General features: G+C 38.5%; 1 protein-coding gene across 13 annotated transcripts; it reads right to left on the reverse strand.

Annotated features, from left to right (window-relative positions):
- Positions 1 to 20,486: 20,486 nt before the first annotated feature.
- LOC102714766 (BTB/POZ domain-containing protein At5g47800) lies at positions 20,487 to 28,870 on the reverse strand. 13 transcript variants are annotated; one of them, XM_040527603.1, is made up of 9 exons: positions 27,490 to 27,562; positions 26,639 to 26,739; positions 26,458 to 26,564; positions 25,823 to 25,902; positions 25,517 to 25,586; positions 24,189 to 24,254; positions 22,928 to 23,323; positions 21,388 to 22,128; positions 20,487 to 21,305 (listed from the first exon to the last, which is right to left on the reverse strand). In XM_040527603.1, the coding sequence occupies exons 4-9, from the start codon at positions 25,879 to 25,881 to the stop codon at positions 20,856 to 20,858; spliced, it is 1,782 nt and encodes a 593-aa protein (XP_040383537.1). In that variant the 5' UTR covers positions 25,882 to 25,902; positions 26,458 to 26,564; positions 26,639 to 26,739; positions 27,490 to 27,562; the 3' UTR covers positions 20,487 to 20,855. The 13 variants fall into 13 exon arrangements, with proteins under 13 accessions (XP_040383537.1, XP_040383535.1, XP_040383530.1 ...); XM_040527601.1 differs by having other exon boundaries at positions 25,823 to 25,909; XM_040527596.1 differs by having other exon boundaries at positions 25,823 to 25,928.
- Positions 28,871 to 60,815: the final 31,945 nt, after the last annotated feature.

The raw sequence follows: 60,815 nt of genomic DNA on the forward strand, positions 1-60,815 counted from the left end.
GCAAACGTAGTTTCCACGGTGGCGACGAAGGCGCGGTGGAGCTGTTAGCGGACTTAGTTTCCTCGGTGGAGCTGTTCACATGTAGATTGATTGTGCCGAGGAGTGGTTTAAGGCTGTGTCCTATGTAGGATTGCAAGAGAGAAACTTTGTATATAGTTTTATGCTATTAGATTGACTCATCCGACTGTTAATAATTGATTGGGAGAATCCTGTGTATGTTTTTTGGGTGATCATAGAAAAATTACAACTCCTCCTTTTTATCCTTTTTATATTAGTATAGATACTAGATTTATATATAATGGCATCTTTACAATTTTCTCTTAAAAAAAACAACCATGCAACTTACACAGCACGGATCATACCTAACCACTTATGCATGCCCCACCAACCTGTATTGGCTAATAATCATCCTCTAAAGATGAAGTAAGGGCTCCGAGAAATTTCAACTCATATAAATAATAAAAGTGAAGCGATAGTAACATATTCACAGGCTTGAATAGACGTTAATATTTTTTATTTTTTCTCCGTACACAAAGGAAAATTTTCTTTAATATTTCTGTGCTTGTCTCATATGAACCGAATAATACTCATATGAATTAATCACTAGTATTTCAAGTCCTATAATTTTCCTCTAAACCGAACAAGGCCTAGAGATATTTATTCATGTTTTTAATAAAGGGAATGCTCAGTCATACATCAAGGTTTATGTATTTATTACTCTACTAATTAGGTGGGATGTTTTATCATACCAGAATTTTATTTTTAGTCCCTCAATTTAGCCTTTTTTCGGATTTCACCTCCCAAGTAGGGATAAAAATGACTTGGAAAACGGACGAAAACCATCCTATTGTTTCCATTTTCATATCATTTTGGAATTAGAATCAAAATCGGAAAACTCATATATGAAAACATATTCGAATATTATCCAATACGAAAACAGAACGAATACGAATATGAGCGAATGCAATAACTAAAGTTTGTCGCATTATGAAAACTCTCGAAATGAGGTTCCATTTTTTCTAAAATAATAGATCAAAATTTTCAAATTTTAGCAACTAATCATACCATTTTATATCATAAGGATTGCAACCAAGTTCATAGATCACTTGGTCAATGGCGGTCTCAATACCATGTAAATGTCATGGTTCACATATTATTTCAAATTAAAGTGCATATCTCACATGTTATTACAATGCCCACATTTTAATTAGAAAGTAAAGTGCGCATCATACAAGTCATTAAAAATTAAAGTTTTTGTTTATATGTCATGACTAGTTAGGACTTAAAATTAACTTGCTAAAGTGGGTTGGGATATTTGGGATGTATTGTAGATTTATGGCATATCATTTCCATTTTTGACAAAAAAAAATCTATATTTGTTTCTGTTTATGATGGTTTTTGAAATGAAATTCTGACCAATGAATTTTGTTTCCAAAAACAGTTCCGGAATGAAGTTTCCGAACCATTTTTATTCCTACTGGCAACTGTGAAGACGTTCTCTTTTTACTTCCTTAGAGCATCCCCAACAGCTCATCTATCCCATCATCTATCCTGAAAATAGAGGTTGAAAACTATATATTGAGTCCCAACAGAACGGTCATCTTATTATCTATTTCATCTATATTAGGAGAGAGAACCTTCATACTTGGATGATCTCTTTCTATCCTCCAAAGAGATATAAAGGATGTCATATATGGATAATCTAGTGGAGTATAAAGAGATATAAAGGATGATACTGGTTTAGATGATCATCCAAATGAAGATATAGATGACCAAATTTAGATAAGCTGTTGGGGATGCTCTTAACAAACATTACTTTTTAGTCTATTGGTTAAAACTTAAATGAGATGGCCTCTACCTAAATATGGATTAATATGTAATGAACATACCAAGAAATAATGAATAAAAATAAACCTATAAATAAAGAAAATATTACAACCTACATATCAACATCTTCTCATATTACTCATCCTTTCCGTATCATATATATAATTTATTTTAAATAGCTAACTAGGGTGTTACGTAGCATCATTTCACAAAAACAATATATGGTTTTGATCAAAAAGAAAAAACAATATACCTAGTTGAGGTTGAAATACCAAATAGGAAGTTTTCTCTTTTTTCTATTATTATGACAGAATGGCACCCTGCGCGGGGTTAATATGGGAATTTTTAGTCCAAGTATCATAATGAATAAAAAGACTCATAGTTGGAGTTCTACCGCCTCATATTTGCACTTATACTTATGCTTATATCCAAGAATTTAAATTTTAAATTTTTATCGTTGGCTTTTAGATCGCTAAGAATACCTATAAAATAGATTTATTTAAAAATTATTTTTCGTTTGTAAATATACCGTTCGTTAAAAAGCCAATCGTACCATCATCCTCACGCATGCCCAGGGTATACGTACTGTTAGTTCCATGCATGATTACAAACATGGAACGTAGTGTGTATAGAAGAGCGATGTATGAAACAGTTAATATACACCCGAAATAATCGAACGGCTCACGCGGCATTAATATTAAGCTGAAACCGACGTGTCGTATCGATCACTCAATATCCATGACAGCTTTCTTGTCGTAGCGATAAACTGCTGGCTTATTTCTTTTCCTTTTTCTAGCAACAATCGGTCCGGTCATCTAATTCTACTCAGTACTCAGCATAATCTTTGGAATTCAATCAAAACAAAATTAACATGTATAAGGTTTACAAGTAAAAAAATTTATGCGAGCGCTCAGCCTCCGTGTGGTGCCTTGCAGGCCTAGGCAGTGAGGCGAGCGCGTGTGCGGTGGAGGCATACACGAGATACAAGAGGGACACGTGGTGGCTCGCGAGTGGACCATCTTGGAGTAGCGGCAAAGGAAGCTGATCGTCTGTGACGGGGATGGTTTGTGTCCATCCATATGGACTGAAGATTTGCTCTTTGGAGGCCATCAAGATGAAACTGAAGGGTTGAAATTTTGCCCGAGTTAGATGTCGTCCCAGTGGTATTTTGAACATTTTGTATGGGCTCTCCACCATAGAAGAGAAAAATGAGAGAGAGGGGACGAGAGGCTAGATGGACTTTTAGTTTATAATAGGTTTATAATTATTTCGTGTTGTAATCTTTTCTTTCCCTGCAGTTTTTTCATGAATTTGTTAGAGATGTGTGTATTTAAAATTTTTGCAAATTTATTTTCTACAGCTCAAATACCACAATTTAGAATTTAAATTCTGCAATTTTTGAGACTTTTTACAAGGGGATAGGATTTATCTCAACTTATAGGTTCAGTCCTCTCTATAAGTGAGTCTGGTATTTTAGAAAAGTCCTACGCGACGATGATTGTGGTGTTCAGCAGCGTTCATCTGGTGGAAACGAACTCAATGACACCATATACGGTGGTGGCCTCCTTCCCGATCTTCGATGAATAAGAAAAGAAAATCAGTTGGTGTCTTTAAGTTAAATTTCACTGGTGGATTTTTCTAAATAACACGCTAAAATAATCAACTTTTTACATAGGTTCGAACGAAACCTATCAATAAAATAGATACATACTTATATAAAAACATAGAGTTTCTACATATGTATTTGGATAGGTAAGAATATTACATGTTTGTGTTAGGTTGTCTAATCCAATTTAATTTCTAATCTTAGGCTAACATTGATCGCCTCAATTAGCATTAAATTAGTTTATAACCTATTTGAGAAGCCATTGAACTGGATTAGTCTTCCGTTCTTCCCTATTCTTTTCTTCCTCTTTGTCGTTTCTTCTTTTCTTTCTTACCAGATTACTCCAAGATCCCCTTTCAGTGCTTCTAATGACCGAGCAATTAGGTTTTTAGATTAGATACCGAATTAGTTGCCGACCCCTCCTTTGTTCCACTCTTTATATAGTATTGGTGGGACTCGACGTGTATCTCGAATTTACATAGGAGTTTAGATCCTGCCGGCTAGTGAAACAAACTCCTCTTTTATCTCTTATCTATTTCTTTTCATGTTAGAAAAGGACATGGTAACATAGAGTCACTGTGAATTGAACTTCTCTATCCCAGCCACTATCTCAATTTATGTTATATGGTTCTAACCAAATAAATCAACCAACATTCTCTCCTTGATCTGGAGGTTTAGCAAATAAGTAAGCTTAAAGAAAATAGTTCCCTAACGTAGAACAACATTCTGCATCATTTGGACTACAAGACCTATAGTTTGCTATAGTGCTCAAATAAACTCAACTTATCTTAGCGAGATGTTAATTGGAAAACTTATACCCCTTGTACAGGACCTTGTACAGGATCTTTCAGAGTATGGATCCGTAATAATAACTTAGTACTAATTATCAATAATAGTACTACATATTTTCATCATATAATAGTACTAATTATCAATAACAGATTCAAAGGACGGAGCTATGTTGGTCATGTGGGGTTCTCATGAATCAAGTCTAGAAAATTTATTATCTAGAGTTTATCTATTTTCATCATATATGCGTCTCTCTAATTCAAACTTAGGCACCCGCAACAATCTTATCTCAGTTCAAGATATTAAAAAGCGAGTAATACCCCTTCTGTTTGGTTCAGCTCTGTCTCTACCTCTTCTGGTGACATGTACCATTATCAAGAGCTAGAACATGAACTAGCTGCTTTTTGCGATCCTCTTTATACCTATCTATGTACGTGGAATAAACATATATACTATTTAAAGCCATACAAAAGAATAAATTAAACAAACGAACTAAATTTGAGAAAATATCTTCATGGAAAATTTATGGCAGTAAACGTCCAAGAAAATGTGTTGCGTTCAGGAGTTGTCTAGGTCGATGAATTGGCATGCATCAAGTTGACCATGGAATATGATTATATGAGTAAGATATCAAGGCACATTAAAAGGATAACTCAATGTGTTCCATGGTAAAAAAAATCATCTTACCATGGAGTGGATAACGGATCTAAATTATCCAATATATTTTTAGTTTAGCAATGCTACACATAGGATGTCACTTTTTCAGCCATGCAGATGTTAGAAATATTCCCTAGAGGTAATCGTAGAGATGATCATATTTCGTTGTATCCATGACACTTATCTATCTATTGGATATCTATGAAAGGAAACTTGTATTGATTGGCAATTATGTGAATTGTTTGTGAAACTCGTTACTTGTATGGTTATTATAAGTTGTCCCTAGTCGGAGTCGATGACTAGCACATGTATTAGTTTATGACTATGTTTCACAAGTCATGGACATGGAGATGTCAAACTAATAACTTGGGCGTATGTATGACATAATGCTGGACCGACCCATCGTGAGATATTATAATATTGTTCTCTTTTTACACAACATGTATGCTTTGTCCTTAGACCTGAGGCTATCGTACGTTCTCAAGATGTGAACCAACCTACTTAGGGGCTATCAAACGCTATTCCATAACTGGATAGTTACACAGGTAGCTTTTGGGTTTGTCATGAATCATGTTGTGAGCCATGGTCAGTCAAGATGGGATTTGCCCCTCTCTATATGAGAGAGATATCTCTCGGACCCTCGAGTGATCGGATCAAGAAACACATGGCAGTGCTAGGTTAAGTGTTAACCTATTAAAGGATCCGACTCACAGCATCGAGAAAGCAGCTTGGAGCCAGACCAAATATCGTGAGGCAAAAGGAATAGCTTGTGCATGACGTTATGATGGTTAGTCTGATATGATCTTTACATGCACATAGGAGTTGACATGGCTTACTAGAGGCCGCTATCAACTATTGGCTGAGTAGAAGTACTTAGGCCATGACTATGTGTGCTTGAACCCATAGGGTCGCACGCTTGAGGAGCAGAAAGCCGGATAGGATCCAAATTAGAGAAGACTTATGGTTGCTAACGGGTCTCGGGGTCAAAAGCCCATTAGAATGCCTATATAATGAGGGGTGGGGCGCATGGATTAGGGAAATCCAAGCCAGCCGCCAATCTCCCCATGTCCACACCTTTGTTGCTCTCGGGACCTAGCAGTCTGGGCCGTGCACTACACCACAACACTATAGAGGAGGCTGTGGTCTGTCGGTAAAAAAACTTTTTGGTTTCACTAGTCTATCGGTATAGGTAGTGGCACACTGTTTGCCAGTAGAAAAATAAATTTCAGCATACTATCTGTCGGCAAAGAATGATGGAAAATTATCTACCACTAATAGGATGATCTATCAAAAAAAATGGCGTGGCCCAAATAGTCCTGGCAGGAGGGAAGACGCGCCATGCAAAAAATTGAGCACAGGACCCAATAATTCTCCTCTCCCTCCCTCCTCCCTCACTGCAGAGAGGTGTTGTCTTCTCTCCCTCTCCATCTGTGCCTTAGATCTGAAACAATCTGCAATCCAAACCCTAGCTAGCAGCAGCATCGTCTCCCTCAATCCTCTTGTTGTGCGCCCCCTACAGCTCCTCTTCCCCCTCTTCTGCTCCTTGCCTCCTCCCCAGCATCCATGAGAAGCCTCCATTGTTTCACCCTAGAGCCGCCTCACACCTGAGTCCACCTCTACACAGCCCCAAGGAGGCTGCAGCATGGAACTTCTAGCTCGTGGCACTCAAGCACTAGAAGCAGCATCTCCATGCCATGAGAAAGCAATTAGCCCCAATTAGATTCTATCCCAGGACTGTGGATTGCATTGCTGCAGTCATAACCTGAAGTTCAAGACAGTGTTGCGTGGCCTCTAGAAATAGCAACCCAAGGTTATCCCTGATCCCCTTCCCCTCCTTGGTTTTGTTTGTGTGCATTCATATGTGCTAAAAATAGTTTTAATTTCTTTTGCTTTTGCCATTGCAGATCCATCCTCAGTAATTACGGTGTTAGTAGCTTAAATTCTGTCTTCTTGGCTCCCTAGGTAAGGTATGCTAACAAGGATCTCTTTTCTAATTATGTAAGTCAAGTAGTTGTGAGATGCACGAACATTTGTAGGCATATATTTTTCATAACTTACTAGCTGAATGCCTGTGCTTTGCAAAGAATAAAAATATATTATGTTATTCCTAGAATAAATAGAAAAATATTTTTCATGAAATATGTGACCATCTTTTTTATACAGGAAATATCCATATTAATTTGATTTTATGTGGATATCCATCTAGATTTGATAGATTTTTAATATTAGAAGTTAAGGGGGTAAATTATAAAAATGCAATGGGAATAGGTGGTGGTGGTGCCACCACCACCAGAGGCTTTTATAATAGTAAAAATATTAATAGCAAAACAACTGCTGTGACCATGATTTGTTTGTCTGAAATTAATCTTGGTGTATCGCTACAGTTTTCCTTGTACTAACAATTAATTCAGTCATTGGTTGGATGTTAGTTTTATTTTATTTCTTGAATTCTATCTGAAAATACAAATGTTTTTTATTAGCCTGTGAGTTTTAATTTTTGTCTAGAGTTCCAGGTCACAATAAAATTGGTTATATGTTAACGTGAGGACTGAACTAACCTTGTTTAGTAAACTAATTTCATTGCTGATTTTTCTTATTTTGCATTGAAAAAGAGCAATATATTGCTTATATTAGATTTAAAACTATCTATTTCTTATCCAGAATTGAAGGGGATCTTTCTGAACAGTTGGAGGCACTAATAGATCTTTGAAGAAGATTGGAAGCAAATCATAAGGAGCAACTCTACGCACTACTACAAGGTAGAAATGTGTTTACCTGGCCCTTGAACATTCGTTTTTTTACCTGCATGGCCATAATAAATTTATTGACCTACTGCAATAATTTTACATTATGTTCTTCCTTTGGATTGGGTGTTGGAATGTTTATTGGACAGTGAGAGCTATGGAAAATATTTTTGTTTTTTTAAGTATCTACGCTAATAATTTCCGTGCATGTTACATACAGACATTGCAAACACAGTATTTCATAGTAAAAAAAAGGCAAGCATGGATAAGGGATGGATGGGCCTGCCTAGGTACAGTAAACAAATACAAGTATAGAATTGTTTAGCCTCATTGTCTTCATTTTTCCCAACTCTAATAGGATGGTATTTCAGGAACACACCTGGGTACATACAAGGGGTTAATAACTTTATAGGGTTCACTTTTACCCATTCTGCTAAAGCAAATAAAATATTATGTCCTTGCAAGAAGTGTGCTAACTGTGCATGGCTAGAAGCAAACATTATAATTCAACACTTGATATGTGAGGGATTTAGGCATGGGTACAAGCTATGGATATTTCATGGGGAAGCACCATCAGCTTTTGTGCATCATGCTTCACGTCAAGAAGTTCAAGTAGAAGATAGAGTAGATGATCGTGATGAAATTCCTGAAATGCTTAGAGACATGGCACATGGTATAGATCAGAATGGGGATGGAACTTTTTGCTGATGGTTGTTCAGGTGATGCCAACAATAATACAGATGACTTTTATAGACTGGTAGATGATGCAAGTCAAGAGCTATAGCCTAGTTGCAAGACCTTCTCTAAACTAAATTTCTTAGTCAGTTTGCTTCATACTAAATTTCTTGGAGGATGGAGTGAAAAGCTTTGACATGCTACTAGACTTGCTTATCGAGGCATTTCCTGAAGGTGCAGCACTACCCAAAAACTTTTATGAAGCAAAGAAGACAGTAAAATCTCTAGGTCTTGGGTACATAAATATTCATGCTTGTGAAAATGACTGCATATTATTTTGGAAACAGTATGAAAATTTTAATTCTTGTCCAAAATGTAACACTTCTCGGTGGAGAATAGAAAGAAAGAGTCTTGACAGAAAACATTTCCACAAAGTTCCTAGAAAGGTTCTTCGGTATTTCCCAATAAAAGAAGGACTTCAAAGACTATACATTAAGCCAAAGACAGCCAAAAACATGAGATGGCATGATGGGGGACGTACAAAAGATGGATTTTTTAGACATCCAGCAGATTCTCTAGCTTGGAAACACTTGGACGCACTCTATCCGGACTTTGGTAATGAAAGTCGTAATGTAAGATTAGCATTAGCTACTGATGGCTTCAATCCCTTTAGATCCTTGAATTCTACCCACAGCAATTGGCATGTTCTTGTAATTCCATACAATTTGCCACTATGAATCTGTATGAAACAACCCAACTTTATCTTATCCTTCTTAATTCCTGGTCCTAGTGCCCCTGGTAATGATATGGATGTCTATATGGAGTTGTTGATAGATGATATGGAATTTATTTGGCGTGAAGGCATTAGAACTCATGATGCTTACAAGGATAAATTTTTCCAAATGCGTGCTGCAATGACCACCATATCTGACCTTCCTGGGTTAGGATATTTGCATCGATGTCCAACTTCAGGTGAAGTAGCTTGCACTGATTGCAAAATAGAAACTGGTTATATAAGACTATAGAAAGGAAGCAAGGGTTCTTACATGATGCATCGTAGGTTCTTAGATGATAACCACAGATATAGATTAGATGCAAAATCATTTGATGGTAATACAAAATTTAGACCAGCACCCTCTCCTCTTTCCGGTGAGAACGTTTGAACATTTAAATGTAATTTTTGTCAATGATCCAAATGGAAAGAAGCCAAAAACTAAGAGGAAGAAAGGAGACCCACCAATATTGTGGAAAAAACGGTCTATTCTTTTTAGGTTACCATATTGGAAAGATTTTTTGCTCCGACATAGTTTTGATGTTATGCACATTGAGAAGAATGTTTGTGATAATATAACAAATACACTTTGGGGAATAGATGGAAAGACCAAAGATAATCTAAATTCTCGCTTAGACCTCCAACTGTTGGAAAGATCTTCGTCCTGTTAAAGTTGGAGAAAAATATTTCTTACCTCCTACTCTATATACAATGAGTCCAAATGACAAAAAAGATATTTTGTGAAGTTTTGAAGGGAGTGAAGTTTCCTGATGGGTATGCATCAAATATACACAATAATGTTCGTGTTGGTGAGAAGAAGTTAGTTGAGCTAAAGAGCCATGATAACCATATTTTGCTGCAGAACTTGCTTCCTCTAGCTATTAAAAGGATCTTGCCTGAGAATGTTTCTGCTGCATTGATCCGCATAAGCAACTTTTTCAAGCAATTTATTCTCCTGTGATACGCATAAGTGATATGCAGAAGCTTGAGACAGAAATTGCTAAAACCCTTTCTATCTCAAAGACAACATTCCTACCATTATATTTTGATATAATGGTTCATTTGATGGTTCATCTTCCAACCCAAATGCGTATTGGTGGTCCAGTATTGTACCACAATACGTATCCAATTGAGAGGTAATTTGTTAAAAATTTGTGTAAAAATATGTTAATTTATTCAAAAATGCTTTGAAATTTAATATGCACCCATTATATGTATGTTTTTGATGAGATTGAAAGGGTACGTTCGTACTAGAAGTCATCTAGAGGGATCTATAGTTGAAAGTTATATATTCGATGAGAGCCTTACATTTTGCTCTCGATATCTCAATGGTTGTGAGACTAGATATACACGAAAAGAAAGAAACGATGATGGCAACAAAAATAAAAATTACGGTATCAATCCATACTTTTCTAAAAATGTTGGAAGGGGCTTGGTTGGCAAAAGTCCATTTACTTTGGATTACCAAGCATGGGTTTAAGCTCATAGATATGTCCTATTGAACTATGATTATATAGAGCCATTTATAAAGTAAGTCATACATCTAGTTATTTTTATTTATTGTTGATTGATTTATGCCTATATAATCAAAAACCGACCCTTGCAGCAAGCGCTTGGAATACCTTTCAACTACTCGTCGAAATAAGCGTGAAGTTGATCATTTACATCATAAAACATTCCATGACTGGTTCAGGCTTTATGTAAGTAAAATATGTGCTTACCTATATCAGTACTTTGTAGTAGAATTTTTTTTATGCATGTTGACTATATCATTCAATAACCACAGGTAGCTGAATTAAGCATGAGTAGCGAGCAAGTAAGTGATGAAGTGCAAATATTAGCCAAAGGCCCTTTACTGTTTGCAAGGAAGTACAGTAGCTATGCAATAATGGATTTAGTTTCCATACAAAAGCTTATGATGAGGGTAGGTCAGTTCAAGGTAGTGGGGTAGCTATAGTGGCACGGACTTCTTGCTATGTTGGCAATAGTGAAAGCCCAGTGATTAGAAACAAGACATATTATGGGATTATCATGTATGTTGGTAGATTGGGAGTGGCTTGCTCATCATTAGCTATCACCAGAAGCACAAGTATGTTCATGATTAAATCATTATCTATTTTTTGTTGATTTAGTTATTAAATTTAATTTTGTAGGCTCATAGCTTAAGAGGCAAAATGAATCGTGGCAAGCTATTAACTCCACATACCTCTAGTAGCAAGACGTTTGCTCGTGCCCGACATGAATGGTAAATTTATTTGTTGATATTAGTTTTGCCATTATTCACTCCCATTTATACCTATTTGTCATTCATTGTTTATGAACGTAGTTCGAGCCACATGGTTACATGCCATGTAGAGATGAAATCTATAGCAAAACCCATACACGGAAGAATGGGATTCCACTGGTGCAAGCTGCAAATAGTATTGTAAATCAATCCAACTTTAGATCGACATTCATGCACATCTTTTGCTAAAGAATTTGTTTTTTTAGAGAAAACATTAGGAAGTTGCCACAGAGCATCCAGAATTGATAGAGAAAAGTGTACAGGAAGAGGATGTTTTCTCCCATGTATTTGGACGTGAGCCAGGGGGTATATTCGCGCTATTGGTTTAGGACCTACCCCCTCTACTTTGGGAATCCAAAGGCATCGCAGATATGCTCCAACAAAGGTTCAAATGGCCATTCGTGGTCGGCACAAAGCTGAGCAAGAGATCATAATGCTTAAAGGAACAGTAGATGAACTACGGGATGAGATTGGAGAATTGAAGCAGATGGTCTATGCTAGTTAGGGAAGAAGGGAAACTACACCAAGTATTGGGAGTCCTCTTGAACGTGGTTCCAATCCTACACCCAGTGAGGATAGTGTGGATGTAAGTGAGGCTGAGTATGACCAAGAAATAGATGAACAGGAATAAAGCAACCAAGATTATAGGAAACATGTAAGAAATACTCTCTATTGTTGCTTTTTTTCTACCTGCTCAGTATATAACTTAGTTATTAATTAAGTGACATATTGACTTTATGTATATGTAGTTATTGTATAAGAGATTTGCTGTACCAGAAAGAAGACATAATGGGATATAGTTTCTTAGAAATTCATAGGTAATGCACTTTTTTTTTCATTTGGATAAATTACTTAGGTGTCCTTTGAAAACATTGAGTTGCCTTATTGTAGGTTGAGCAACTAGTAAGTGATCAAGAAGGGAGTGTCCCGCCCTGAGTTTTACCATAGCCAAGAATTAATAAAATAATGCATTAAAAATAATTTGTTTAATTAAAGTTCAAGAGAAAACCCTGTGTAATTTAATTTAATTTAATTGGAAGCTTTTCGGATGTTCTAAAATGTCCCGAAAGCGTTTTAAATTATTAACAGGATTTATATTTGAATTGCAGTCAATAAAATTTGCTTAAATAAACTTAATAAAAATCGGCAAAAATGGAGACAATTTCTTTTTTTTCTCCTTCCTTTTTCTTCTAATTTTCCCTCCTTTCTTTTCTTTTTTTCCCTTTTCTTTTTCTCTTTTCTTTCTTTTTTCCCCTTGGCCGCACTCCTTCCTTCCAATTCTCCTGTGTGTGATCTCTCCCTCCCTCTCCAGATCGCACATCCCCCACCTCCCCCTGCTGCACAGCCCGTCCTCCCCCTCCAGCCATGCATGCCCCTATCTCCACCTCCTTCTCACCTAAAAACTAATTCCAATCAATTAGGACTCCAATTTTTATCCCTTTGAAACTTTATCTATTTTTTTTAATAGGAGATGGATAACTAGATTTATCTCTAACTCTCCCCTATAAATACCCCCTAGAGCCTTGCCTCTTTTCCCCATCTCCCTCTCCCGTGCACCTTCAGCCGCCTCCTACTCCCCTGCTGCATCCCTGTTCGCAGCAGCCGTTCGCCAAATCTTTCCACCGAATCTCAGGTTCACATATATTTTATTCTTACGAATCAATCTAAATTCATCTACCGTTTAATTGTTTAGGTTTTCTAGCCAAACAGCGAGGAATAGAAGCAATCCGTCGCTGATCTCTCCACTGAATCTCAGGTTCGCGTACGTTTTACTCTTGCGAATCAATCTAAAATTCATCTACCGTGTAATTGTTTAGGCTTTCTAATCTAATTAGCTAACATAAGATCGATCTACGGTGTGGAATTCAATTTCGTACACGTAGTTTGGTTTTACGTTAAAGTCGTGAGATCCCTGTTTAGCGAGTCGTTAAATCTCAATTTAACAGGTCATTAAATCCTGCCGTTGTTCCGCTAACAGTTCACGGTTTCGTGTTTTGGATCTAATTCGTCGTGCGAATCTCTGATTCGTGCACGTTTTTGTTCTGTTTTGCGAATACGTGTTCTGACCGCAATTTCCAGAGCTGCGGCTCAACCCGCACTCGAAGTCTTCATCGCCTCCTTCGGTTCACTCTTTTTCCCTCTCCTCCCAGCCAGCAGGCCGCTGGCCCACTTCTCTTCGGCCCATCTCCTCTCCTCCACTCTCCTCCCCGCGGGCCCAACACCCCTGGCCCACTTCCCTTCGGCCGCCGCCGCCGGCCGGTGCGTCGCCGTCGCGCGCGTGCGCCGTTTGCGGCCGCCGATGCACCTTCCCGGCGCCTTCTCCATCGTCTCACCTTCGCCTCACCTTTGCCGAGAGCCGCTCGTTGCCACCGCCTCACCTTCGCCCGTCGCGCCGCCTCCCCGCGTTTCGTCGTCGGTCACGGCTCCGCTCGCGCCATCGTCCGTGTTGTGCCGCTCATTGGTTGGTCTTCGCCGTCCGTCCCGCGCCAATGACCATCCCGCACCTGCCGCCCGCGCCGATCGCATCCGCACCCGCCGCCCCGCCTCCTCCGCGTCGCACCAACCACCGGCCGCGATCCACGCGCCGCCGCGGCCAACCATCACCGTCCTACGCGCTGGTCTCCACCCATAAATCCGCCTCTTGTCGAGCCACCGCCTCCTTTTTCCACACGTCCCCGAGCCGCCGCTGCGCCCATTGCCTCGCTGCCGCCGGCCGAGCTCGCGCCTCACCGCCGGTCGCCGTCGTGGAGCCGCGTCATCGCCCATTCCTGCTCGAAGACGACTCGCTGCCGCCCTTCGCGCTGCCGGTGAGCATCCCCTTCCCCTCTCCCTCCTTTTTCTTCCCCTTCAGCCGCCGCCGCCGGCCCGTGTGCCGCCGCCATGCGCATGCGCCACTGTTCGCCGCTGACGCGCCATCCTGGCGCCGTCTCCCTCGCCTCACCATCGCCGCAGCGGGCCCCATCTGTCGTTGCCGCCGCGCCGCGCGACGTCGCGCTATCATCGACGCCGCCAATCCCCGACCGCCGTCGCCACGGCTTCCCCCTCCCTCCATCCTTCTCTGCATCCCGCGCACGCGCCGCGATGTCAAGCCATCGTCGCACGCCGCTCCTTCCTCCTCTCCCCGGCCAAGCTCGTCGCACCTCGATCTCCCCATTCCTCCTTTATCTCCAGCCTCCGCCGCCGCGTTGTGTCACGCCGCTCGCGCGCGCCGCACCGTTGGGCCAACGGATGTCGCCGTCGCTCGGCCGCCGCAGCTGCTACCGTGCCGACGCCACCGCGCTCGCGCCGCCCTTCCCCGGCCGTGGCCAACTCCACCTCCGCACGTCGCCGCCGAATCCGCGACGTGGCTGACGCGGTCTCTAACTGCCGCCTCCGCCCTAGCCGCAGCACCCCCCTATAAAATTCGCCTTCCTGCCCGCCGCCGCCACTTTTCCCCTCTCCGCCCGAGTCATCGCCACGCCCGATCTCGCCACCCGTGCACCGCCGCTCTCGCTCACCGCCGGCCGTCACCGCGTGTGCCACTGCCTCGCCGACGCGCCCCCGCCTTCGCCGCCGTCGGTGAGCCGCCCCACACTCCTCCCCCTTTTATCCTCTTTCTGCCGCCGCCGCTGACCGCCCTTCGCCGTCGCCGGGCGTCGTGGGCCTCTGGCTGTCGTGGCCGAGCCGCCGTCGGCCTCCGCCTTCGTCACGCCGTCCTCGCACCACTCCCACCATCCCGCGTGGCCGCTTCCCGTCGTCGGGCACCGTCGCCGTGCCAGTCGCCGTCGTGCACCGCCACCCACCGCCTCGTGCTGCCTCCGCTTGGCCGCACGCTGCCATGCCGGCCGCATCACCTCCATGCCGCCATGCCGACGCCCTCACCCGCACCACCTCCACGCCGTGCCGCTCGCCTTGCCATCGTCGGCCATGTGCCTCCTCCCTTTCTCGGCCGCCGCCTAACCGCGCCGCTCCTTAGCGCCGCCCCTCGCCGCGCCGTCGGTCATTGCCGCCGTCCGCTGCCGCCACGCCGACGGTGCCGGCCGCCGCTCGCGCCGCCGCCTCGCCGCCTGCCGTGCCATTCGGCCGAGCGTCTGCGCTCTCCCCTCCCTCCTCTGCTCTCTCCCTCTGTCAAGTGGGCTCGGCCCGTCGATCTCTCTCTCCCACCGTAGGCCCCACCCTGCCAAGTGGGCCCCAACCGTCAGCCTCCTCTCTCTCCTGTGCTGACGTCATCGCTCCAATTTATTGCGCAATAATTCATTAAGGTTTTCTGTTTAGTTTAAAACACAGTTAATCTTTTAAAATTCATAGCTAATTCATCTAGTATCTGTTTAGGTCTATTCAAGTTTCATTAAATCCAGAAAAATGTTAAGAATCCATTAAAAATAGTTTCTTTCTCTGATTCAGTATTTTTATAGTCTATTTTTGCTTGTTTTGCTTTGTTTGTCGTAGGTTTTGACCCCGTCGCAGCGCCGTTCGTTCTTGAAGTCGTCGCAGAAGTTCCTCGTGGGTCTAAGCAAGGCAAGTGGCACCCACCCTTCTTTGATCATATTGAACCCATGTTTATCTTTACATTCAAACCTGCATTGTTTAATCTTATTACTTTATTTATCTATTGGGCAATTAACTTTTTATCCGTTGATTCTGACTTATTATTATTGTCATCCCAGGGTTAATTTGACTAGAAATAAACTTAGACAATGCTTAGCCATGCTTAGTTCAACTAGCTCTTCAATTATTATTTAATTAACTGTTAGACTTTGATAGACCTTTAATGGTTGTGATCATGATGAGTTTCCTGATGTGGATTAATATAACTAAAATATTGCTTATGGTGGGCTGTGGGTGCATGGTTTTGAGTGTCGTGCCCATGGCAATTAAGGACCGGTTCTCAGGAAACATTGGAAGTCTTACACGTATTAACCACAAGCCAGAATGAGCAACGGCGAGACTTGTAGTCTAGTTTGTCCTTATTCGACCTACCTAGGAAAGGCTGGGCGTGATGGAGTATGGATGGAAATCGTGGTGTAACGATGGTCCTATGCTGCTTCCGGATTCACCTAGGCACAAGAGGGGCTGCCCGATTTGGTGTAAAGGAGGGGGCGAAACCTGAAGTGTTGTGCGATTGTCTAGGGAGGGTTAGGTGAAAGGTCTTATCATTGTTTTCGTACTAAGGTATCGTGGTGATACGTTGGGGCATGGTAACATGCTTGGGAGCCATGTCTTATGGGTAAAGTTGTACACCTCTGCAGAGTAAAACTATTCGAATAGTCGTGCCCGCGGTTATTGGGCGAACTGACAAATTTGCTGGGATTAGATAAATCCCTTAATAATTTGATTAATCTTGGAACTGGTTTGACTCTGTCAACATAGTGTAACGTTGGCAGTGGTTTGGGTCTGTCGCAACGTGGTGTAACGTTGGGCAGAGGGTCGACCCTGTTGCTATGTGGTGTAACGTTCGACAGTGGTCTGGGCCTGTGGCAACGTGGTGTAACGTTGGACAGTGATTGGTTATTTTGAATGTTTACTTTACTTTTATTTCAACCTATTTTATTTACAGTTTTGCTAAATTACTGTTGCCTTTATGTAAATTAACATTAGCCTATCCTTGATATTCTATTGCATTCATTATTTCCCCTCTCTTGGGTGTTACTTGTTGAGTACAGTGGTTTGTACTCAGCCTTGCTTAATTTTTTCCCCACCAGAGCAAATGCCAGAGTTCCAGTCATAAGGTTGTTCCCAAGGTTGAAGTGAGGTTCAGTCCGCCGTCGAGAATACTTGTGGTGTGGGGCCGTCATCGCCAACTGAAATTAAAGATTAGATGGTTTAATTTGTTTTCTTTGTCCGTTGTATTTTGAAAGATAATTGTTTTTATTTGTTTTTAAGTGGTGGAACTGTGTATTAATTTGTCATAGTGTGTACTCGGGCTGATTCCTGGACCGAGATTTAATACATGCTATTGTTCAGAAATTGGTGTAAATTTCTGGGCGTGATAGGAAGTAACCATGCTTATAGGTTCTACATATGCAACATTATCTATTCGTGCTTCTTTTTCTTCTATTTTATAAAGAAGTTAGAGAAAAAAGTGACACTAAACTCTATGCATGTGCAGCTACTGAATAGGAGAGTTGCAGTCCTCGAAAGGAGAAATAATGTGGTATAATTTGACATACTTATGTTGCAATCTGATAGCTACTTCTAATATTCGTTTGTAAACATTGTGCCACATTATGTAGGTTGGTCAAAAGGTAAATGACCAAGAAGTGAGCAACTATGCTTACCAGCAGCAGGCATAGAACACTTGTTATTGATGCTATCTTGTTTTTCATGTGTATTGTGTAGAACTAATAAGAAAGTGAAACTATACTCTATTGTGTATTACCATGTAAGACAGTTGTAGTCCCTGAAAGAAATGAGGGGGTATAATTTCTTAAAATTCTTATTGTTAACCTTCTGCTTGTGCCTCAATATGATAAAGTACGTCTAGTTCTACTTTTATGAAAATTATATTACCGTAGGGTGGCCAAGAAGTCACACTTATTTCTCTTGTTACTCTACTGTCCAATCAAGTAGCTCCAATACATTGGTTGGTGGGACTTCTCTTGGTACAAGATTCTATGAAGTGGTTGTGTACCTATGATTAAACGAGATGTAGTGCTTCCTCGTCTATATGGAAATGTACAAACAATGGTAGATGCTTTGGGGCAATCAATTGCCTGGCCACACACTCATGTAATGTTCAATTTAAATTATTTTTGTTATTACCATTGTGGGTTGCGTATGTGGTACTAACTACTATTAAATTTTCATAGATCAAATATGATAAAAATGCAACACTACTGACTCGGGATCAGTCAGGTATGCACTCTTGTGTCTAATTATACACACTTTCTAATGTTGAGTATGCAACATTCTCATAAAACATTTTATTTCGAGTGTGTGTTTTCCTTTCAGTTTCTTTCCATTACTCCAAATATTCACTATTTCAACTAGGTCTTGTGTCTTTTTGCACAATGACTTCTTGCTGGCATATGTTGTTGTTTTAGCAATCACTTAATCATCATTTATCGTAACTACATGCTGTAAATGTTGCAAATACCATATGTCTTAACAAAATGTTTGTATAGACAATTTATACATTTCACTTTTCAGGTAGTGGTAGGAGTTGAGATCATCACATGACTGGAAACTACAGAAGGGGGAGATTCATATGGATTGGAGCCAATTTTTTAACCATGCTTACCTAGGTTGTAGCATGTAATATATTTTGTAGGCACTTTAAAATTAAATCTAGATTACTATATTCTGGTCATCAATTTATGGTTGTACCTATGATGGACATATACTGTGGAGACACTGGTATTATGTTGTGACAAGTATTTTGTGGACCTATTGAAATTATGGTTAATATATGGATGTCACAAGATTTTCTTCCTGGATGGCACTGAAATGTGTTACACTTATGAATGAATGAAAATTAAAGTGAAGGCATTCTAACATCTTGTGGAAGCAAAAGCGTCACACTAGCAAAATATTTTCCATGTTATTTCAGTATCGTCTAACAAAATAAAAGGTTGCACAAATTATCTCCTAGAAATTTTCTAGCAGACCATCGGTCGGTAAAACCATCAATAAGGGCAGACATTAGCCAAAGTAGAAATGTCTGTCGGAATACAATCATCAGCCAACAATTATTTTGTCTGTCGGAAAAAATATTGAACTACCGACAGACGTCAACGGCTAAAAAATATATCTGTCGGTAAATAGTTTTCTTGACAGCTCAAACCCCGGTAGTCAGCTGTGGCAGTCTGTGTGTCGGTAGAAGTTTTTCCTGACAGATAGTTTGCTCCTGGTAGCTACTTATCCCAACAGATCAAGTGTTTCAGTCCGTACCTATGTTGTGGTATAGTGGCGACCATTTGTTCCCTGTACGTGTGGATACCTCAGATGTGTTATATCTGGAGCACTAGGACGAACCGCACATGAGGACATGATCAACTACACGGCACTGCTACCTCAATGCACTTCATCTACATCGAGACGGTTCCGCTACATCTACGCGTCTAGTGGTAATCCTGGGATCTATAACAACAGTAGTTCTTGTTTTATGGGATAAAAATTTTGATTTACGCTAGCGTAGCCTTCCCCATATCCCTACAGTAGATATGTGTGTTTCTGTTTCCTATTGTCTATAGATTTGGGGAGGTTGTCCTAGAAATTTTTTATCCTAAATGTATAGGAACCAGTAATTGCTATATATCTGGAACAAGGGAAAAGAGCTATGTCAGTAGCAATTATCTGCAAGGCGTAATTTGTAGTGAGTTGAGATCTGTGAGATAATTTTGTTTCGGTGCTACTTAACTGATGGAGCCTTTGCATTTGCATTTTTACTTTTTGTCTTTCTAGATCCTAAATATATTGAACTTAAAGAAGTAGAAGTAGAACACAGGGCTTAGGGCAAGAACACATACGTTTCTATGCAATGAGTCAGAAGCGCACATACTTCTGCACATAGAGATTCCTTTTAAAGTATTTTTATCATCCTTAAAAAGTATATCGAGGAAACTCAAGTTGAAGACATGGTGTTAGCATTTTTTTTCCTAAAGATGCATGAAGCACTCTCTCTAACAGTGACTAGTCTTGTAGCTAAATTGACATACCTTCTGAACATCAGAGATCCTATTCAGATAGATCAGTTTTTTCATTATTTTTCATTCTGTGATGCCAGATTGTATTTCTTTTGCTGGTGTGCCAAGTTAGGATACTGGAGTAGTTTGCTAGGCTTCTGTGGTACAACAATTGGTGATGGGTGCTGTGTTCATCCCGCTTGTTTTGCTGGGCTGCATTAAGAAAATAAAAAGGGCATAAAACACAAATCCAACATGAAAAGATGGGCCCTAGGGAAAGGGTTATTTCTGGCTAGCTCTTTTAAACGGTCTTGATTCATTAGACCTGACCCAACAAGCTCGATAAGAGATGGGATAATAATGGGCCAAGGCTATTGCGTCCTTTCACAACAATACTAAACAGTTAAATATTTTTAGTTTAAAATTTATAAAATTTCAACCCATCTTATTTAAGGCTCCAACCCGTAATAAATTTTAATAGAAAAACTTAGGTCCATAACCACCTCTACTTGTATCATACGGCCAAGAATTCAGCTGTAATAACATTTTTTTTCAGCCGGCTGACACTCGAACAATCCCTTTCTATAAAGAAAATAGTAGATTCATATATGGAATATAATGGTGAACATGAACATTTTCTTGATCGGTGAGCTATGCTAGATTGTATTATTATAGCCACTTATTATCCCCATCCATTTAATTACAAAATCTACCTCTCTTCCCTCTCTCAACCATGGTTGCTCCTCACATCTCCCACCAAAAATGTGATGCACTGAAATCAAAATGGAGAAGAAAATAATAAAAAAGAAGAAAACAAAAAAAAAATCAAGAATCACAAGTATCAACAAATTTCAAGCAAGAATTCCATCCTTTCCCGATCGTCGGCGACCACCATTGATTACTTGTTCCTCATCCTGCTCCCACTCTCCTCCGCCGTCCTCTCCTTCGTCCTCGCCGCCGTGGCGGCGCCGGCCATCTTGGTGGACGCCGAGAGCGACCTCGTCATGGCCGCGCCGTCGGCCCGGGCGCGCTCGCCGCGCGGCCGGTGCACGTCCGACATGTGGTCGGCGCCCGGCGCGGATGGCTCGTCCTCCTTCTCCTTGTTTCTGGCGGCGAGCATCGCGATGGCGTCGACGGAGGCCCTGTCGGGCGCGACGCCGCCGTGGCTGCCGCTTGCGCCGCCGCCGCCCATGGCCCTCTCCTGCTCGACGAAGAGCAGCTGCACGATGGTGCGCAGCGGCATCCGGTCGTTGGATATCGCCTGCGCCCGCACGTCCGGCGACAGCTTCCGGCAGTCGATCATCCGGCACAGCCGCTTCTTGTCCGCCTTGCTCAGCTCCGGGTGCTCCTGCGCCATTGTTGATCAAACGATGAGCTTGCAAGCTTTAATTCGTTGGGATTTTGAGCTTAGCTTTGGTTGATTTTCTGACCTTGAGATAGGTGTCAATGGCGAGGTAGAGGCCGTCGTGGTCGTTCCGGGCGATGTCCGGCAAGCACTCGGCGAGGTCGACGAACTTGCCGACGGCGAAGTCGACGTCGAGCGCGATGGTGCGGAGGAACTCGTCAAAGATCCTCGCCACCTTCTCCATGGCGGCGCTCATCCGCCGCCGCTCGTCGGGCGCCGCCGGCCGCTGGAACTGCGTCAGGAAGTGCTCCAGCACGGCCTCCGCCGCGCCGATGTCGTACGCCTGCGGGTCGGACGGCATCGGGATGAGCAGGTCGGACGCCTTCGCCTCGTCGAGCTGCGAGCCGGCCTGCCGGATCAGCTGCGCGCGCGTCGACGACGACGCGCCGACGTAGTTCGCAACGCGGAGCAGCCGGAGCAGGAACCTGCCGGTGACGGCGCCGGCGTCGCCGGGGATCATGGTGACGATGGTCTCCAGCACGCGGCGCTGCTTCGCCGCCGCCTCCTCGGCCGCGGAGCTGCCACCGTTGGCGGCCGCGGCGGCGGCGTGCTTGAGAGGGTCCGGCAGGTGCTTGCAGGCGTAGACGTGGAGCGCCTCGCCGATGAGCGGCGGCGGCAGGAGGCGCGCGGCGCGGACGGTGGAGATGACGGAGCGGAAGACGTCGATGTCCAGCTCGGACACGTCCTCCGTCCACCAGTCCTTGGGCACTGACTGGTGGGCCTTCTTCGCGTACCCCGGCCTCGTGTACGTGTACGACCACGTCACCTGCACAAATGTCATGCTCCGTTTATTTAAAAAAATTTATGATTAGTATTTTTTTATTAGATGATAAATTATGAATAATATTTTACGTATGACTAATTTTTTTAATTTTTTTAAAAAAATTAAATAAGATCTATAGTCAAACGTTAGACACATATGATTAAAAGTTTGTTTTATTTTGGGACAGAAGGAGTAAAATATAAATTTCATGTCTTTCATAATTTCTCAAATATTGTTTAGAAACAAATACTAAATGATATGCTTACATCTGCTACCGTCGTAATATCATCGATTTATTACTGGCATTTATAGTGTTCAAATTTGTTTCATTTCTACCCTTATTTATAGTATTATATGTCTCACCAATCATTTTATATTTAATTTTTTATCTTACACCTTTTTATCTCTATTTATATCATATTTATTGTGCAGCAACAAAAAATTTTAAACTATTTTAATATTTGCGAAAGAAACTAAAAATACTTATATTTATAACCAATAACGTTGGCATTATAGAGTTATTCTAACGTCTGTTAATTGTTAAATTTTAAAAGTTTTATAGCATCCTGTTCTATAAGTAAACTATTTCTTTCTAACAACAAAGGGGAGTACCCTTTTATGAACTTCCACAGAAATTTCGTCAAATTCGAGCTAAATTCGGTTCATATCTCAAAAGTAAATCAAAAGAGGGCTGGGCACAAACCAAGCAAGCAAAGCCACGGAAAAATGGCGGCATGATTTCAAAATTCCGGGCGCGAAAACAGCGGAGCGCCCAAAGGAAGGAAAGAGGAGTGGGTGTGACCTTGGATGGCGGCATGAGGATCTTCTCGACGATGGCGTCGACGCAGGGCTGGACGATGCGGCTCTCGGACCAGCCGGAGAGGCGCCAGGCGGCCTGGAGGGCGGCGATGGGGTCCTTCCACCCCTGGAGGATGCAGGAGTCGAAGAAGGAGTCGAGCTTGGCGACGAGGTTGCCCTTGGCGACGGGCTCCGTCATCCGGAGGAACCTGGCGGCGAGCGCCGCCGGCACGAAGTTGTTGGCGCTGATGTTGATGGAGATGCCGTAGCAGAACTTGGCGCACAGCTCGAACGCCTCCTCGCCGCCGGGGATGTCGTGCAGCACCACCGGCAGCGGCGGCTCGTCGTCGGTGTCGGCGCAGAGGCGCTGCAGGAGGCCGCACTTGAGGAGCAGCGGGAACTACATGCAGGTAAAACACACCTGAAATCAATCAACAGCTTTGCCATTGGAAAAACGGAGAAACCAACCCCTTCTATGGTTCTAGTCCTAGACTGGTATTTTCTTATTTGTTTCTAGGGCATGATTGTATGGTTTTTTTCAAAAACAAAAAACAAAAAAAGGGTATATTTGTGGACGAAAAGTAATTTTTTCAAAACTTTTATATACATATTCTCAGTGATTTAAAAGCGAAGGTTGGAAAATAAACTACGATAAAAGCCTTTAAAATCAACTCCAAATTAATGGTTGAAATTCAAATTTTGGTTTATAAACATAAACATAAGCAAAAATATTGGGGGCTAGTTGTTCTTTTATTTTAACAAGGAAACTTGATTACCACCCTGTCCTCTGAATCTACGTAGATTACTTGTTTCTGCTTGTGCATTTCGGTTCCTTTTATTTTCTTTGATGCAATGCTTATAGCTATGTGCTTAAGATTAGATCAGCATCTCTCTGCTTTTAGTTTGTCACAACTTTTCAATTTTCAGGAGATCTAGACTTCTAATTGGCAGCAAAACAACTGTACAATCTAATCTCAAAGCAATAGAATGACATGGCAAAATTAAAACCTGTCAAAATAATACCTACGTACCATATTTATCCCTTCAACTAAGATGTATTGTCAGAATGCTTATTTTGTTCCAATCACCCTTATTTTGATCTGAACTAAGCACCTATACTTCGTTATTGTACTGTAAATTGTTCTAGTTTTAACCAGAAATTCATGCGAATGGGAAACTGAAATTAGCGAGAGAATTTTCAGTTTTGAACGTTCTCTATTCATTTTTATAAAAAAGCCAAGTGGTCTAGATAATTTCTTGCATACTTGATAATGCGGATTGGAACCGGTGCCTTCTGTAGCAGCATTTTCATAGTGGGCACAGAATTTTAGCTGCAAGTAATTTTGAGAACACAAAGTACAACAATTCAGATTTCAGACATCAGAGCTGCTCTGCGGTCAGGTCAATTTAATAACAGGTTATCTTGAATTTTCAACCTAAAAGCACCATCTTTCTTATGAAAGCATAAATGTTGTCACACTAATATCCATGCAAAAATAATTTCTCTCATCTTTATTTTCTTTAATGTCCATGCAAAATGCACATAATTGCATCAGTGGCTTTAGTCATGGAAGCATAAATCAGTAAGCCACTGTAATCTTTTCAACATCATGAATCTGAAGATCTGAACAAAGAACATAAGCAATGTAGTACTGCAAAAACTTAAATGACAGCTTAAAATTCAGTTTTATTTTTTAGAAAAACATCAATTTAACCACTTGATCACTTTAGAATTTTTTTTACCACTAAACTACTTCCATCAGTGGCATTCACGAGACTGAACTAAAAAGAGAACCTTGCATTCTATTCTCGCAACTTTCCTAACAGGGTTTTTGTGAAGTTCAGAAGAAGCTTTTGAGGCGTGGATCAAAAAAGGGCATTACAAGCATTTTTTTTATGCCTCCTTTGATGCTTTTACCATGACAATCTTGGCAAAAGCAGATCTTCAGGCCTATGAACCTAAACCAATGTAGGTTCGTCATTCATAAAGGATGACTAAACAAAGATAGAGTTGGTTTGAGACCATCATCAGGCTTTGATGTATGCTAATCATTGCGAGCCACGACTTAGTAAAGGCACCTTACTTCACAACTTCACATCATCATTATGGCTGTGTAATTGCTTAAAAAAATGTAATGTAGCATTGGGGAACATGTGACATGATAAACTATCAGAGAAAGATGAATCTGATTCAGGGCCTGCTATCATATTCTATATTTTTTATGTATGTCCAATGTGTTAATAAATCAGTGTTTTGCAAAGGTAGTGTGGCTATCAGATTTAAATATCTTGATAAGGGTGCAACTGGAGTTGATGTCCAAGAGTATCTTTTCAATCAACTTTGGCTTTCAGTATGCAACAAAATCTTTTCAGGGGAGATGTTTCTCAGATTGGATTAGGTGCCAAGTTATTTTGATTGACTATTGAATTCATATATACCATTTTTTAGCACATCAGTCTGTGATCAGCAATATGTATATCTTAAATCATTAAAAGTAAAGGATAGGCAATCTCATCAGCACTGTGAGGAATGTAGGAAATCCTTCAAAAGTGGTAATAAAGATAATTTTGTATAAATGAGAAAAACCAGTACCTTGTGTAGCTGATACTTTGTATTGTTGACATGTATGATGAGATCTGCGGGTACATCTGACAGTACCGACCTGTAATGGAACCAAGTCAAAAATAATTATAAATATTCATTGAAGCAACAAACGAAAGTACTTCATAAATTTGAACTTTAAAACTTAAATTTGTAGGTGATTTTGAGGTTTTTTCATCGTAGTTTATCTTTCAACCTTTGTTTTAGATCGCTAAGAAATATGTATATAAAAGTTTTACCTGCAAATTAGTTTTAGTCATTAATACAAGCCTAAAAATGAGGCTGCATGACATTTACCTGACAGCTTCCTCGGTGTAGAATGTGTCAGGCTTTGTCCCAAGCTTCATGTACTTCATTCTGAAGAACTTCTTGATATACTGCGAACTATGCTCCGGTTAGTTGACTGGAATCATCATAATCATAAGAAACAATATAAGTGAATAAATCAGTGTTTGCAATGCACTACATCTGAGGTGAACACAAACAGTAACATTGTTCTTTACTCAAACTGAAACCTTGCTTGTCCTGTCTAATATCCAGCAAAAGAGAACAAAATCACCAAGTTGGGTGTTTGTTCAAGAATTTCGTAACATCGAATATCCCATAAACTTGGCCAAACAATAATCCATGAACAGAACTATACAGACCGTTCTGATCTTCTATCCAGTACTAGTATTTCCAACAGCAAAGCTGATAGCATGCCGTTGGTTGGTTATTTTTCAGAACCATTGCTCGAACAAACAAGCAAATGTTTAACCAAGAACTAGAAAGTGCTGAAGAAATTGCAAAGGTTGATTCAAAGAAGCATCAAAATCAAGGGCAAAAACGTATCATCAAAATAATATTAAATTGGTCAAAACTTTTAAACATCAAGAAAAAGCTCATTTCAGGCAAACACAGATGCAATGTATAATGCTCAAGTGGATCCATACCTTGATGAATTAAAGAGAAACCTCTGAAGCCTTAAGATCTGCCAGCTAAAAAGCTGAAGCTTAAGCTCATGGCAAATGTGAGGGACTAAGTTGTGGCCCTTCTCTCCCTAATTTAGAGAAAAGGCACAATCAGCCTTGCTAATATATATACTCCAAGGGAGAGGAGCTTTCAGGACCACACCTTCAATTGTGTGTGTGTGCTCACTGTTGCTGGCTAACTTTCAGAAAGTGAGCCCCATACTATAGCTCTCTGTGGCCTTTCACCTTCAGAGAGTATCCCAGCTGATGAAAAAAAGTGTATGTATTATTGGTGTGTTTTTTGTATGCATTTCCTTGGTGTTTATGCAAGCATGACTTCACAGTTAGGGTCACACATAACACAAACACTTGGTGGCGTTTTTAGGGGTCCTGTTGATTTGATTAGGATCACTCTAGCTAGCTGGCTCCTTTTGTTGATGGTGTGTGTTTGATGTGACTTGTGCCCAAACCACACATACTCATCATCCAATACAAAGACAGGGGTGCTAGCCACATTAGTGACAAAAATGTAGAGTTGGATCTCGCCTCACTAGCAGCGTCTTTTTAAGGAAGCAAGAAATCCAGGATAAGGTAATCAAGATTTTCCTAAGGAAGATAAGATAATAAACAAGTGAATCCAAGATAAGTTTTTTTTCAGTGCAGGAATAATCCAAAAGAAGTGGGATTTTTTTTTCTGGGAGTTGGGGAATCCCTGAAACCTGGGGGTGTGTTAATTAGTCTTGCTTGTGTGCCTAGTATTTTTCTTCAATGCCCAAAGCATCAAGGCATTAAGGAAGACACATGGGGCCTCCATGCAACTCATGTCCCTTGTATCCTCATCATGCACCAAACTCCAGCTTGTAGCATAAACATACTCTTCATTTCTTATTCAGAGAGAGAGAGAGAGAGAGAGATGTTTGTGTGTGCCTCCAAAAAAAAAAAGGTAAGGTAGGATAACAAACAGTGGTGATTGCACTAATGCTCTGTGCTGCTTTCAGATGGAACAGTGCTCACCTCAAGCAGCAGCACAAGGCCTCATCATATAGGCATGACTTGTTACTTGCTCTTCCTCTCCTTTTGCTGTTCTCCTTTTTCTGCACAAGATGTTGGCAACTTGGCCTCATCCCTCTGTCCATTTATGAAGGCTGGCCTCAGGGTTCAAATGCAGGCTTGCCATGATCATTCAGTACCTATATATATTGAGTTGGATGTACAATTGAGCACATGATATTGATGGACAAATTTTTATTTGGTTTGTTTGTTTTTTTTTTTTTGAAAACCACATGCAAATAGTAGTTGCGAGTTTTCTGGACCGCGTCGGGTACGTTTTTCTTTTTCCATAATTCTGAATGAACTCACTAAGTAGTGGGATGTGGACTGAAGAATCAAGTGCAGCTAGCATGAAATCTACAGCATGTGCCAGATTCAATGAAGAGTGGGGGTTGGTGCCTCTGGAAGAATTGCATGATGGAAAAGGACCATTAAACACAGGGATTTAATGTTTGCAGCTGGTGCCTTGCAAAATTAGTACAACTAGTATTCAATGTGTTTATAGCTAATGGTTGAGCAAAGAAGTACAAACAAAAACGTTTTTCATGAATGAACAGGAAATATATGTGCAAAAAACACACAAACACAAAGGAGGAGGTAGTTACTAGATGTGAGTGACAAGTATACATGATTGCCCTTTTTGCAGTATGGGGTGTGATGTACAATCCCCTTGATCATTTTTTTTATATCTCAAAATGACCCAAAAGAAGCAGGCATGTGCCTTGGATTGTGCCCATGCACAATAAAGGCTCCAATAAAAACAAAGCACCAAAAAAATAATCTTAAAAATATGTTTCACTAGAAAATAGGATTATGGAAGAAGAGATGAACTCCTCTATGACACAAGGGAACAATGAACAGAGGTTCAATTGATTTCCAAAAAGATCACCATGGATCCATACAAATGCTCTTGCTGATGAAGACTTAGCCTCCATGCAAACGGTGACAGTCAGTCAGAGCTTCAAAGGGATCAGAGAGAAGGAAAATCACCTTAATCAGAAGCTCTCATGCATGCAGCTCTCTGAGAGTCAAGAAATCTTTCTCCAGATGAATGAAGGGACTTGGAAACTCAGAGACAGAGATAGAGAGACAAATAGAGAGAGAGAGAGAGAGAGAGTAGTAGTAGGAGGTGTTGTTGAAGAAGTATGAGAGGTGGTGCTAGGGCTCCATGAGTTGAGGAAGGGGTTATAAGGAGAGAAGAGAGGGAGGGGGGATGCTGACAATGAAGAGATATCCTCCTCCCTCAAATGCCTCTCCTCCCAGATGTCTGTCCTACACACACAAAAGAGATTCTCTACTTATTGGGTGAAATCATCTCATCACACATGCACACACACATATATACAGAGTGAGAGAGAGAGAGCTCTGTGTGGTTAAGGAACGGTGGCAATGTAGCTGTGCAGAGAGCTTGAGAGAGAAAGAAGGGGCACGCAGGATCTTGTTGCCCCCACAACTCGGCGGAGGATTGTGTATTATTGCCATCACTAGAGCCTCCCTATAGCTCAAAGAAAAGCAGCATCATGAGTTTGTAAGAAAACTGCAGGAAAAAGGTGAGTAGTGTTGGTCAGAATGGTTGCCTGATTTACTTTAATTGAAATTAACTGGTATAAAATTTTCACTTTAATGCTCTATTATCTCTACTAGAGTTTAAAAGGAGAGTTCGGTTCATCCCTCTCATGATGCACCGATTTTCATTCCAAGTTACAAGAAAAAGAGCTTCTAAAAACACAGGTGCACCAACTAAAAACTGCTAAGAAAACTAACACAGAAGAGAAAAAAAACTAAACCTCGTCATTCTTCAAATTCCGTTGCAACACGCGTGCAATTTATTAGTTTTTTTTAGAAAACTGTTAGGTGATTCATCTATTGTGTGTTAAAGAAAACATTGTGCACATATAACTATGTATCTATATAATTTTTCTTATGGCCTGACTATGGTATCCCATTGGGAATAGGAAACTAGCTCCATCAATAAAAATAAATAAATGATTTTTTGAGAATATAAGCTTGACCCCCAAACTGAACTTATACGCTACTCAAACAATCCATATACGAATATAGGCATAGGCAGGTAGCGTTTGACAAAAGGGTGAAAATGCTACGTCACTGGCATTTGACAGTACCGGTGACAAATCATATATAGGCCTAGTTCGGATGAGTGACAATTATCCACGCGAAAATTATATGATTAATTGATTATTAGTTATAAAAATATAAAATAGATTAATATGATTTTTTAAAGCAACTTTTCAATAGAATTTTTTTTCAAAAACATACCATTTAGCGATTCAAAAAGTGTGTGCTCAAAAGATAATTGAATCTGGGTTAGGAAGTAGACGGAGAAAAACGCGACCATAATAGGTTTTCTTCATGCTCTAGAACAGGGACAGCCACCGCCTAAATATTGGGATTTTTAGAGGTAAGAAGCTTTTTTTTTTCATAAAACTGATATAAAATATAACAACTACTTAGAAAAGTAGCTTACTACCTCTGTATTTTGATGACGACGTTCATTTTTTATGATATGTTTGACGAACCATCTTATTAAAAAACTTATATAATTTTTATTTATTTTGTTGTGATTAAATTTATTACCAAATTTATTATAATTATAATTTAAATTTGTGTACATTTGCATAAAATATTCAATAAGATGAATAATCAAACATATAATAAAAAAATCAAAAGGATCGTCTATTAAAATATGGATGAAGTATTTTTTTGTGGCATTGATTTTTATGTTATTGATGGCACAATCTTTAGTGCTTAATGGCATTACATCCATGTCTTAAACCACGGCAACAAAGTTGAGCACTGCGCATCGGCCCTTCAGAGTTTGTCGACCTATAAAGGTGAACTGTTGGGTAATTAAATGCATGTTATCACTGCCTGGGGCCAGGTCCAGCACCACGCTGCTACAGTAGTGTAACAGACTGGTGGCGTACTATCACTTTTCTCCATAAGCTTAGAAAATACTACCTCGTCCTTAAATATTTGACGCCGTTGATTTTTTTATAAATATTTGACTATTTATATTATTAAATTTTTTTATCAAATATATAAAGTTATATATATGCACAAAAGTATATTTAACAATAAATAAAATGATATAAAAATAATTAATAATTATGTAATTTTTTGAATAAGTCGAATAATCAAACGTGTATAAAAAAGTCAACACCGTCGAACATTTAGGGAAAGAGGGAGTATATGTTTAGATCCATGAACTTATTATAATATACCATCCAGGTCCATGAACTTGTTTTAATGTATCATCCAGTTCCATGAACTCGTTTTAATGTATTATCCAGGTTCATGATTTTAGATGTTAAAACGAGCTTATGGACCTAAACGTACATTTTCTAAGTTTATGGACCTAAGTGATACCACGTCACAAGTTTAAGGACTGGTCATATACTTTACTTTAATATAAACTTTTTAGTATTGTCTGATATATATGTATGCTAGTGAATATGACATATATGCAAACAATATACATCAATCAATAGATGAATATAGACGTAGCTAATCTTACAATACGAAACAGATGGAGAAACTCGTAATTAAGAACTATGTAAACACACAACATTTATGATAGGTGTTACATGGAAACATTGCTCATTTTTTCACTTCTGCTTATATGTTTTTGTAAGCCATAATTTGAATTTTGGCCTTTAATTTGGTGTTGATTTGGGGTTTTATCGTAATTTATTTTCTGGTCTTTATTTTTAGATAGCTAATAACACCTATATAACAGTTTTATTCATAAATTACTTTTTATTTATAAATATGCCTAAACAATTACCTCAGGTTGTTCACGTGCGTTTCTCTATTGTTATGGACGTATAGTCACGTGTCCATGCGTTATAATAAACCTTACCCAACTCAACGTTGTGCATGTTATCTAGCTAGGAAACGAGATGAGAGGTGGATGTCGATGAACATTAGATCCTGCAGATTGTTACACATAATGTGGTAATGAGCGACCCATGCGCTGTGCACACAATGGAGGAGGTGATCGGAGGATAGATTATTGTAGTTTTAAATAGTTAAATTTTTATTAAAGAATAATACTATTTAAATAAAAAACAAAAATATGTGTCAGGTGAGAAAAATATAAAAATATAACCCGTCGAACTTTGCATGTCCAAAAGTGCCCCTTTCGAACACAAGACGAATGGCAGGGCCATATCGAACTAAGAGAGTTCGACAAAGCCTATACTTGGCATAGGCTACACTAGATGTTGGGTTGTCCGACAGTGGCCCTTTTGAACACAGGACGAATGGCAGAGTCCTATCAAACTAAGAGAGTTCGACAAAGATTACATTCGGTATAGACTACACTAGATGTTGGCCTGCCAAACTCCTACACTAGGTGTGAGTCATGTCAAACTCCCCAAGTTCAATAGGCTTTCTCTACCGGTTGGTAGTTCGACGGGTGCATTTAAAATATTTTACATCTCGAGAGGCCCATATGAACCTAGACCACGTTGATAGGCCGCATATCGAACAGACAAACGTCGACAGGTCCCATATCGACCCAACCCAGTTTGATAGGGATCTATTTTTGCGCGATATCTGACACTTATTTTCATTATTTTTCTTTTAAATGCTATTATTTTCAAAAAAATTATGTTATTCCATCGTGACACATTCAATTTCTAGTTTTGTACATCCATGGCCTATTTGCAGGGTTCCGGCATCTTCGTCTTAGGTATCTCTACGTGAGTCTAGAAATACTTTTAGCTGGAGCTGCTAAAAAAACAGGGTTGGTTAGACATGTGATGAGGACATCCACGTCATCGATACATCCACAACTCCACAAGTACAACTTTCTGGTCCCATTACCCGCGCTCGTGCACATCAACTCAACTATGAGATAAGTTCTTTCTTGAGTTCATGTTCCTCTTCTTTATACCCCGGAGACACGTGCACTATTGTTATGCTCAGGAACGATGGAGAGGATCCAAAGGGACGAGGATTCGCGCGGGGTGGATTTGGACTGCAGGACAGCGGCAATTTCTAACGGCCGCCACAACTTCATGCGAAATCCGATTTGGGCGTTCAAGTACTTCATGGAAATCTTATCAAGTCTACTATCAAATGGATCCAACCACATCTCATTATTTGTTCTGGATCGACCACTATTACTATTTTACTTCGGACTAGTTTATGTACATGGGTGCTGCGTCACCTCTTTTGGCCCAATGGGCCGTGTATCAAGTTAGACCCATTATGGGCCGTCCTAGGGTTAGGCCACGACCCTGTGGTCGTGCCTTCTCCTATTTATACCCTTAATCGCCACCTAGAACGACGAGTTTTGTTTCTACAAGTTAGCTTTTGCTACTTCATTGTGTAAGATCATAAGCATGATTAATATTTTCTGATGAACAATTGGCTTGCGATTTGGTTTATAAATTGAATTTGGTTTGGAAACAATTAAGGTGTTGGTGCGAGTGTGTGTAACTAATGTGAGTCAGGTTGCGATATCTGTGCTCGGAAACGGTTGGTTTGTCTCTAGTTGTGCAGGTGACTTGAGGTCAATATCGGTCAATGGCGGTGTGATCGTGACTAGGCTCAGGGAGGAGCTGAGGTCCGGACGATCGAGGATGCCAGGTGACGATATTGAATACGAGTTGGCACATGGTGGAGCAACACCGTGTGGGATGGAATCGTAACGGGCTTCACATGTTGTGTGTGTAAGCGCCGGAAACATCGGGAAGTAAATCGGATCAAAACTGGATGAGAAAAGGAAAGGAATTTGCTACAGGTTCGGACACTGTAGCAGCGTCGGATACTGTAGCAACCGGATTACTGTAGCGCGCGGCACTGTAGCAACCGGATCGGATTACTTTAGCGCGGCGGGTAGTGTAGCAGTCGGGCTACTGTAGCACGGCTGATTTTGGCATGTTGGATTTAATTAGGAAAACTAAGAGATGAGCCATATTAGTATAAGGAGTCCTACTCCTATTTGGTGATAGACTTTTCGATATAAAGAGAGACCGAGGGGTATGCCCCCGGTGTGCTTTTTGTGAGACTTAGTTGTTGATTCTAGATCGACGATTTTGATAGGAGTGCTGTTGGTGCACTTTGTAAATACCAGTTGATGCAATAAAGTCAAGATCATTCAATCTACGTTTTCGGCTTTCATCTATTGGTGATTTTTGGATTCCGACGATCCGATCGACGTCATAGGAGTGGCGCGATTCGATGATCTGCTCGGCGGCACATGAGCGGCGCGATCAAGATAGCGGCGACACAGGAGCGACGCGATCAAGGTAGCAAGCCTGCGTCAATTTCTTCGATAGAGGTAATCTTTTATTCCGCGAAAGATTTTTGGGTTTTGTTTTTCCCTACCATTCACCCCCCCTCTGGTAGGTTTGTTTGATCTTGTTCGATCCTACAAGTGGTATCAGAGCCTCGTTTTCTATTTGATCTTCGCCGATCTTTAGATTTGTTTGCCATGGCTGAAAAGTTTTCAAACAAACCTCACATATTTAATGGATCTGATTTTGACTATTGGAAGAAAAAGATGGAATCTTATATTACATCTCAGGGTTATGATATTTGGCTTAAAGTTAATCAACCTTATGAGATTCCTGAACGCATTGATACTCCGGCTCTAAAATTAGAATTTGAAAATAATTGCAAAGCGCGCAATATTATTCTGAATGGGATTTCTCGCTCCGATTTTGATCGTGTTTCGCATTTTGCAACTGCTAATAAGATTTGGAAAGCTTTAAATGATTTTCATATTGGAACTTCAAATATCAAAGAGTTGCGAAATGATGTTTTCAAAAAGGAGTACATAAAATTTAAGATGAAACTTGGAGAATCCTTGGATGACTATTTGGCTCGTTTCAATAAAATCTTGAGTGATCTTAGATCTGTTGATGCTTCTTATGATGTTAACTATTCTCAATCTGAGATTGCTCGTCACTTTATGAATGGCCTTGATATGAAAGTTTGGGATGTTAAAGTTACTTCAATTCAAGAGTCTGTTGATATGAATGCTTTAACTTTGGATATTCTTTATACTAAATTGAAAACATATGAGATGAATATTCTTTCAAAAAGGACTGATTTGAAATCTACTGCTTTAATATCCTCATCTGGATCTTTTTCTGAGTCTATTTCTTTGGCAGCCTTTGCTGCTTTTACCGCCTTGTCCGATGATCAACTGGAAGAGATCAGTGAGGAGGACTTGGTTTTGGCTGCTAACAGAATTTCTCGAGCTGTGAGTAATATCAAGATCAGGAGAAGAGCAGGACCAATTTGATGCTTTGGATGTGGTCAACCGAATCACATCCGTTCTCAGTGCCCCAAGCTTGGAAGAGGTAAACAGGAAGAAGCTAAACCTCAAGATGCATCCAAAGATGCCAAGCAGAATAAGAAACAAATCAAGAATATGAAGATGAAGAAGTATTATCAAAAGGTTTTGGATGAAGCTTTTGCAGCTGTTCAAGAAAACAGTGACGTTGAGTTTGAAGATGATGAAGAAGAAGACAAGAGTATGAACATTGCTGGTGTTTGTCTCATGGCTAAAAGTTTTGAAGATTCTGACGATGACAACGAGGTAACTGGTCCTTCTAGTGTTGAATATTTTCAAGAAGTGATTGCTAGACTTGGTTACAAGATTTCTAAATTTGAGAAAAAAATTAGTCAACAAGAAGCCACTATTGATTCTCTTAATATTGAAAATAGTAAATTAAAATCTCTTGCTTCTAATGATGATGAATGCAAATCGTGTGATGTTTTATTTGCTGAAGTGAATGCTGTAAGAGAAGTTAATCAGAATAATTGCAAAAAACTTGATGTTGTAACTAAGAAATCTAGAAAACTTGAATCTTGTCTTGCTCTTAGCTTTACAATGAATACTAGATTGGTTGATAAATTGTTCTTGGCTAAGAGAGCTTTAAACAAATGTCGAGTTGCTGTGTTTGCTAGTTCTATGTTTAACTTGATTAGCTCTAAAAGAATCAAGCAATCTAGTGCTAAACCTTGCTTGACATGCCCTGCTAATGAGATGAAACTTAAACATGCTTTGGAATGTGTTAAACAAATGGAGGAAGTTGTTAAAAGAGATGAAAAGTGATTTCTTGCAAAAATTGTGCTAGTTTAACTCAAGAGGTTTCTTATTTAAAAAGTTCTTTGCAAAGATTTTCTGATGGAAAAAGGAACCTCAACATGATTCTTGATCAATCTAAAGTTAGCACACACAATCGTGGTTTAGGTTTTGATCCTCATGTTCACGTTTCTAGACATCCTCCTACTGTTTTAAGTATTGTTCAGAATGGTGAAATTTTGACTCAACCTGAACCTAAGACCACTGTATTTAAATCTGCTGGCATCATGTCTTCCTTGAGTGCTTCTTCATCAAAAGTTGTGAGTGCTAAACATGTTGTGAATGCTAAACCTGCTTTTAACACTAAATCTGTTGTAAATGCCAAACCTGTCTTTAGTACTACATCGGTTGTTAATGCTAAACCTGCTATATCAACTTGTGCTTCAACTCATCGTGATAAGTATACATATTCCTTTTGTGGCAAAGATGGCCATATTGTTGGTTTCTGTTTTAGACTTGCTAGAAAGCAGAAAAAGGAACGGGAAATTGCTTTTGCAAAACAAAGATGGCAAAAATTGGCTTTTACCTCGAGGCAGGCGGTTAGACTGCAGCAGTACCAGCAGTCAAACCGGTGTTATAACCCCCGTCAGAACGGTGGTAAAGCTTTGGTCAGACTGCAGGTTTCTAAGCAGTTAAACCAGCCTTGGGAGCATTTTTCTACAAGGAAACATATTGAATTTTCTACTGGTTATGTTCCTGTTAGATCTGGTCGTGTGTCTCAGTACTGGATTCCTAAATGTTTATTATCTAACCCCAGTACTGAGACTTCGGCATCTGCTTATGCATAAGCATTTTTGGCGAGGAAGGAGAACGTGTGGATTGTGGACTCCGGTTGTTCGCGACATATGACCGGTGATAAAAGTTGGTTCTCCTCTCTCGTGAGGGCATCAAGGAAGGATTCAATCATCTTCGGTGATGCTTCTACTAGTACGATCACTGCAACTGGATCTGTCAAGGTAAGTGACAAATTTACATTGAATGATGTCGCTTTGGTTGAAAATGTAAAGTACAATTTGCTCTCCGTTTCTCAAATTGTGGATGAGAATTTTGATGTTCTGTTTAAGAAAAGTGGAAGTAAAATTTTTGATTTTTCTGGAGATGTTGTGCTTAATATTTCTCGATATGGAAGAGTTTTTAAAGCTAATTTTGAAAGTAGTATTTCTTCTGAAGTTATATGTCTTGTTGCAAAGTTTTCTAAAGATGTGATGTTCTGGCATCGCAGAGTTGGACATATTGGCTTTGATCATCTAACTAGGATTAGTGGTTCAGATCTTATTCGTGGTTTGCCTAAACTTAAAAAAGATGTTGATTTGGTTTGCTCGCCATGTCGTCATGCTAAAATGGTTGTATGCTCGCATACTCCTATATTTTCTGTGATGACGGATGCACCAGGACAGCTCTTACACATGGACACTGTCGGTCCGGCTAGAGTGCAATCTGTTAGAGGAAAGTGGTATGTGTTGGTTATAGTTGACGATTTCTCTCGTTATTCTTGGGTTTTCTTTATGGGTACCAAAGATGAGGCTTTTGAACACTTTAAAAGTTTGTATCTTCGGTTGGCCATTCAACTTCCTGGATCTTTAAGAACCATTCGAAGCGATAATGGTGGAGAGTTTAAAAACGCTTCTTTTGAGAGGTTTTGCAATGAAAAAGGTGTTGAACATCAATTTTCGTCTCCCCGGGTTCCTCAACAAAATGGTGTGGTTGAAAGAAAAAATCGTTCTTTGGTTGAGATGGCTAGGACTATGCTTGATGAGTACAGTACACCTAGGAAATTTTGGGCTGAAGCGGTTAATACTGCATGCTATATTTCCAATCGTGTTTTCTTGAGATCAAAACTTAGAAAGACTTCTTATGAGCTTCGTTTTGGACATACACCTAAGATTTCTCATTTACGTGTTTTTGGGTGTAAGTGCTTTGTGTTAAAGTCTGGGATTTTAGATAAATTTGAATCACGCTCTCGTGATGGACTTATGTTAGGATATGCTGCCCATTCTCGAGGTTACCGTGTACTTGTTTTAGAAACTAACAAAATTGTTGAGACTTGTGAAGTCACTTTTGATGAGGCTAGTCCAGGTACTAGACCCGAAATTTCAGGTACAATATCACAGGTTCAGGGGGAGGATATATTTGTGGAGGAAAGTGATGACGAGGACGACGACGAATTGTCGGCTGGTCAGACCGGTGGCACAATGTCAGTCAGACCGCAGGCAGAAGAGCGGTCAAACAGGCCCGGAGGATCTTCCTCATGTGCTTCAGGTGCGGATGGTGGTGGACCTCCAGAAACCTCTAGTTCGTCAGAACAGGGTACAGAACATGAAAATTCATCTGAAGCCACTGCTCCACTTCATATTCAACGACGACATCCTCCGGAACAAATAATAGGTAACTTGGATGAACATACTACAAGGTCGAAGGTAATAACTCGTGATTTTCATGTGAATTCTGCTTTTGTTGCTAATTTTGAGCCCAAAGATGTTACTCATGCCTTAACTGATGAATCGTGGATTAATGCCATGCATGAAGAACTTGAGAATTTTGAAAGAAATAAAGTTTGGTACTTAGTTGAACCTCCTGTTGGTCATAATATTATTGGAACTAAATGGGTTTTCAAAAATAAACAAAATCAGGATGGTTTAATTGTTAGAAACAAGGCTAGACTTGTGGCTCAGGGTTTTACTCAAATGGAAGGGTTGGATTATGATGAAACTTTTGCTCCTGTTGCTAGAATTGAAGCAATTAGACTTTTGTTGGCTTTTGCTGCTTCAAAAGGTTTTAAATCATTTCAAATGGATGTTAAAAGTGCTTTTCTAAATGGCTATATACAGGAGAAAGTTTATGTGAAACAACCACCTGGTTTTGAAAATCCTGATTTTCCCAACCATGTTTTTCGTTTGTCTAAAGCCTTGTATGGCTTGAAACAAGCACCTAGAGCATGGTATGATAGGCTTAAAAACTTTTTACTTGCTAAAGGTTTTATAATGCGAAAAATTGATAAAACTCTCTTTGTTCTTAAGCATGGTGATGATCAACTGTTCGTTCAGATTTATGTGGATGATATCATCTTTGGTTGTTCATCTCACCCTTTGGTTGTGGAGTTTGCTGAAACGATGCACAGGGAATTTGAAATGAGTATGATGGGCGAGTTGACTTATTTTTTGGGATTGCAAATTAAACAAACACCTCAAGGATCTGCTACTGTGTTGGATCCTGATGAAGATGGTGAAGCGGTTGATCAAAAGGAATACAGAAGTATGATAGGATCATTGCTTTATCTCACTGCTTCAAGACCGGATATACGATTTGCTGTGTGTTTGTGCGCTCGATTTCAAGCTTCTCCGAGAGCTTCACATCACCAAGCGGTTAAACGCATCATGAGGTACTTACAACACACTCTTGAATTTGGAATTTGGTATTCTACTTCATCTTCTATATGCTTGAGTGGTTATTCGGATGCGGATTTTGGAGGTTGTAGAATTGATAGGAAGAGTACCAGTGGTACATGCCATTTTCTTGGTACTTCATTGATTGTGTGGTCTTCTCGAAAACAATCTAATGTTGCTCAATCAACTGTTGAATCTAAATATGTTGCTGCTGCTAGTTGTTGCTCCCAAATTTTGTGGCTTATCTCAACCTTGAGAGATTATGGTCTTACTTTTGAGAAAGTTCCTCTCTTTTGTGATAATACAAGTGCTATTAATATTGCTAAGAATCCTGTTCAACACTCACGCACTAAGCACATTGATATTCGTTTTCACTTTTTGAGGGATCATGTTGAAAAGGGAGATGTGGAATTAAAATTTGTTGATACTACATTGCAATTGGCTGATATTTTCACGAAACCTTTGGATTCTTCTCGATTTGCTTTTCTTCGGGGAGAATTGGGAGTTATTCATCCTTTTGGCATCAATTAAGGGGGAGTTTTTGGCTCCGTGTTGCATTTTCCTCTTTTGATTTTGTTTTTGCATACATGTTTTAATTAATGCATGGTGTGTTTTAAGACAAAAAAAATAAAAAAAGGAAGAGCTTTGTTTCGTGCCTTTAGTATATTGTAGTACTTGCTTGCAATACTTGTTAGAGAATATGATTAGTAATCTAGCTTGTCTGTATTTTTGGTTTATACATGAGCTTTTGATATTGCTTTTAAGCGAAATGATGCATGACACTTAAATTCTATACTTGAATTAAGTAAATATGCAATATTGATGCTAGCATATAGGTTGTTTTTAAATGCTTATATATATGCTTTATTGATTTGTTATTCCTCAATAGCTTTTTAAATTGCTCAAGAGAATAAAAAATATCTGAGAGAAAAAAATGAATACCGAATCCTTGGACAGTCTTGACGACAAGGACGTATTCGATGTGAGCAAAAATAATGGGTGCCGAATCCTTGGAAACAGTCTTGACGACAAGGACGTACCCGGAATAATTGAGAGAAAAAAATGAGCAAAAAGGCTCAAGTAAAAAGGTTAAAAATTCTCTTGGTAATTTTGTGCTAGAGCTAATTTGAGAAAGAGTGATAAATACAATGGGTATATATGTACAGTATTTATTTTTCAATCTATGTGCTTGTACCGATGTTGCATTATAACTCTTTGAAATCATGAATTCTTAATGTTGACTTGATCTTAATTGCCATATCTCAAGTTCATGGTTTTACTTTAGTGCATGCTTGTTAGTTAGCTAGTCACTTTTTCTACCTTGTTATTGCAATACAAGTTCTTGAGTTACTATTGGTACATTGCAAAGCTCTCCGAGAAAAAAATGAAAATAAAAAACCTTCATTGATGAATTCATTGTCAAAAGGGGGAGAACAAGGTAAAAAAAAAATTGTGCATAATTGTCATACTCAAAGGATTTTCTTTCTTTTTAAAAGTGAGAGATTTTTGCATTGCATGCTTTTTGGAGTTACTTCACAAAAACAACAATACAAATTTTGAAGTGTTTACCAATGTGTTCATCAAGGGGGAGATTGTAAGATCATAAGCATGATTAATATTTTCTGATGAACAATTGGCTTGCGATTTGGTTTATAAATTGAATTTGGTTTGGAAACAATTAAGGTGTTGGTGCGAGTGTGTGTAACTAATGTGAGTCAGGTTGCGATATCTGTGCTCGGAAACGGTTGGTTTGTCTCTAGTTGTGCAGGTGACTTGAGGTCAATATCGGTCAATGGCGGTGTGATCGTGACTAGGCTCAGGGAGGAGCTGAGGTCCGGACGATCGAGGATGCCAGGTGACGATATTGAATACGAGTTGGCATATGGTGGAGCAACACCGTGTGGGATGGAATCGTAACGGGCTTCACATGTTGTGTGTGTAAGCGCCGGAAAAATCGGGAAGTAAATCGGATCAAAACTGGATGAGAAAAGGAAAGGAATTTGCTACAGGTTCGGACACTGTAGCAGCGTCGGATGCTGTAGCGCACGATACTGTAGCAACCGGATTACTGTAGCGCGTGACACTGTAGCAACCGGATCGGATTACTTTAGCGCGGCGGGTAGTGTAGCAGTCGGGCTACTGTAGCACGGCTGATTTTGGCATGTTGGATTTAATTAGGAAAACTAAGAGATGAGCCATATTAGTATAAGGAGTCCTACTCCTATTTGGTGATAGACTTTTCGATATAAATAGAGACCGAGGGGTATGCCCCCGGTGTGCTTTTTGTGAGACTTAGTTGTTGATTCTAGATCGACGATTTTGATAGGAGTGCTGTTGGTGCACTTTGTAAATACCAGTTGATGCAATAAAGTCAAGATCATTCAATCTACGTTTTCGGCTTTCATCTATTGGTGATTTTTGGATTCCGACGATCCGATCGACGTCATAGGAGTGTCGCGATTCGATGATCTGCTCGGCAGCACATGAGCGGCGCGATCAAGATAGCGGCGACACAGGAGCGACGCGATCAAGGTAGCAAGCCTGCGTCAATTTCTTCGACAGAGGTAATCTTTTATTCCGCGAAAGATTTTTGGGTTTTGTTTTTCCCTACCATTCACCCCCCCTCTGGTAGGTTTGTTTGATCTTGTTCGATCCTACACACTGTACACATGTGTGTTAGCGCAACCACTCGGATACGTGTTTACAGAACCCCACCATTATAATCATTCATCTTTGTGCGTTATATTCATCTCGCAATTGAGTTGCTTATTTATTTGTTCTTGCTAGTTCTTCGATTGCTCGCAGGACAAGTGCCCTCGTGGCTGGTGTCGTGCACCGCAAGATCGCGGCAACCATTGGAGGTGGTGTATCGGTTGCTAAGGCGCAGCGTTCTTGGACAGCTGTAGTTGAGCCGTGAACGTCATCCCCACTTCAATCGAGTTATCCTCTCATCGAAAGATCGGGCACCAAACAAAAACCCTCGCGGGTCTTCATCAACATGTCATTTTGTTCTCATTTTCTTTATTAAATCTAAAGCCTTAAATTACCTTACTTTAGCATGCAAGCTCTCTATTAAAAAAATTCTTTGAGCTGGAACTGCTAAAAGGCCGAAGACTTGGAGCTTTACCAATCACCTTATGATACAGATGTTTCAAGAACTAGCTAAACACCCATGTGCTAAAACGAAAAATTAAAAGGAGAACCCCCAAGGTACACTTTCAAGCCCGAAAGATTAAAATATGTGAGTATAAGTCAAGCTACTCATTTGCTTGTAACAGTTTGGGAAAGCGATTATTTTTTTTTACCTTTGAGATTGGAGTATGAGCTACTCCTAAATTACATAACAAGGGTATGCCGGAAAATGCGAGTAAAAGATAGCCAGGAGGCTGCAAGCTCCTTTTTCGTACTACCATGGCAGTGAGGACATGAGTTTTTTTTTTCTTACATAGAGACCTCTTTTCTTTTTATAAGGATAAGAGAAACGACTTATTAACAATTAAAAGCTAATTTATAGATAAAACTTTTATATATGTATTCCTAGTTACCTCAAAGCAAAGACTATAGAATAAATGAAGACGAAAAATCGCTAAATCAACTCTTAATTTAAATATTAAAATTTAAAATTTAGTTTATAAGTATAAGTGCAAATATTGGGAGCCTTGGTTTGATGGCTTTGGGTTGGAGAAGGGCAAAAATCCACTTACCTAACCTAGTAACTAACCCTGACCGACGTAACAATAGTGGTCGATGATGGCAGATTTATCACTCAACACCATTGTCTCAACCGTGTACATGCCCTAAGAGAAGGTACAATAACAAACTAAGCCAGCTACAAATATATTTTAAGAAGATAAGGGAGGAGAGAGAAAAGCAGTGAGCTACAGATTTTTAGCCAGCTGCAACACAGACTCCAACACAGTGTGTCTATGACATGTGGGACATGGTAGTATATGTTTTGTATGTAGCTATTGTATGAATTAACTATTAGATTAACTATAGATGAATTTGAGCGAGTAGTTGCTATACCATTGAACTTGCTCTAAGCAAATGTCACCTTGAACTCTTAAATTACAAGGTGTATGTGTAGAAGAAAAAAGGGGTTAGACTAGCTCGAGTGGAAGGGGAACCAGGGATCCCATTTCCTTTGAGAAAAACTAGGGGATGGTATTCCGTCCGTCGGCCTCCGCATGCATCGCCTCCGCCCACCCACCTTCGCACAGAGACATTCCGTTGGACGGAATACCGTCACCTAGCAATCCTCATTTTCTTTTATTGAGCTTCTCAAAATGAGAGTATTTCTTTTGGTTGGGATCCTTCCCGTTGAAGAATGGAACTCAAATTAGTTTTTGGTTTTGAAAGGAGAACATCTCTTAAAAGTCAATATCCGATGCTAAATCATATTGTCAGAAAAAAAAACATAGCATAGTGGGAAAGGTTATGACCACTGTTCCTCTAAATGTCTCTTTTCATAGAGCTTTTGTCCGGAATAAATTGCTTGCCTGAAACGATCTAGTGTCTAGATTGGTGGTAGATATACAAATACAATTTCCATAATATTGGGATACCTTTTGATGAGACATGCACCACTACAAATTTATTTAGTCTAAGGTATAACGCCGGTGAATAAAACCTTGTGATTTCTTAAGATTACGCTTAAGGTAAATGTTTGTTATGGTATATAGTTATGGCAGGAAGTAATTATGAAGATAATTTAGCCAATAAGAACTAGAGGCAGCGTGTTGTTTTCGACAATAATGTGATCATCCCACATATTGTTTTGTTGCCCGTAAGAGCGTATCTAAAGAGTGGTCCCACTAGGCCTCTGACCACCAAAAAAATCTAACCCAAGCCATATATATAAAGAAATCCTATGAAAATGAGCAATTAAAAAATCTCTTTAATAATATATGATGGTGATTTTTTATCATTTTATAGATATATTGTATTTATGACATGATATATTTATGGTATTTAAAAAAATATGTAAGTTGGACCATCAAATATCAGATCCAAAAATACGCCACGGATTGTCCACAGGCTCACTTTGTATGGGGTGATCGTATCGCATTTAGTTTGAATCCCCCAACAACTACTCACAGTCTTACTTATATTTGGGAATTGGTTGAGCGGGCCATGGGTTTACGAAAAAAATGGTCGTTGCCTCTATTATTACTATGGGCCTTATGATTAAACATAAATAATATTATTTTTTTATTAAAAAAATTGCATATCCAGCCCTTCGTGCATGGGTGATTTTTGTGTGCTCTTCTGGATGCTGCAATGTGAGTTTGGAGAACCTGTGACGATTGTTTGACCTTTTGATTCGTAAACAAAAAATAATTTATAATAAAATTTTTATATACATATTCTTAGTGATCTAAAAGTCAACGTTGGAAAATAAACTTTAGTCAAAACCTCAAAATCAACTTAAGGTTAAAAATTATAAGCATAAGAAAAAGACGATGGCAAAGGTCAATTCAGAGGTGTTCTACTCACATGGATGGAGGGCCACCAAAACAATATCTGCACAAGCAAGAAACCGGTGTTCCGTTACTTTTGTTCACAATCTGTGCCATGTTATCCACTATTTAAACAAGACCCTTTTTTTTTCTCTATCAAGACGTAAAAAACATTTCATTATGTGCCTTAATTAGGAGCCAAATTAACTTATTCTGATGGACCGTGCTAACTAGAAACCAGAGCAACTAGCCTCCAACTTTTCGCTGTGCTACTGCATCCACAAACTTTTGTTGAAGAGGTCACAAACACATCATTTGGCTGCTTGCTGGGCAAATTAGCTTGGACAGATAGGGATGCACTACCTCCTAACTCATCAAATCATGCACACCACATCATGCATTCCCTTCCTCCACGGCAGCCAGCCATCCATCTAGAACAATCCGTTTTCATTGTACACAACAAAAGCCACTCATTATTAGCGTCTATTCTCTATTGTCCAGGCAAAAAACAGTTTATGCTCTTTCTTGACAATTAGACTAGGTTACAAAGGCATCGCAACGAAATATAAGTCATGGGTGTGCTTACTTTTGATGTTCCAATTAAGTAACCATTTCTTTTAAACACCCTAATTTAAGATTGTTAGAGATCACACTAGATGTGCTAAATAGAACAGATATCTGGATTTCGAAACCATGCTCCTCTACTATTATGTACTTATTACAATGAATAAATCAAGGGAGGCCAAGCTGGTGCCTATAGTCCAACTACGTGTCGTCTCGGTAGTAGTGCCTCATTTTACTATCAGACTTTTTCTGTCATTACTTACTTTATTTACCATCCAACTTAGGCTTAAAACTATATGACAACCTCCCATCGTTGTCTTCTTAAGTTTTTTTCTAACCCCATTCTCTTTCTTGTTTTCTACTCATGCAGACGATGTCTCGTCAGTCGAGCCACTTGGCACTAGATGTCTAGTGGTTGTGATTTTCTTTGGTCACTATGTCTCCTACTGAAGTCATTAATATGATGTGTAAGATGTAAAAATTAGTTCACCAATTATGTATTGGTCGAACTCCAAGGTCTTCCACATCATCAATAGTCCACCATAATTTTGATATTAGAAATAATCTCGAAACAAAGGATTGATGCATATATTAATTGTGTATTTGTTCTTCCTCTTTCATAGCCTTCTCGTATTAACTCCTCTAATAACCATTCTTTAAGAGTTAATGTTTCTCACTCCTCAGTCCCTCTCTCTCTCTCTGCCATATCCATCATTGATCCTAGGTGGCAGTGATATTGATAGCTATTTTATTGTAGTCCTACATGCTTATATCGTTAGGTATCAATATTGGATTGTGATTTGCTAGGGATCAATGACTCCCTAGTTGTTGGCCTAGCTAGCAGAGGATGGGATGTCAAAGAGTTTTAGGTGATATTTTTATATTCCCATGAATTTGAGCCAAAACCAGGGAATGCATGTACGTTTGCCGTTAGTTTGGTTGGTTGCCCTACGTGCACTGGAGATGGCCTAACCATATCTTATCATTGAACCTACCCATCCAAACTCAATGATTGAGAACTCTACACAGAGCTTAGATGATAAAGCCCTAGATCTTTCTTGTTATGGCAAAATCCTAAATGGGCTACGTGCAACAATAAACTATTGTTTTGTAAATTTTCCACATTATTGGATAGCGCGCAAGCTAATCAACCTCTACCTCTAGTTAATAATTTAAATTGCCCAATTACGGTGCTGAAAATTCAATCTAACGGACGGTCATAGTGGTGGTCATCTTTTCGCTTATTGAAAGAAAAAAAAAAGGCAAACTGCATATTTACAAATGGAAAATAATTTACAAATAAAACTTTTACATACATGTTCTTAACGATCTAAAAGTCAAGGCTAAAAATTAAACTACGATAAAAAAATCTCAAAATTAACTCTAAACTTAAGGATGAAAATTTTAATTTTGGCTTACAAGTATGAGCAAAAGTGAAAAGATAAGGGTGTAACTTGCGAAACCTCTACTGACCCATGTATCCAGTATAGTAAAAACAATTAACCCAATGAATCATCGGTGAAAAGCTATGATTTTAGTCATAACTAGTTACATGTTTGTGCTTCGCAATGTAACTATATTTGACAAGGAAATAGTTAGGTCAAAGCAAAAAAAAATCATTTCCATGTGGTTGCAACCGTTTTAGATAGATAAATCAAATTATAACATGTTAGCTTGGTCTATAAGTTACAAGAGCAAACAGACATGTGTGAAACTAAAAATGAGTAATGAGAGTAGAGAACTCCAATTATATCAGATCATTGCAACAACAGAGATTTTATCGAGAGGCTTGGAGTCAAGAAAAATCGAGCAGATTCAAAAGAGGATAAAGTGTACATGCACATTAGTGGAATAACACACAAACATGACAAAGTTAATGTCAGAAAAGGGAAATCACACAAACCTGAAGCTGAATTTATTGACTCCCTGCGAATTTCTGGTTCTGCAGCAGTAGCTTTAACCTGTTCAGCAGCATCCTTTGGGACAATGTGTCAATTTCAGGATAGATCCATGAAAAACAAGCTAAATGAAAAATAATTCTGTGAAAACTTTGAAGTTATGCTATCGAATCCTCATGAATGTCATAAAAACCAGACTTTGACAGGGAACCATCATAAAAGCAAAATACTTCCTCCGTTTCACTTCTAGCCTTGTCTAGACATATATATACAAATTATATATATTCAACAATGGATGAATCTAAGCAAGACTAGAAAGTCTTTCCATATGATATGTAGTAGTTTTCAGTATAAAGAACAACGGAGGTCAGACGATGATCAAAAGACATACTGGTAATGAACTTGTAAGCATAAGAGATTATTAGAATCATGCAGCATTTACGGAGATTATCTCTTGCAAAAGAGTTTCTAAATAAATTTCCACTAAGAAAAATGAGTTGTTCATATTTAAGAAAGGGATGCTTAAATTATCATGCGGCGAGCAGCGGCGGCGGGGACGAGCGGCAGCGGCGGCGGAGAAATATGTGTGGCTGCGTGCGTGGGTGCGATTTTTTCTGTTGCGGCGTGCGTCAATTTTTTTTTCCTTTTCCCGTGCAACCATGCGGATTTTTTTTTCTTTTCATGTGTGAACTAATATAATGAACTCTATTAAATACCTAGTGAACATCGATGCAAGTTCGTCTGATGTTCGGATTCACTAATTTGGACAATATGATTGGCAAAATAATCCACAGGAACCGGCATGTATTCTACTACTAGCTAATTAATTTAGTTCATCTGAACTTCCATGCGTCTGAGAGAAGAACTGCAAAAGCTGAAATGATTAAGGCATACCTTGCCGGCAATTATACATCTTCTTAGTGTCACTGGTAACCATGATGGGCTTTGATTCATCATGCAGAGACGCTCTGTTTGTTGACAATTACAATCTTGATTTGAAAAATGGTTCTCTTTCATCCAATGTGAGATGCACGTTCAGATGCAGGGTCCAATGAGATCTTACCATGGTCTGCTGGGTGCATGTCCAGTCACCAAGTCATGACTCCCATGTGGTGAGAGTTCAAGTTTCAACTTCAACATCGAATGAGGTTGACTGGCTTAATTTCTCTGAATCACATTCTCTTTACATGTCAATTTCACAATCAATGCAAAAAGATATGACCTCAGTACATCTGCTTATTTCTTATTAATTACTCCCTCCATATTTTTTATATAATTCTGTTGACTTTTATGTTTACGTTTGACTATTTATTTTATTTAAAAAATTTATATAATTATTAATTAGTTTGTTATAATTTGATTATTATTATCAAAACTTTAAGTATGACTTATAATTTTTTATATTTGGATAAACTTTTTGAATAAGACGAATGTTCAAACGTAAACATAAAAGTCAACAGTGTCATATAAAAAAACATGGAGGGAGTATTATTCATTCACCTTTTGTGCTTACCCTCCATTACATTTGGCACTTGAGTTTGTATGTTAAGAAAACTCTTGATCATCTAGGAGTGTGGTACTACTATCTACTCTGCACCTATGTACACACTTTCATGGACAACCATCTTGGCTTCGGTTATCTCATACATTCATCCTCAAACAACCTGACAAGTTTCATATAGCATACCCACTCTAGAGAAAAACAATAGGAAATCCACTCTTGGCACATCATTTCAGGTTAAATGGCGACAAATATTTTGTGAAACCCTAAATAGAATCGACGTAGGAGTAACTAGGTGACTTTGTATTAAGAATAAAATGTAGCAATTAATTCCTAATGCCATGTCATGTAGCAGTTAGCTTCTCCTACTGCCGAAAAATTAATATGCCATGTCATGTAGCAGTTAGTTTCTCCACTGCATCATTACTGATTGCAATAGCTTGAGGCTTGATTTGGTATTGAGGTGGATTACAAAAATATAGTTTGATTTAACTACTTATACTAGCATTTTGAAGATAAATCTAACCATATCATTTTAAAAAGTTGAATAAAAACCATTCAGAAAGATATGATGCTCAAAGTTAAAACATTCCTGCATGCATTGCAAAATGGCACTTATTTTTTACTGGAGGGAGTATGTTTTGGCTTTTGGGATATGATTTGCATTTATAACCTATGTTGTAATTGATGATAATATAATTGTACTGATAACATGGGATGGACATCGACATGGACATGACAATTAGACAACAAAGGTTATCTAACTTTTATTTAATTTACCATCGAGTGGACGGCACCACTTGACCAGGAGCATAACAATTACAACTTAAATTTCTATGGCAACTTAGAAATAAGAGATATGCTCCCGTCCAACAAAAAATACCTCGAGGTACCAATTCGTTTTCCACCATTAGATCTAATTGAGTAGGATGTGACTGTTAGATCCAACGATCAGAAATGATTTGGTACCTCGAAATACTTTTGTTGGACCAAAGCAAATCCCTAGAAATAAGCACAATACACAGCATACCATTGTTACCCAAATTGAACCCAATTGGCTAAGGCAGGCCATGTGTGCCGGTGACATTGTGCCTGATCAAAGTCAGGTATTTCTGTCATACACAAATACAAGTACACATATAGACAAATGTTCAGTTATTGAAACAACCATCCACAGAAGGCAAGTTTGTGTTCCAAGTGCCAAGGATATCAACTTGCCAGGGAAGTTACCCCCTCTCATGGGAAAGTGATCATGATCATACACCACCACCTCTCACAAAAGTTGCATTGTGCCTTCTGCAACCAGCTAGTATGCAGTTCCAAGGATCAAGCAAGAAAGCATGGACAGGCAGAGAGGCATCCTATCACCATGGGAACCATGGCCAAAAAAGAAGAGTGGGCTATGATTGATTCCCTATACCAGGAACTGCCCCCATGCAAGGGAAGAAGAAAGCTTAATTCAAGCCAGCAGATCATGCAAGCTGCAGATTCATCTGCAGTAGTACATGGTAGTGCTCAACTTGGTGGGAGACATCACTGCCCCCACCACCAACACCACTACCACTGCTTCTCTGCAGCACCACCAAATGGGCAGGGATATTCCATCTCACCTTCCACATCCCCAGGGGCTCTCGACGATCGTCGAGAGCCCCGATCGTGCTGTCGGCGACACCAGGAGCGCAGGCCAAACAACGACGACAGCGATAGGGCATTGCGGATTCCTCCGGTTTGATGTTGTCCCCCTCTATGCTGGCTAGGTGGCCAGACCTTTCCTCTACCTCCATTCTCTCATTCATTTCCCACACTTACTGCAGCATACACTTGATGTGTAGATGGAAAGGAGGTTCCCATGGTTGTTGCCAATATCTTGTCCTAGGTTGAAAAGGGGTATTACTGGGTTGTAGGGTTGGACTTAGACCAGTGTAGGCTATGATGCTTTGATGATGGGTTACAAGTTGGTTATCAGATTAATTCTGACCTTGAGAAAATACTAGAAGATTGTAAAAAGTGTGACCAACTTTATATTTCAATGCTTGCATATATATGTAAAAGTTGAAGGTGATGAACCAAGTATAAGAGTGCACAATTTACCATGGATGAAAGTGATCAATCCCATGTAGACTAGTGTATCCAGTGACAAATTGAGAAGAAGTTTTGCCGTGAGACAAATGTTCAGGTTGCCAACTAGATATCCACTAGCCAGGCAGCTAGGGCCACTTGAAATTGGTAGAGAGAAGCATGATCATGCAGTATGGGTGAGAATATTATGCTGTTATTGTTGTATAAAATTAGATTAGACAGTGCATATATTTCTAATGTTTTATATTTTCAAAAAGCATCAATGACGCTTGTAAAACAACGAATGGGAAGTTTCAGCAATATTTGTTTTTAGTTTCCTTTTCTTCAGAAAGGGCTTAAAGAAGTTTTACTTATGCATTTTCTCTTTCAAATATCTGAAACTTTGTAATGCATTTCTATCTCTATGTTGAAAAAAATATTATAAAGTGAAAGAGCACTTTTACAGTGCTCTACCTTACCTCCCTAGAGGTAAGAGGGTACAATACATTTCAGCCGTTGATTATTCATATAATTTTCTTAATAAAATATTTTTTCGTACTGCAATTAATTTGTGGCATAAAAAATGGAAACATGTCAACGGTCATAATTAACTTTCCAAACTTAATCGAATCGAATGTAGCATGCTAGAATTAGGGGATAATATGGCTGCTACATTAATTATTTTTAAATTTGCAATATATGAAACAACTCAAAATGTCTTCAAATACAGAAATTCCTTCGGTTTTTTATTTGAGACAGATGACTTTTAGATCTATGTTTGACCATTCGTCTTATTCAATTTTTTTATACAAATGTGCAAGATTATAAGCCATTGTTAAAGTTCTTGTAGTAACAAATCAAATCATAAAAATAATAACATAAATTTTTTGAATAAAATGGATGGTCAAAGATATACATAAAATTCAACAGTGTCAAAAACAAAAGCGGAGGGAGTAAACAACAAATTTATTTTAGTCTTCAAATTAAAAATATATATTGTATATATAGCTTTCTTAATCTTATTTTAAATTTTTCGTTCATGCTTTGGTGTTCAATTTTAAAACATTTTAAACTTGATCCAAAATTTTGCATCTTCAGTATAAAATTTAACTGTTATATCATATTTCACCGTTTAACGTAAATTCATTTTTATGGTCACTCCACTTTCCTTATTAACGACATTACTAATGAAAACTATAAAAATCATTACTTTCCTTATTACGAGGTCTTACCTCTAGCAAGCTAATAGATCATATTATCCATTGGATCAAGGTCTAATGGACGGTTCAAATGATTTTGGAGCACCTTAAAAAAGTCCAAAGTGAAAATATCTTGAAATATACTGCCCCCATTCCGAAATATATAAGCATTTGTAGAGTGTTTAGCATAGAGTAAGCAGATGTCAAAAGATTCTCTTTTATTCACTTTAGTGGTCAATTTTTAAAATTTTGAATTGATTAGATTTCCTTTCTAAGTATCTGATTAGCTCTAAAATCATTGAAATCATGGAATCAGGATAAAAGTTCTTATATTATGGTACAAAACTTGAATTCTAGATATACTTATGTTTTACGACAATAGGAGTAGGTAAGAAAGGAACCACTGTGATCATTGGTAGGACCATTGGTCATTTACATGACCTTTTCTTATAAATCATGGTATCATTAGTTCTGTAGTAATGTTCTTTTTTAGATGGAGTTTACTAAGTAATTTTTCTAAGAAAATTGAGAGATTCTATAGAAGCATGAGAAGTGTTATATCTCCGAGCTCCATAGAAGCATGCAACCATAGCTTAATTATTGAGTTATAAAGACACAAATGAGTGGGTAATGGAACAAACCACCGTAATCTTAAGGTAATGCCTAGTTCGCCACCTAAATTGGGTAAAGATTACCATGGTTACAATTCTAAGTGTATGACTCGTAAAGTTTTGTGGACTTCCTGTTGGTGCATGAATTTCCAAGTATCCAGTAAACATGAAAAAAAACATACATGATGTTAGAAATTCGTTTCTGATAAAAAAAAACCCACATACTTTGTAATGTTCTGGTTAATTATCTACAAGTTCTCAGTGATGCCAAAACCGCCAAAACCATATACCATATATGTAGGCTTTACCCTTGCTAAAACGATGAACAAATTAATATCAAAATCTTCCTACATATATGGGAAAATATATTTTCTTCTCTAAAATTGCTTTCATATATCTATTATCCTTCCTTGTAAAATTATATACTCCCTTTGTCCCAAATTATAACAACTTCTACCCCTACATTTTCTTTTAATCCAATAACACTTCCATTAAAGTTTTTCACATACTTCCACTTGTCAACGAATCACTATATTTTCTCATGTAATTACATCGACTTTCTTAATACCTCTATACAACCCTAAAACCTTTTATATTCTGTTACGAAAGTAGTTAACTTCCATTGTAGCTAAGCCTCAAGCCGATGCATGCACAGATACACGTTAGTTTCTTGACACATGCACAGAGAAACAAAAAGAACATATTCTGCAAAAAAGAAAAAAGAGAAATATATGCTTTCTTTCGCTCCAGGAACGGGCCAGAGGTCGGGGGCACACAAGAAATATTCCTTTGCAAATAGGTTAAATCAGCGATATAACTGAACGTATTTTTCACTGTCATCTTTTTGCTTCTGCTTATATTTAAAAGCTAAAATTTAAAATTTTCAACATAAAATTTATAGTTAATTTCAGTGCTTTTCTTCATCGTAGCTAGTTTTTTAGCCTTTGATTTTAGATCACTGAGAACGCGTATATAAAAATTTTATTTACAATTTATTTCTTCATTTACAAATATATCATTTAGCTTTTCCCTATAAAAGCCGAACAATGACCATTTTGGGTTTCACCCTGGCTTTCCTGATGGAAGCAAAATGCTGTGTGTTTGTGCAGGTTGGATCAGAGGCCCATATGCAGTACACGTTTGTCTATGTCTTTTGGGACATTTGCAGAAAGCTTTGTGTACGATGGGGTTAAGAGACAGTGGGAGCTGGCTTGGGACACTCTGAAACGATATGCTCCCTGATTGGGCTTACAAGCTGTATCCAAGCTTGTGCTGTCGATCAATCAATGGAATCTGGAATTATTTTTGTTTTTGTTTTTGTTTTTGCTTTTTTTCTTTTTCTTTATTTTTTTGGCATTTTGTTTTTCTTCTGTAGCTTTGGTGATATATGTATGGTCTGATCTCCTCTTGTCTCTGAGCATTTTGTAATGCATGATCAGCAAAACAGGACAGGAGATGGGCATACATGCACGGGTTTGTTGGCGTTTCTTGACCTATATAGGTTAGGCCCAGCTTGTCTTTGAACTGCAAAGTGTTTATCTTCTGTACATATATAATATATCTGTACGAAGATTGAAGATTTGATTGGTTAGGTGCCTAGCTGTCGTGTTCTTTTTAGCTGTAAATTATTTTATTGCTCTGGATTAGTTGTTTCAAAAATACAGATTTCTTAAAGAATGTTTTTTAGTCATTGTTCAGACTATTTGTTCTAAGCTACTTATTAAGATTAATTCTCAAAAATATTTGATTTATTTATATGATCAAGTAGATTAAAGCGTGATAATATTTGGTCAATAATCTTAGCATAGGAATTTTGTACAGATCAAGGTAGTGATTGTTTAGTTTTTTGAGGGAAAAACAAAACGACATATTTACAAACAGAAAATAATTTATAAATATATATATATATATATATATTCTTAATGATCTAAAAACAAAGCCTATAAATAAACTACGATGAAAAAATCCGAAATCAACTCTAAATTTAAATTTAAGATTAAAATTTTCAATTTCAATTACCTTGGATCAAGTAATTCATTACCGTAATGTTCATAACAGATTCCTCTCCCTTCCTGACAGTCCCTTTCAGTAATCTTGATTGAGTAATAACCAATGCCTCATAAAATAAGAAAATTTTCAGTTCATACTAGGACTGCCAAAATTGTAAAACGAAATTTTGGTACCTCCTTCCACCCAATATATTGAGAAATGATAGATTTTGTATCATATTAAAGTATTTTCTGTAGTACCATAAAACTACTTTTAATAGAGGATTTTGCTAAACATCAAATTGGTGATTTTGAGTTAAAAAAAATGAATGCTGGCCATCATATCTTCCTCAAGAATCATGCTCCAGTTTCGTCTCTCATGACATCATTTTTTTCGGTGAGCCCTGAACTCTGGCCGAGAAGTTAAGAATTGGCTTTCAGGTGTTAGGAGGTAGGAGGGTAGAAGGGGCTGGGGACGGGAAGTGGGAGGTGTTCAGCGGTAGCCTGGCAGTAAGCTGGTGGCCATGGTGGGTGGGGAAGAAAGGTGGCAACCCATCTTATCACACGCATAAGTTTTTTTATAAATCTTTTTTTAACAAGCTGCTCAGGTTTTTTTCTATTTATAAGACTTACATATACTAGATACTCCCCTCGTTTTATAACGTAAGATGTTTGATTTTTTAGTTGTAATGTTTGATCATTTGTCTTATTCAAAAATTTATGGAAATATCATTTATTTTGCTAGTGACTTACTTTATTATCAAAAGAACTTTAAGCACAACTTGTCATTTTTTATATTTTTACTAAATTCTTGAATAAGACGAATAGTCAAATGTTACAACAAAAATAGTCAAATGTTACAACAAAAAAGTCAAACATCTTACGTTATGAAATGGAGGTAGTATATGTTATACATAATTACATACGTTCGTATGGCTTTAGTGAAAAATTCTGTTAAGTGGTACATAGATAATCTCCTTAATAAACACTAAAGTTGTTACTGCCAGCCAAGATGTCTTTTTTGGATGTGGGGTGGGAAAGTACATGTGGATGTAGATGTGTATAAGTTGTGTGCGTCTTGCATGTATTTATCTAAACATGCCTATTTATCTACAGAAGTCAAATCAAATCAAGAGTGTAATACGGTTCGAAAAATAGTTATGCTTATAAATTTACTAGGAAAAATGTAACCGATTTCTTTTTAGCTAAACGGGTGAATCAGTGGTGGATTATGTAATTTTGTGATAATATTCGGTGATAGAAACAAAGCTTGAAAAGTTGCCATAGAAAATATTATAATAAAATTACGTATATAAAGTTATTGCAAAAATTGCGCTGAGCAGCTTAGGGAGTGCACGCATGACAATTCATAATCGGTTAGAGAAAAAGAGTGGGAAATTTAAGGTAAAATATGAGAACATATCTCGAAATTTATTTCATATTGAATAATGCAGAATTCCTAGACAAACTTTAGTTCTCCAAACGAACGGGGACTAATAGTGTTGTTTTTCTTGGTACAATTATCAGAAGATTCGCCGACGTGAATGCTGGATTGATTTTTATTATTTAAAAAATTGTTCAAATCTAGCTCAGTGACCAAAGAGGATACATAAACTAAATCCAATTCCCAGTGTGCAGCTAAAATTTTACGTGATCACATCTATATCCCTGAAATTTACTTGAAAAGGTGAGCATATAATCACTTTAAAAACATTAGCAACAAACTAACAGTAATTGAGAATGGGCAGAGAGCGAACTAAGATGAAAACTCGGGGTACCTAATGGATGAGGTAAATTTTAGAGGTACGTAGAAAATATTATCTGTAAAGTAATACTCTCTCCGGTTTTTTTATGCCATTGACTTTTTTATTTATGTTTGACCCTTCATCCTTTTGAAAAATTTTATCCAAATATACAAAATTATAAATCATAAGTTACTTTAGTTATAAATCAAATCATAATAAAATAGTAATGATTATAAAATTTTTTTAAATAAGACGAAGGGTCAAACGTAGATAAAAAAGTCAACTGCGTCAAAAAAAAATCGGAGGAGTACAAAATTAAGGGGTGATTGTTTTGTTTTTCCTGGAAAAAGTCTATCGGCATATTTACAAACAAGAAATAATTTCTGAATAAAACTTTTATATACACGTTCTAAGCGATCTAAAAGTCTAACACTAGAAAATAAACTACGATGGAGAAAAACCACAAATTTAACTTCAAATTTAAGATTGAAAATTTAAATTTTATCATATAAGCAGAAGTGAAAAGATGGTGGTGTTAAAGCTCTTGTTTCATGCAAATCTGAATGCATTTTTAGTCTGAATAAACTATTGTTTGACTATTTGATCCTACCACCACAAACGGCGTTTCTAGTATCAAAAGATGGGGGGGGGGGTGTGTTAATCTCTTGTTTCATGCAAATCTGAATGCATTTTTACTCTGAATTAAGGAATTGTTTGACAAATGATCCTACCACCACAAACGGCGCAGAAAGCAACTGTTTATCCTTTCTAGCATAAATTAAAACTCTGCATATATTGTGATTGAGCAAGATCTAAAAAGCTCCCCTTAAACATAATTTAAATTCCGGAAAGGCTTCTGACTGATCATACGTACGACTAAGCGAACATCCAGGTGAAAACTAAAGCAGAATCTTGAACGGTGGTGCACTTTTAAAAAAAGAAATATCAGCCAAACATATCTTTTCAGATATTTTTGTACTTTGAAATTAGTTTCCTGGACCTCTCTTTTACCCTGGTCCATGAAGAAACAATGATCCAGACGATAATTTAAAGGGGAATATTACTTTTGGAATCGAATCCATTCGATCGATGGGTAGCCCACATTTTGACCAGTGATCGAAAAAGAGAAAAAAAAAAGATAAAAATCCAATCTCCTACTTTGGGCCGCTTGATCGAGCAAAAAGCAAGCTTGGATTCCACAGAAAAGCTAATTAATAGCGGCCGGTGAGGAACATTTCTTATTAGATCCATCCACAGATGCTAGAGCCAGCCTGCCCCTGTTTGCTTTCAGTTTTTTTTTTTTTTGAGCTCTTCTGTTTCTTCACGGTTTTTGTTGCAACCGTTCGTTCATCTCCAGCATCGTGGGTATGTTTTTAACCGTGAAACAGTCCGTGCTAGAGTTTGTGCTTCCTCTCTTTTTCTTAAAAAAAATAGCGAGTTGTAGTTTGGGTTATGTTTTATTGTCAAAGTTGTTTTACTTTGAAATATCCTTCGCTCAAATGTTTTTATTTGGTCAAGATAACTTTATCATTGTTATAATTTGTACCGTATCTTTTAACGCATCGACAACCTTTTTCCATGTATATCCAATAGTGGACTAGAGCACTTGGCACCATAGGCCATGGCCCCAGCTGCCAGCCCCAGGCATAGCATCGAAAGCCCCCAATGTATTTTTACCATGTACGGGCGAAGCTTATATCGATACACTGTATATTAGCATGTGTCTTACGTCTGCTCCTGTATATCCATACCCTATATTTACTAAAGAATAGACTTATCATGTATATCCATACCCTATATTTACTAAAGAATAGACTTAATATGACTAGAGAAAATAATTGTGACGATCTAAAGTGTAACAAAAACAGTTTTACCTAGTCAAAATTGAAAAGATTTGGTAAAGAGTGATCGAAAGTGAAACATTGTACTGAAAAAACTAACTGCAATTTACACTTGACGTAGTTGACCCTTATTCATTTGACTATTCATATTTTTTTAAAAAAAATTATGGAGATAGATAAATATAAAATGTATAGCCATAGTGCTTTTAATGACCGAAGTAGTTGTGCTCTTTTCACTTTACTTAAATAAGTACTCCCTTCGTTTTATAGCGTAAGATATTTAACTTTTTTGGTTACATTGTTTAATCATTTGTTTTATTCAAAAAATTATAGAAATATCATTTATTTTTCTTGTGACTTAATTTATTATCAAAATAACTTTAAGCATGACTTGTCATTTTTTATATTTATACTAAATTTTCGAATAAGACGAATGGTCAAACATTGCAACCAAAAGAGTCAAACATCTTACATTATGAAACTGATGCAGTAGTAAATAAACATCTTTGATCAAAGTTTTAAATAAATCAAATGTGTAGAATATTTAAGTATGGAAGGAATATCTATTTGTTTAAGAGCATGGAATACCAAACGCACCTCCGTCCTCGTATTTTCGCTTATGCTTACACTTATAAGCCAAAATTTAATGTTTAAAATATAAATTTTAGAGTTCATTTTGATTTTTTCATCGTAGTTTATTTTCATCGTAGCATTTTCTTTTTGATCAATAAAAATATGTATATAATTTTTTATGGATAAATTAATTTTTTATCGGTAATAAGCAGTTTCGCTTATAAACAGTAGAACAGTAAGGCCGCTCACCACAAGCTCATGTGTACGGCATACACAAATTCGTGAGCTACAAATATAAATTTCCATCTAAAGCTTATATTTGATCAATACCAATAGATACCATAAAAATGTATTCCACCTTTCAAAAATACCACAAACGTGTAGGTAATGTAACAGAGAAGAAGGTAATCTTCACATAAACAACCGATCTTTTCGTTTCTCGCAAGTAAAAAATTAAATTTTTAACATTAAATTTGGAGTAGATTTTGGGGTTTTTATTGTAGTTTATTTTCTATCCTTAGTTTTTATCCTTAGATTTAGATTGCTAAGAATACATATATAAAAGATTTATTTTATTTTTTCACTTGCAAATATGTGATTCGATGTTTTCCTAAACAATCCAAACAATCACCCTGAAAATTGCTCCTACTCATCTTCTTCCACCTATCGAACTTATATAGACTTCCCTGATCCCTGTCCCCTCCTCTTTTGTTGGTTTTCCCCCAAACCCTAGAACTCCTCTAGTTGAGCATCCATGATGATGGCAATGGAAGAAGACTGCTGTCATGAAGAAGAATATACAGAGAACACGAGATTTTTTTTCCGTGGTGAAGCTCTAATGTTTGGCAATAAAATACATCAGTACATGTTAAAATATAATGATTTCTACTATTCAAATCTTGCTTCCTAATATAAAAACTTTAAGCACTATTTGTATCCCTACTTGTCCCATCAATTGATTTGTATTCAAATTTGGAGGTAGCCTATATGCTATAGGGCAAAGGATGTGTGGTTTGAATTTTGTAAGGTACATATATACGTGGTGGAAATGATTGACATTAGCATCACACTAAAATGAGAATCTATGGAAACGTTTTATCATTAAAAAAATCATTTTGAATTCCACCCTCAGTAGCAAGAGTAAACAATTTGTTGGAACCGGCAAAACCATTCGCGATTGTGTGGGCCACCAAAGCCCGGCAGCTCACCAGAGTGGCCTTAGGAATTTTTTGAATTTTGAATTTTATTTATTAAATATTTTACAAATTTAATTTTGCATTACATAACTAACCTCCTGCCGTCCTATTGGACGGCGGAATGCCGACGTGACAAACGGACACCCGGCCCGAAGGGACAGCCACCAACGGCACATCGGGCCATTTTGCATTAGGGCGGAAAGGGGCTAAATGCAAAATGCTCATGTACGCCCCGGGAACTTTTCACGATCGAACCGCGGTTTGATATATATATATATATATATATATATATATATATATATATATATATATATATATATATATATATATATATATATATATATATGTATGTATGTATAACATATGTAATTTCTTAAACACAAATTCTCTCTTCCTCATAGTAGCATATTTTTCTTTGATTTTTGCTTGGGCATTTTAGTTGACAAAAATAAAAGATGGGGATGATAACCACTAAACCAAAAGAATGCTTGTGATCAAACAATTACATATGTTATACAAAACGTGTTTCAATTGCGAAAAGTTTCTAGGTGGCATGGTTATTTTGTATTTACCCCCTTTGCCCTTACAGAGGGCAGAAATGGGCTAAATATAAAAATGCCTGACGCATCCTTGCCAGCGGTCGCTCCCGGCCGGGTGGCTAGTTTGCCACGTCAGCATTCCGCCCTCCTAGAGGGCGGCAGGATGTTAGTTCTGTGAATTTTTGAAATACAAAATTAAATTTGTAAAATATTTAATAAATAAAATTCAAAATTCAAAAAATTCGTGACCTTAGTGGTCACACCCTCCATTTTATAATATAAGACTTTCTAATTTTAACTAGATTTATATGAATGCCAATAAATTTATACATATATAAAAATTATATATATTCAACTATAAAGTCTTTTTCATAAAGATAGTACTCGATTTTTGCTTGGAAGGAGACTTGATCAGAGATTAGAGATATGGCGATAGCAGCAGAGTTTGGGGATGCATGACTTGTATATGGACATGTCTGGTTACAGGTTACAACCATGTTTGGCCCTTACGCACAAATAAGGGCTGCCGAATTTGGGTGGGTCATGACACTCTCTTACCTTCAGGCGAGGCTTGCCCCAAGGCTCTGAAAGACTATCACATATGACGCAA

The sequence above is a fragment of the Oryza brachyantha genome, chromosome 9 (assembly GCF_000231095.2).
Source record: "Oryza brachyantha chromosome 9, ObraRS2, whole genome shotgun sequence".
Classification (NCBI taxonomy): Eukaryota; Viridiplantae; Streptophyta; class Magnoliopsida; order Poales; family Poaceae; genus Oryza; species Oryza brachyantha.

Excerpts from the sequence above, each read along its gene's own strand:
- LOC102714766 (XM_040527593.1), bottom strand. The coding sequence starts at position 27,611 with ATGGACAGAGGGATGAGGCCAAGTTGCCAACATCTTGTGCAGAAAAAG. Across the intron at positions 25,910-27,489 it reads GCCTTGTGCTGCTGCTTGAG|TTCGCAGTATATCAAGAAGT; the intron begins GTGAGCACTGTT and ends ACCGGAGCATAG. Across the intron at positions 21,306-21,387 it reads CCATTGACACCTATCTCAAG|GAGCACCCGGAGCTGAGCAA; the intron begins GTCAGAAAATCA and ends ACAATGGCGCAG.